Genomic DNA, 72,089 nt, shown 5'->3' with positions numbered 1-72,089 from the left:
AAGCCCAAGCTGCAATATGGAGAGGTCATGTAGAAGAGAACCCCTGTGTTCCATAAAATACTTGAATATTTTTTTCAAACAATAATTCATTTGGGGTGGGGGTACATAGCTCAATGGCACAGTATATTCTTGTCATGTGTGAAGCACCAGGTTCAATTCTCAGCACCATAGAAAAAGAAAAAAAAATTCTCATTTATTCTTAAATCACCTTGAGAGATTTTGTTTCCTGGAGCTAAATGGCTCTTGGACAAGTTTGATGGTTTCAAAAGAAGAGCAGGAAGGAATAGAATGTTAGAGAGGCAGAGACCTTCTTTTCTGGAAAACGAAATTGCTTCTGTGGACTTTAGTTTCCTGATGATGACTCAGCTCTGCAACTTGGAAGAGAGCAATTAGTAGACTGCTTATGCAGAGTAATTCTATTGATGGATGTACATTTTATCTATATGTCTACCATTAAGGTTCACTTCTGATGTTGAATTCTGATTCAAAAAGGAATGGAGACCAAAACCCATGGGAGTCCCTGAGAAAACAGTGCCAAACCCTCTACTTACAGAATGGGGACATTAATTGCCACCTTACTGCACTTACTCTATGATGAGCATTATTTCTTCAGCATTCCAAATGCAATTGTAGCTTGTAAAATCAAGGACATCTGAATATTGCTTGTGTGTATATATGTTTATCAATAATTAATACTATATTTCTAGGCTAAGAGCCCAGAAACTATTTTATATAAGCATACACAAATGTATCTTTATATTTTGTTGATATTTCATTTTTCTCTTTCTTTCTTTCTTTCTTTCTTTCTTTCTTTCTTTCTTTCTTTCTTTCTTTCTTTCTTTCTTTCTTTCTTTCTTTCTTTCTTTCCCTCCCTTCCTTCCTTCCTTCCTTCCTTCCTTCCTTCCTTCCTTCCTTCCTTCCTTCCTTCCTTCCTCCTTCTTTTCTTTCATTCTTTCTTTCTTTTTTGGCACCAGGGATTGAACTCAGGGGCACTTGACTACAAGGGCACTTGACCACTGAGCTACATCCCCCGCCCTATTTTGTATGTTATTTAGAGATAGGGTCTCACTAAGTTGCTTAGTGCCTTGTCATTGCTGAGATTGGCTTTGAACTCACGATCTTCCTAGCTCAGTCTCCCCAGTCTCTGGGATTACAGGTTAATTTTCTTGTAGGCAATTTTCTTGAGTAAATTTCTTGGTTGTTGTATTTTTTCATCAGTAATAAGAAGAAATAGTCCAGATTTCTGGGATTATTCTCCAATGTTTTAGATATACTTGCCAATATGTGGTCTTGAACATCCTGTATATGTTAGGACAACATTTTCTAAAGCTCCCCTTTTCTGTACAGTAGCCGCTAGCCCCATGTGGCTACTGAGCAACTGAAATATGTCAAATCCAAGTTCAGGTGTTCTGCAAGTACAAGATATACACTTAATTTAGTACAGAAAACAATATAATTCATTTAGTACAGAAAAGAATATAAAATACATAACAATATTTATTTGATTTTATGTTTGAAATGATAATATTTTGCATATATTGGGTCAAATAAAATACATTGCATTAATTTCACCCATTTCATTTTACTTTTTAAAATGTAATTACCAGAAAAAAATAAATTTAGTAGAAATTTAAATTTACCTGTGTGATTCATTCTTGTGGCTTGAATTTTATTTCCAGTTGAGAACACTACTCTATGGAGTTGAGTTCAGCTTTTTGTAAGTCCACCTAGGACCCCAACCAACAGAGATTAGTAGGAGCCTAAAGACCTATTATATTTTTTCTCAGTGGTTCTAAGACCTGTAGCAAAGAGGTAAAGAAGAAAACCTTGGATACCTTACAAACTCTTGACTACTTCCTGTGATTCCCAAGTCACTAATGGTACCTGCTGCTAGTTAAGTGACCCACCTGGGGAACCTACCCTGTGTGCCTTTCTCAGGACATCACCTTGAATTCCAATTGTTCATTATTCTTTCCTTTTCATTTTCCCTAAACTAGCAACCCCTCAGCCTAGTGATCTTGCATATTTGTTTCATGGAATCTGGGCTTTAACAAATTTCCAACCAGAATGTGAAAGATAGGCTCTTGCATTAGCCTGATAGAGGTCAGATGGAAAGGCTCTCTAATGAGACAACTTTTGGCCACCTCGGCCAGTAAAAAGATGTATTTCCAGAAATTGAGTGGGAAGTATTTGGGGATAATATAATTAAATCAAACACTATAGACACATGCATATTCTGTATCTGTAGTAACCTTTACTCTGTTAGCAGTGTAGTTAGGGGTCTTATAATTCATATTATATGATCTCAAATTGATTTCTCTTAAAACAATCTCTATTTTCATATAAGCCCCTGTCTTTGTATCTTCTTCCCTCCACTAAAAGTCTTTAAAATTTAGAAGGTGTCTGTCTTAGTCCACTTTTACTGTTATAGCAGGATACTTGAGACTATATAATTTATATAGAAAAGAAATTTAGTTTTTTCAGTTCTAGAGGCTGAAAAATTCAAGAGTAAGTTTTCAGAAGGTTTAGTGTCTGATGAAGTCCTGGTCTCCACTTCCAAGATGGCACCCAGAATGCTGCATCTTCAGGAGGGGAGGAATGGTGTGTCCTTATGTGTCAGAAGAATGGAAGGTGGGGAGCAAGCTTGCTCATTCATAATAAGCCCCCCCCACATCATAACAACATTAATCCACTTATAAGGGCGAAACCTTCATGGCAGAATAATCTCTTAATGATTCCACTTCTTAATATTGTTACACTGGAAATTTAATTTCAATATGAATTCTGGAGGAGATAAACATTTAAACCATGGACTAGTGGCTGAGATGTTTTTAGTTGTATTCCATTATTGATGACTTTTTCTCCCTGGAAATAGCATGTTTCTCATTCACTCTCATTTTTGTACATATTTATGTGCATAGCATTCTCTAAAAGTTCTTGAAGCTATTAGGTACCCTTCATATATATGCAAACATGCTTTTCCACTATTGTTCTGTCAAACTTGGCTTTCTACTGAAGGAAAACAGTTCAACACATAGCAATCCTGCTGCAAACAGACCCTAAACTGGACCCTTTGGGAGTTTTACATGTAGAGTCACATGGAGATTTGGGATTTGAAAAAAGTCCCTGTAAATTAATAGTTTATAAAAGTTAGCCCAGTCTAAAAGTAGTTTGTTAAGCTATTTCCACAGCCATTGAATTATATTTCAGGGATTTTATGGGCATAAGTAGGTCTTTATTGGGAATTATCATTCACATGGTCATTAGCTTTCACATCATTAAATATCTCATTTCAAGGGCAATTATGTTGGACTCTATATTCATCAGAAAATAATTGCAGAAAAATGTGCAGTACACATTAGTTTTTCAGAGGCTTCAGCAATATGAAACATGGAGGCAAGAAGTAACATTACCTTTTTGTGTATTTGGAAATTATACCATGGCAGTTTTGCAGGACTAAGTCATAGACTGACTTATTTATATTTGATGTTATATGAGCACTGAATTATCCAGCTTCTGCATTATTCTTTTAATCTATTCCTCCTAAATGGATGCATGCTTCTTGTGGTAAGTTTGGTTATATAGCAATTGGTGGTTTAATATTAAAAGAATCACTTCAATGAGGTAAGATTATTTGTAGATGAGTGTAGTAGAACACCCCAAAGTGAACCCCAATGAGACACTTCCTTGTATAATCCTCTTCTCTGAGTGCCAGGACAACTTTTGACTTATTTCCAGACAGTGGAGCATGGCAAAGGTGATGGGATGTCACTTGCTTGATTACATCATGTAAAACTCACTCTCAGTGGACTAGAGCGATAGACCCTTGTCTGCTGGTATAGTAAGCTGTTGTGTTGTGAGAGAGCCATGACAGGACCATATGGCAAGGAACTGCAGACAGCCTCTAGGAGCTGAGGGTGACCCCTAACTGACAACTTACAAGAAAACAGAGCCCCCGATCCTATAGCTTTAAGGAACTGAATTTTGCCAACAACCATGTGACCTTAGAAGAGATCTCTCAGCTCCAGATGTGACTGCAACCCAGTTGACACCTTTAATTCAGCCTCTTGAGGCCATACCAGAGAATTCAGCCCCACTGTGGCATGACTCCTGGCCAACAGAAAACGTGAAATAATTACTAGGTGTTATTTTGAGCTACTAGATTTGTGGCATTTTTTAATTCAGCATAGACACCAGATATAATGGGTTTCCATCCATTTGTTTCCATGACAGAAGATTCATGAATTTATCTTTAAACTAGTTATTCTCAAGCTTTCTCTGTGAAGATTCAATTAATCTGGAGATCAATTAATGTCCAATCTATCATGGAAAAATACTTAATCAAATGAAATATGAAAGTTATTTAAAAATGAAATAAAAAAGACACATAAAATATGAGCCCATGGACTAATAGTCTCAAAATGAATTTTTCCAAAAACTCAATAAAGACATACAATATGCAAGCCCAAGAGTTTTATTAGATTCAGTAGATATATAGTTATTATGTCAAATTCATTTAAAGTTTCTAAACATTCAATCTCAATTTCCATGTCCCTTAAAGATGGATAATGAGCAGATGGGCACTAGTCCAAGGATTGTGCATTTGAATGACATTGAAGCAACATAAAAATAGCTGATCTTTATGGAGATTTACTAGGCCTTGGATGCTAAGTACAGTTGTTCACATAAAGTACATTCTATTACTGTTCCTCAAATGATGTGAACTTTCCAAATTTCCCCATTTTATGTGTGAACAAACTAGAATTAGTGGGTTGAAGTAACTTGCCCAACTTGGTCACACAGCTAGTGAGAACAGAAAGCTGTGACCATCTTAACCGCACAGTATTATACTGAAGGATTCCTTTAACCATCATAATAATAGAGATAACCCAATGTTTCATTTGTCTTAAATATGAAATACAACTAATTTCAACATGATCAAAATTCTTACAAAGTCCTACTTAGGGAGTTTTCTATCCTTTTCTTCCCTAAAAGTAGTATCAATCACTTGTGCCAAATATGAACTATAGAGATATGAGATGTGGCAATATCTAGAAGGAAATGAACCTTGCTCTTGCTGATCTCTCTTCTCAAAATGTGATAGTTCTTAGTAGCAGAATCAGAGATGCGGAAGAGAGGAAAACAGGCATACCTTGGGGATTTATGCTCCATTTACGCTTGGTTATGGTTTTCACTTCCTTCACTGAAGTCTGTCAGAGGCTTAAGCGTAACAGTTCCCATCAGAAACACTGGGGGATTTTCACAACCACTAATGTGTGGGCCCCATCCCAGGGGATTCTTAGTTTACTAGTTCAGAAAAAGGGAATCAGGAGTGTTTTCAAAATTCTGGGGGGATTCTAACACATAGCCAGACTTTAGAAGTGGATTTTTTTTTTTTTTTATGGTGCTGGGGATTGAACCCAGGGCCTTATGCTCATGAGGCAAGCACTCTACCAACTGAGCTATATCCCCAGCCCTAGAAGTGGATTTTAAAGGAAGATAAACCCAGAACAAGGTGCAGTTGAGTCATTTCTGCTCTACTCTTGTTGTCCCCTTGCTAGGGACTATGTGGAAGTCACATGGGATCAGTTTTCTGCCCCCGACCCTCATCTATGGGGAATACTCAATTAGGATTAGAGTGACTCAAGTAACCTATGTTATAAACTCAGGAAAACTTCCACCAGTTACTTCAACAATTTCCAGCTTTCAGCAATTCAGATCCTTGTCAGTTTAGGTGTCACCTCTTTTGAAAAATCACATTCAACTGATTTTAGCTTGTGAGAAATGCAGAATCTCTGATCCAACTGCAGACTTATTAAATCTGCATCAGTGTTTTACCAGAAACCCCTTCACATCAGTAATTTTGTGTGTCTGTGTGTGTGTGTGTGTGTGTGTGTGTGTGTACTGAGAATGGAACCCAGGGCCTGTACCATTAAGCTACATGGCCAGTCCTCCAGGTCATTCTTATGTATGTGTGGGAAGAGTTTGAGAAGCACCAAATATTAAGAAACAACAGTAAATTGTGTTCCTTTTTCTGATGGTACATGATACACATTAGCATATATAAAAGTTTCTTAAGATCAGTGTTAAAGAAACTGGTTCACCCTAGACCTTGCCAGTTATATTTGACCATAGATCCAACATTTTTAAAATGTAGCAAATACTTTTTATTGGAGTGTGACATACATTATAATGGTGCACATTCTCCATGTATATTTCACCTTCCTGCACATCTTGTAACCAGAGGCACTGACTCCATTTGTTCTGTATTCTCTTCTCAGTGATGTCTGTGTAGTGAACAAACTTGGGAGACAGCAGTAGAGGCTCCCTCCAGAGCAAAGATTGGAACAATATAATAAATTACAATAAGTCAGCCCAATGGAAACTTTTTTCAAAGACAGGGATCAAACAGGCTTATTGCCTATTTAAAAATATTTGGGTTCCTTATACTTCGAGTTCATTAGCTATGACACAAACACACTGCATGGGCAGCATTCAACTGGGCCTCTCCACATTGCCCCCATGAAATATAGAGTGCAAAGGGAACTAGTATGAACACGAAGAAAGTCATGCTGGTGTAGTTCTTTAAGTGATAATGTTCTTTGTCTTTGACCCAGGAGTCTCATGCCTTCTGCCAGCACTCATGAAACTATGGCAAGCAAGCTTGTCAGTTTGCAAGTAGGGTCAGCTCTGAGACCCTTCACAGTTCTTGAACATTATATGAGATTGACTTGAGATTTTTTACAAATGGCACTAAACATGTAACTAATTATCAGATTAGGAACAATAGCATTACTACTGCCCCAATGGCCTCCTCATGACCTTTTCCGGTTACTACTCTCCTCAATGCATGTGGACTAACAATGATCTCAAATGTATATAACAACCTGTTTTCTAAACTGAGATCATTTAAACTGACATTTATCAGCATTTAGTATGAGTCAGGCACTCTCCAGATGACTTCACACATAGTAAATAATTTAATTCCCACAGCATTCTGAGGTAGGACTTATACTCACGTTGCAAGTGATAAATTGAAGCACAGAGAGGTTAAGTGACTTGCCAAAGATCACAGGACTAGAATTTGAACCCACATAATTTGACTTCAGAACTAACTCTTAATTCTGTCACTACACTAGACCCCATATTCTAAAACTAACATATGATGCTTCCAGTAGGTGTAATCCCAGGAAGTTTAGGCATGAGTGATTTTGTTTTAGCCCAAAATAGAAATATTCTCTGTTCCAAGAATTTGTTTATAAACCAATCACCTTTGTTGTATGGTAAAGAATGTACTGAAATTAACATTTGAAAAATCTAGATTCCAATCCTGACTCTTACTTAGCAGCCCTGTGACCTTGGATAAGGCACTTTAACCTCTTTGGGATTCAGTTTCCTCATTTGCAAAATAATGGAGTTGGACCAGCCCAGCACGCAAGCTTTTAAATTAAAAATTCTGTATTTTTGTATTCGATGTAAATGCTCCATCAAATTAATGTTACTGATTCCAAAGTTAGCATAATAATATTTGTTCAAGTAAAATTAAGCTGAAAATTGGAAAGAATACCCATAATAATGTAACTGACCTAATTATTTGTGACTTGGGCAAATCATCTAATAGGTCTGATGTTGTTTTTACCCTAGTAAAATGGAAATAAATAATACTTGTTCTGTGAGGAAATCATGAAACTCCCATCAGATCTCTCTAATCACCTATTTATTTAAATTTATAAATGATATCTATCATCTGTATGGTGATATGTTTGTACACATAGATAGGGTACTTGCTGTTTATAACCTCATTTATCCATTTATATCTCCATCTGCCCATTCATCTAGCTATCCATCAATCCACCCATCCATCCATCCCTCCATCCATCCCTCTATCCAAAAAACATCTATTGAATACCTGTCTAATCCTTGTTGAGTACTGTTAATGGTGGAGCTACATTAGAATTAAGTGTGATAGATATCATGAGAAATGCAAGTTGGGTGTTCTGGTAGGAAGGGGAAAGCAGAAGATGGTCCCATGAGCAGTCGATGTAAAAACTGAGACTTGAAGAACAACATTAACATTAACCAGTGGGGGTGAGGATGGAAAGTGAGTAAGGAACACTGTTCCAGGCAAAGGATACAGCATGGGCCAAGGATGGGAGGCACAGTCACAAGGCTGTGGGGTCAATGTATTTGAACTTCAGAGCTACATTTCACCCAACATGTGTGAGGGGGTGTAGGAAGGTATATTTGGCAAAATTTTCAACCTAGCCTTAGAGAAATATCTCTTCTTAAGCAGCTCTTCTCTTTCCAAATTGGAGCAAGCTCTGGTTTATTTCCACTTCCTTTGAGAATCACATTTTCTTCAGGGGTTATATGGACAGGTAGTAAGTCAAGGATGCCCTAGACTGTACATTGGTCTATGGCCCCATCCCCTGTCCCTCTCTCTCCCTTCTCCATCCAGCCAAGAGGACTCAGAAGCTGGAGTCTAACTCTGTGTTTGGGGATGTACTTTTCTCTTTGAGGCTGGTCGATTTTAACCCAGCTGCTCCTACATGAAGAAGCTGGGGGCTTTGTTCTTTCTCTTTTCCCTTGTCTTACCTCACACTGAACTTTGGTGTCCCTGGTTCAATTTGCTCCCGGAATCACACAGACACACCCAGCTTCTCTGAAACTAATGGAGAGGCAGTTGGGGCTGTAAATCCTGCAGATTCTTTCTGTTTCAGTCTAGGATTTCTATAAGGCAATGGCAGGAGAGAAAATCTGAGGATGGCTCCCTGATGAAAAAGGGAAGTGCTTTTAATGAAGTCCTTTGAATTTGGAGTTCAGCAGGGCTCCCTCTGCCTTTCCAACTAGAGGAGGCACATACAGAGTGGGGAGATGGAGTCACCTGGAACACTTCTAATTTTCCTAATCTGAATGCTTTGAAACTGGTTAGCAGCTGAAAAGCCAGACAGTTGGATGCTTGATGAATTGGAATTGCCTTCCCTAGGTACAAAGTACTTGACTCTCAGCCCTGTTTTGTTTTCATAGCTGCCTTGCAGTGGAAGGAGAAATTTCATTATCCTTTGTTCTCTGTTACTTACCAATGCAGGTAGGTCATGGGCCCTCAATATTTGGTAAAGGAGGGAAAACAAGTCCAGATAAAGAGAACCTTTGAGTCATGGTTATTTGACACATGGTCAAATATCCTGCCCTCAAGCTCAGGCCCCTTTTTCTCTTTTAGGATCCAAGCTAGCAAATCATGTTGCAATTAGTTCATGTGCATTTTTTGAAGTAAAATTATTTTTGCTTTCAGTTGCAGAATTTTCATTCTTTCTTTCATTTTGTTGCTGCCCATCTTTCATAGAAATCCCATGTAAATTTTGGGAAACATTTATTCTTTAAATAAGGAGGACATTCTTTCGTTTAATAGTTGTTTGACTGTTAATTGCCAATGGGAGTAAAAACTTATAGAATTGTAAGAAATGGTTCTGGAGGGAATAGATACTTTAAGCAGCCAATTAGACACACATGGAAGAATGATGGGTTCAATAATCCAGTGGGCAATTTATTCAGCCACTTTCTTATGTTTACCATTTTAAGATGAATTTTTGATTTGGGGTAGCCAATGGCCCTATATGTCCACTCTCACCACTCTGATTTGATATATTCCTCAAAACATTAGCCAGAGCGATCAGGCAGGAAAAGGGAATGAGAAGTATACAATTAGGAAAAGAAGAAGTCACACTGTCTCTGTTTGCTGATGATAAGATCCTATATCTAGAAGATCCAAAAAAACTCTTCCAGAAGACTTATAGAGCTTATATATGAGTTCAGTGAAGTAGCAGGATACAAGATCAACACCCATAAATCAATAGCTTTTCTATACTCCAACAGTGATTCAGTTGAGGAAGAAATCAGGAAACCATCCCATTCACAATAACTTAATAAAAAAATACTTGGAAATTAATCTATCTGAGGAGGTCAAAAAGCTCTGCAATGAAAATTATAGAACACTAAAAAAAAAGAAATTGAAGACCTTAGAAGATGGAAAAACATTCCATGTTCTTGGATAGGCAGAATTAATGTTGTCAAAATGACCATACTACCAAAAGCAATTCACATATTCAGTGCAATCCCCATCAAAATACCAATGACATTCTTCAAGGAATTAGAAAAAAACAATTCTTAAATTCATTTGGAAGATTAAGAGACCCACAATAACCAAAGCAATAGTAAGGGAGAAAAGCAAAGCAGGAATCATCACAATATCTGACCTGAAATTATAATACAGAGATGTAGTAACAAAAACAGCATGGCATTGCAATCAAAATAGATGTGAAGACCAAAGGAACAAAACAGAAGACACAGACAAATCCACATACCTAAAGCCATCTGATACTTGACAAAGGTGCCAAAAATATATTTTGGAGAAAAGACAGTCTTTTTAACAAATGGTGCTGGGAAAACAAGATAGCTTTATATGGAAAAATGAAACTAGACTATCACTCACCTTGAACAAAATTAAAATCCAAATAGATCAAAGACTTAGTAACTAGACTAGAACCCTTGCAACTGCTAGAAAAAAAATTAGGGTCAACACTCCATCATATAGGTGCTGGAACCCATTATCTTAACAGGATCCCCAAAGCAAAAGAAATAAAACCAAGAACCAATAAATGGGATTCCGTAACACTAAAATGTCTCTGCATAGCAAAGGAAATGATTACGAGCATGAAGAGAGAGCCCATAGAATAGGAGAAAATCTTTGCTAGCTACTCCTCTGATATGGAATTAATATACAGAATATATAAAGAACTAAAAAAAGAACACCAAAAATAACCAAATAATACAATCAATAAGTGAGTAAAAGAAGTAAATAGAAACTTATCAAAAACAGAAACATAAATGGTCAACAAATATATGAAAAAATGTTCAGTATCTCTAAGTAATCAGGTAAATACAAATCAAAACTACACTAAGATTTCATGTTACTCCAGTCAGAATGGCAATGATCAAGAATACTAGCAATAATAAATGTGTTGAGGTTGTGGGGATAAAGGTACACTTGTACATGTGGTACTGAACACTAATACAACCACTCTGGAAAGCAGTGTGGAGATTCCTCAAAAACTAGGGATGGAACCACCATATGGCCCAGTTATTCCACTGCCTGGGATTTTCCCAAAAGATCTGAACTTGGTATACTATAGCAGTACAACCACCTCAATGTTTTAGGACACAATTCACAATGGCTACATTATGGAATCAACCCAGGATCCTGTCAATAGATGAATGAATGAAGAACTTGGAATTCTACTCAGTCATAAAGAAAAAAAATTATGGCATTTGCGGGTAAATATGGAGAATATCATGCTAAGTGAAATAAGCCAAATTCAGAAACTCAATGGTCAAATGTTTTCTCTCATATTTGGGAGCTAGAGTTAAAAAAAGGAAAGGAGAGAAGGATAGGATATCATAAACATAAAGGGAAGATCAGTAATATAGAAAAAGAATATCAAGAAACAGAGTGGAGTGATGGGTAAGGGGAGGCAATACAGAATGAACTCTTTAAAAATCATGTTATGTGCATAAGTAAATACACCACAGGGAACTTCACCTTTATGTATAAGTAAAAACAACCAAATATAAATAAATAGGTGAGCTAAAAGAAGTCTAGTAGAGTAGAGGAAGGAGAATGGGAGAGGGGAGGGAGGATGGAAGGGAAAAGTAGGGGATCATGAACTGAAATTGAATTCCATGCATGGTTGAGTTTGTCAGGGTGAACCCAACTACTATGTATAACTATAAAGATCTAATAAAAATGAAATAAATAGCCCTGTATTTGTTGTATAAGATGTGAGATTGCGTCACTTTGCTACTTTAAAATCTTCAATGATTATAGCAGCTTTATTCATAATAGCCAAAAGATGAAAATGATCCAGATGACCATTAGCTGGTGAATGAATAAACAAATTGTGATAGATCCATACAATGGAATATTTTTTAGCCTTAAAAAAGGAGTGATGTATTATATATAGTATAATACAGATGAACCTCCAATATGGTATTCTAAATGAAAAAACCAGTTATGAAAGGTCACACAGTGTATGATTCTACTTATATGAAATGTTCTGAGTGGGCAAATAGGCAAATCTATAGAGATCTGAAGATTGTTGGTAGCCAGGGATAGAGGGAGAGGAAGATGGAGAACGACAGTCAATGGATATGGGGTTTCCCTCTGAGGTGATATTCTGGAACTAAATTGTGACAGAGTTGTACAAGATTGTGAATGTATTTACTTAAAAATGGTTAATTTAGTGTTATGTGAATTTCTCTTCAGTTTAAAAAAATAATTATTGAGAATGAGATTGATGAAATTGTTATGTGCATGTGTGAATGTGGCATAAAGAATTCCAGTATTATGTATAGTTATGATACATCAATAAAAAATTTAAAAAATAATGAAATAAAAACTGTAATGCCCCCTTCCATTGTCCTGAAAGCAGAAGCCAAATCCTTATAGAGGCTGCCAAGTCCCATAGGATGTGGTCCTATTACCTCCTGGCCTTCTACACTTTGACTCCCCATGCTCCTTCCCTGGGCACATTGGCTTCCCTGCAGTTCCTCTTACATGCCCAGCGTCCTCCTGTCCCTATTCCCCTTTGAATAGGCTGTCCCCTCTGCTGAAGACACATCTCCCCAGTACCCATGTGGCTTCCTCATTGGCCTGTCAGTCTTTGGTCAAATGACACTTCCCAGGAAGTGCTGTCCTCACCAGTATATTTTCAATCATTCCAGCCCTCAAACATCATTCCTTTTATTTCATTCAACTTATTTCCTGTAACAAACTATATATTTTCCTTATTTCTTCTCTTTATTCTTTCTCCCTCTCTTCCAACCATTAGAATGTAGCTCCGCCAAGAAAAAAGATTTTAATAAGTTTCTGCATTCTGGGCTTCATTTGTGTTGATTTTAAAAAAGCCTACAAAATCAAATAACAAAGAATTACACATTCATACAGATTCAATTAAGTGGAATCTGAAGGAAATATTCATAGAAAATGATGTCTTCAATATAATAGAAAAGTGACTTTATGGCTTTTTATTTTTTGCCAATTTTTTTTTTTTTAATTTCACGGAAGCATAAAGTCATTTAGGCTGAAGTTAAAACTTGCCTCTTATCACAAGTTGCTTGAGCTTTGAGCTTAGAAAAGGCACTCTGGGGTGAAAGTTATTAATTATAGACAGTGATAGAAATGCAAAATGTTTTCTACTAAGAGAAAGTAACTTATTTTTTAACTAAAAGTGCTATTGGCTCTTATTCAGGGCCTATGTGAGTTGTTACAACTTTATCGGGGGTGGAGCAGGGAACAATATGAAAACCTCTTTTTGAAATTGCATTTACTTATTACATTTTTGTAAAGCCTTTATGTTGATTGTGGGAGGTCCAAAGAACACGCATTCTTGTGTTTGAAGTGAGACCACTGGCGTGATCACAAGGGGAGTGAAAGTCAGAAGAAAAAAAGGAACAGAGAAAAAGAAAGGACGAGAATTTAGAAATAGATCATTGCCTGAAATATTTTTGTACACGAACAGGAAGTTGCTTTCAGAAAGCCAGACCGCAGACTCTTGCACATGGACCTTGCACAAGGGGTCTAGGATTTGAAAACAGCATCATGAGCTTAAAGGGATTCCATTTTGCTGATGGGGTGTCTATTCATTTTTATCTATACTGTGGCTAGAGATTGTGCTCTCTGATGCAAAAGCAAAGAATGTGAAAACAAGAAGTGCTATAATCCTTCCCTCAGTGTTGTTAAGGCTGAAAATGTGCCTCTGTTTATCCTAAACATCAGGAAATTGTATCATAGTAGCAGAATGCATCAGTTATCTAAGATTGAGTGCAAAATTCTAATAGGAGAGCTCGTGAACATGAAGTTCCATCTTTGAACAAGGAGGAATTGCTGTGTGTCAGTTTCCATTCTTTGGTTTTGCTTAGGGAAGTGCTTCCTGGATACACATTCCATTGTTCTGTCATCAACTTGGACACACTACCCTTGTGAATTCCATTGGAGAAAAGAAAAGCTCAAGAAGCAGAGAGGAGGTAGGGGTTTTTTTTTTTTTTTTTTGGTGACTGCTGTAATTTCAGAGAATGCAAAACTAGCATGACCTCCTATTGGTGACTCTCGTGATCCAAGTGTTCTGTTCCTAGCCACAGGGGAAGCCATTTTGTTTCTGAGGCTGAATTAGCCAGTTTAGGAAACAACAAAGATGCTGAAATTAAAAATTCTTCTGCATACCTGCATCTTTTAACAAATAGCAGGATTTTTCCTGATACCAAAAGAAAAAATAGTATTCTTAATCTGGTGCAAAGCAGGTTGACATGAATGCTTTCCTTGATTAGCTTAAGCCCCCTCAAATGACAGCATGCACTTATATTTTCACAGGGAGTGCTGAATGGAGGGTTGGTTTTGAGGTGAGGTATGCATCATCATTTAGAATTTTTCATATTTTCTTGGAGCATTAATCAAACAAAAGAGATCAAAAGAAGCCAATTCCTGTGAGAGCTCTTACAATGTAGTATGAAACCTACCTAGGAGATTCTGAATAATCCCAATGTAGTGATTTTCAATTGTGTGTGTGTTTGGGGGTGCAAACTGACAGGGGGAACATTTGGCAATGTCTAGAAACATTTTTGGTTGTTACCATTGGAGGTGGAGAAAAGGGAACTGTTCCTGTCATCGAGTGGTAGACACCAGGGGGGCTGCTAACTATGCTACAACACACAGGAAAGCCCCCTATTCCTACAGAATTATCAGCCCCAAAATGTCAGCAGTGCCCAGGTTGAAAAATGCACATTCTACCACATCCTCTAAATATAAGCCCATTTGAAACATCCCTCCATTGGTGGAAATAACCAGAATAACAATCTGGTAAAACAAAACCCAAGCAACTCAGTAATATTTCCTCCTTTCTCTTTCCCATCCCACAGAAAATCGTTGGAGAAATGTAACCATGACCTTTCAAAGCAAATGACTCTGTAAGCAACCTCCTTAAATATGTTTCACTGCAATTTCTGCCATTCTCTTGGGGCTATTATGTGTCCAGTAAAATTATTGAAACCACAATAATAAAAATGTATAGCACCATTAGTGCCTCTTGGCTAAACTTGTTGAAATGACAGGTGAAGGAAAAACAAAAAGCCTTCTTTTGAAAAGCTAGCTTGTTTGTTTGTTGCTGCACAGTTTAAGGAAAAAAGCAAGAATGGATACTAAAACTCTCAAGATACAGGATAGTGAGTGACTTATGTAAAAATTTAAGCCTAAAAAAACAATGTTTGTTTCAGTAGTCCTAAGCTTGTTGCTCTTCTGATTCATTTGCTAGGAGAGGAAACTGAGCTTCAGTCATTATTCCTAGCAGAAAATTTAAGGATCATTATTGAAAATATGAATTATCTGAGACTGTTAGTACACAAAATCCTACCCATGGCTTAGAGAGTTCTGTGCAAAGAGTGATATTTGAGAGATTTTAGACTTTAGGACAATTGGTGGCACTACTTATCTATGTGACCTCCATCTTAGGTTTCCTTATCTGTAAAACAAAGGCACTAGGTTGTGACCTCCAAGGTCACTTTCAACTGAAGAAACAATAGCACAAAAATAGTTAAGTACAGGCTGACCTTGAGATTTCCACCAAGCCCACAAATATCTCTATTTAGTAATTTTGACCAATTTAGAGGTAAAGTGATAGCTCATGAAAATGTGGATTTTTTTAACCCAATAAAGACGGTTGACTAGAACTTGATATAGAAGGATTTCTGATTTTTAAGACCCTTTTCTTTGTCAGAATAAGTGAAACCAGGACATCTATGATGGAGAATTAATTTCTCTAGACTCCAAATCTATTTGTTATTCTGTAATGGGGAGACCTGGGAATTTATATAATGGAAGGCCATTCGGGTGTCAATTTGGCTTTGCAGGTCCCACCCTCTGGCCAAACAATAGTACCTTTATCTTAATATTAGTCAGAATGTTAATGTTAATTATTTTAGAATTTTCCAAGCAAATCTGCATGTAAAAGGGATATCCTGGCAGCACAGTGTCTAGTGTATTCTCTCTGAGAGGTTCTTGAAAGTTGAAAACAGGAGAAAATACAGGGCAAGAGCACAGAAACACTGGGCAATCAACATCACTTCATGTTTTTTCCTCTACAGAAAGTCCCTTGCAGGAAGCTGTGTCACAGAGCATGGCGGCAGCTTGCAGAGAAGGGTACAGCTCACACTGGGCCCGGAAATGCTCTGGGGAAGGCCGGATCTGTTTGTTTCTTTACCGGTTTTGCTCCCTGCTCACATACTCCAACCCAAAAGCATTCGGCTATCTAGGTAACTGCTTCTAACTGCATGTAATTATTTTGGAAGTGGTTTTACAGTGTGTGTTTTCCTCACATTGTTTTACCTTTTCTTCTCTTTGTGGACTTGAATTTAGATGGCACGTGAGAGCAAAAGCCAACAAATCCTAAACCTATGTTAAGTGTTCATTTGCTTGTTGATTTATTTTCATTTCAGTAAAAGTTTTGAAAATAAGAAGGTTAATATGATGACAAAAATGTAGGTTTGGAAGACCATTAGCATGTTTAAAGACAGGTGACCATAGTTAGAAAATTGAACATTGACTGTATAAATCAATTTTTTTAAAAAAATTGGGTAGTGTCCATTTTGAAGTATCTCTTGGATTGTTTATTAAGGTGTATGACTTTGAGATTAGGGAATGTTGAAAATGAAAGAAGAGTAGGAGAAGCCATCCTGCACTTGATATCTTGTGACCCAGCTGTTTCCTTTGCCAACTCTTTGCCTAAAGTTGTAGAAAATAGTTTTTTAAAACCCTCAGTGGGGAAATACTTTAATATTTACGAAGACTTCCCTTCCTATCTATAGTGCCCTGTCCAGGATGCATCATTCTGAAGTCTTGCATTATGGGTTACAGTTGAAATTAATGGTGCAAGAGATAGTTTTGTTTGCTTTTTTTCTTCACATTGGAAGTGTAACTTGCTTGCAAAGCTTGTGAGCATACATCCTAAATTGTACACTTCGTCTGTCTTGGAAGGGAAAAGCTTGATCCAAGACCATTGGGATCTCAAGGTATGGTTCCTAGGAGTCTGAGTATCTTTGATGTGATTTTAGGGCCCTCTTGGGCTCTCCATTAATGCTTGTTCAGTAATGATAAATAACATCGATTGATATGGAGAGCAGATTAATAACAGAAGACAGCTGAAAGGTCCTCCCTTTTAGCCTCGTTTCCCAAAAGGGATCACTCAGTTATGTTGGTAGAGCAAGGTCTTTCCTTCTCTAAGTGATCTCTTTTGAAGCTGGAGCGATTTCTGCTCAAGGGAAAGGGTTCAATCTGAAGAATTCTTTAAGGGCAGTTGAGATAAAGCCCTAAACCCACGTTTCTCCTCAAATAGATCCATTTTGCTGTCCATTTCTTGGTACACTTAGACTTTGCAGTAAGAAAAAATACAGTGTGAGAAAGCAAATGTTTTTTGTCAAAGTGTAAAGGGAACTGTATCTGACTAACACTAGAGATGGAAAGAAGCCATAAAGAGTCTTATGTGAATGTTTTCTTCTGCAAATCTACCTGACTGTTGCACAAAACCACTACCATTTATCACACGCTTGCGAGAAAACCCCAGGCTTCCTGTTTCATGTCGCTTGTGTGAAGGATTGCACAGTATAACACAGGTTTCATTGTCTTTCTGCTATTTCCAAGCTAGCAGAAAGAATTTAGTCTTTATATTTTAATTTCTTCTATGAATACTTTATATTTCAAATCTCTCCATTAGTATGCAGATACAAGACAATGGAGATGAGACTGTACATTTGGTTTAGCTTTGTATCTGGGTGTTGGTGAGAAATTGGGACAACTCCATGAGCTAAAAGCCACGCGGTTTGGCAGAGGGACTTTCGTGGAGGCATTGATCTGAGACAGTGAAACATAGTTGACAGATGGCAAGATGATTCTAAGATGAAGAGACAGACTGGCATGGGTGGGTTGCTTTATGAGGGCAGAAGGCTTGCAGTCTCTACAGTACAACCAAAGAATAACTAGAGTGGAGGAGAAAATGGTAACATGTAAAGTTCATATCAAACCTTAAACCTTAGTTCAACATGTCTTCTTAAGGGAATGGCAGAGACTTCTAGCCTTGTAAACTGCAATGGAAACATATTCAGTGCTGATAAGGCAAGTATCTGGTCACCCAGTGGCCAATGGTGTCAAAGTTCTGATAGTAAGGTGACCAGTTTCCTGAAGATAGAAGAGTACTGTGGTCATGACCACAGGTCCCAAAATAGGCACCCTCTGGGGTGTCTAGGGCTCCTCCTTGCAGTCTGCACAACCTTGAATGTATATGATCTGAGTTGTGTACAATGGCTGAAGTTTTTCTCTTCTGCTTTGTTAACTCAAGAAAACAGAAGCCAGATACCAGCTGCCTTCATATTGTCCCTCCTCTGTCTCTGCTGTGACATCTGGGGATTTTTGCATTCCTCCCAATCTGTTATGAGAATGTTCACAGCACATTGTCCCTCAATTAGAGTTCAAGGACAGCCATCATCTTCTCAAGTTTCCTGGGCAAACTTTTGTGTCAAACTTTTTTTTTAATACCAGGGGTGAACCCAGGGGTGTTTAACCATCCCTAGCTCTTTTTTATTTATTTATTTTTATTTTGAGACAGGGTATCCCCTAGGTTGCTTAGGGCCTCACTAAGTTTCTGAGGCTGTGTTTGAATCTGTGATCCTCCTGACTCAGCCTCCCAAGCTGCTGGGATTACAGGCATGTGCCTCCATGGTTGGCCTGGGCAAGGTTTTAACTCATCATATCTGAATGTGAAAGTAGTGGCTTCCTGCATGGTGTGTGTTATATGTAATCATAATGATCATTTTATAAGCAAAAAGGTGGATAAAGTTCAGAGGGACACAGGAGTGATAATTACTGCCATCATGTCAACTGAATTTTTAGAATGTTGCATCCCCCCCATTTCATGTTATTAATTAACTAAAGATCAGCAAGCTAAGGTAGGATATTACTTTCCTAAATAAAATTTTCCTTGATAAAAATAATACTTAGTAGTTGTAGGGAATTAGAATGATATAGAAAGGCACAATGATAGAGGGGGAAAAACTCACAAAACCCTTTATGAACTTCATCCTCACCCAGCCAGAAATTGTTGTTAATATTTTGATGTATATCTTTCTAGTATTTTTTCGTAGCCTCTACATATATTATGAAATGTGTCTTTTTAATCAGCCTAGATCTTTCTAGATATCCAATTCTGCATCCTATTTTTCATGTTACATGAAGTTTTAGCCATATTCTTCCATTCTCCTGCAATATGATTATTAATAGTTATGTTCATTATATATATTTATATATGTGTACATATATATAATTGCTATTGAGAGAGAAGAGGTGTACGTTTTTTCTCCATGATAAACAACATTGTGATGATTATCTCCACCTATTGGTTTTCAACTCCATCACTGACTAGTAACCAAACATGTGATCTTTGAATTACAATTGTCAAGATTACAGATTGTCAGATTGATCTCCAAAACGGCTACACCAATTTATAGTCACATGAGATTTTATCTTTTTTCTTTTTAAAGAATCCTTGGAATTGAGGATGGATAGTGACAATGTAGGGTCTTAAATGAGAGTAAAAAGCACAGATCAGCTCCATATCTGGGATTCAAAGATTCCAAAGGGAAACTTGTAAGATGTGGAGCTGAGGGTACTTCCCAGAGTTTTTCTAGAAGGAAATGGCCATTTTGGCAGAGGCACTGACCTTTAACAAAGATGCCAACACAGAATACATTCAACTTAAGTTTGAAAAAGACAATGTGCTTCATCCAAATATTCCCTATATATCCCCCAAGACCACTTTTCTCTGTTCAAGTCAGGGCTATGACAGGGTGGCCTGATAGGGTTTGAAGTCTCTGTAAAGGGAAGGTACATATGTGTTTAGTTCTTGCAAAAAGGAAAGTGTAAAAGTTGAACTTTAAATTTTTTTTACTTATAGATGTATACAATAACTTTAGTTTTATGTGGTGTTGAGGATTGAACCCAGTACCTCACACGTGCTAGGCAAGAGCTTTACCACTGAACCACAGCCCCAGCCCCTTAAGTTGAACTTTGAGGTCACATGGTATACACCATGCAGTAGGCAAGGAGAGGTGACCAGCCCTTGTTCTCTTCTGCTTCTGGCAAAAGCTGACTTTGTCAGGATCTGGTTTTTTTATTCCATTGGGAATAATAATAATATCTATTGGCTTCCCAAGGGATAATTGGGTTTGAATTCCCTTTTCTCAAAGACGTGGAAGAGGGCCCCCCCTGGCAGCATGTGCCAATGATTGACAGGGAAGCACTGCCGTTGGCTTGGCAGCCTAACAGCTCTCCCAGATGGCTATCCAATGAGGCCTTGGGTTGCTCGTGAAACAAGGCTGGGGTTAACAGTGTTCATCCTTACAGGGCTCCTGGGTTGGTTGTGCAAGAGACTCATGATCTGATCACAAGAGTAAAAAGAATGACTGTGCTGCTGATAACAAAGAATTACACAAGGCCTGAAACAAACACCAATGTTTTAAAACACTTGGTGGAAATTTAAGCTGCAAAGCATTTTATCATCCCAGGCCATCGCTTGAGGGGCCAGCTGAAGCTGCCCCGTACACATCCTTTTACAAGCACTGGGCTTTCAATGGGTCTTTGAAAAGCAGCTGAACTGTAGCTTGCTTTTCAGAGTGCACAGGCTGGTCAGTTTACAGCAGTACAAATTGGCAGCGTGGCAAGAAAGAAACTGAAATTCAATCCAACACTGGGATTGAAAGCTCTCGAGACTCAAATGTCACTGACCCTGGGGTGCGGCTTCTCCTCTAATTATGTTCTGTCAGATGAGGGTTGAAAATGTTAACTTCAGACTCCAGGCTTGGCTTCTCCATCAACCAATAGCAGCAGGCTCAGGCCTGGTTCAAATGACAAAGAACAAATTTGAAAAGCCTTCAGTTGATTTCAAGACTTCCTGGGACTGCGGTGATGTTTAAACCACAGTGTTCTTCTCTTGGAGCAAAGTTATGAGCCAATCATAATTGAGGTTTCTTCCTCAGCATGCTGTGCCCATATTTGGCTGTAATCTTGCTTCATTCATCTAAACTTATAATACATGCATTTGAAAAGGAAGGCTTTTGGAATTGTTTTTATATCTCGCTTTCTCTCTCTCCTTGTTATAAAAGAAATCTTATCATAATGCATATGGAGCTGCCTGTGAGTGTACAGTGTAGCTTCAAAAAGCCAGTGGAGGAAATGCATTGTTTTAAAACAAACTCCACTTGTATCTTCTGTCTTTATAATATTTACATGAAAGTATGTAGAAAACAAAAACCAGTTTCACTCTATGTAAAGATAACCAAAAGTGTTTTGTTTTATGAGATTATGGGGATATTGAGGAACATAGAATGCACCATGCATTATACTATCTCATCTCTGATGTTTAGAGATCCATTTCTCAAAGATTCCAGGAAATAAATATATCCTTTAGAGTTGCCTGAGGAGCATCATCATGTCTTGTAGAGAGATAAAATACAAATATGATAAATATCATTCTATTTTTGAGTGAATATTTACTGACCATTTGATACGTATCATCCATTTCATTTCCACCACAATTCCAAAAAGAAAAGCCTTTTATTTCCAGCAGTGGGGATGAAACCCATGGCCTCATATATGCTAGGTAAGCACTTTATCACTGAGCTACATCCCCAGCTCTGTTTATGTTTTGTTTTGAGACAGGGTCTTGCTGAGTTGCTGAGGCTGACCTTGACCTTGTGATTCTCCTGCCTCAGCCTCCTGAGCCACTGGGATTACACACGTGTCAACCATGCCCAGCAGGAGACCATATTTTTATCCGTATTTTGCAGATGAAGAAACTGAGGTAGAAAAATGGTATAACTTGCCCTAATTTATAAATAATGAAGCTAAGAAGTATCCATCCTGAGCAGTCAGATGAGAAAGTGCCTCATTCTTAAGCACTTCACTCAGACCTGCTGAGATGTTTTCTTAGTTTTACTGCCAAGAATAGAGGCCTGGAGTAATGCAGAAAGACTAGGGGACCCTAGTATTTAAGGCTCCAACCTAACACTGACTTAGGAACTTGGGGAAATAAAATTGAGAGGTGTTCAGCTTGTCTCAGGCCTGTGGTATGGAGAGTTCCAAGTTGCCTCCAGGAACATTCTGGTCATAGAGAAACCTGGGGTCCTCCAGTTGGGCCATTTACTCAGGACTCCTGTTATTTCCAGTAGAAGGGAGTTCAGCTCTAGAAGCCATCCCAGTGGCACTGATAACAAAAGTCCTGGACTAGAGACCCAGAATCACAGTCTTTCTGTGCTCTCAAAACTGGGGAGACATTGAGAAGAGGGGAGTGGCAAGGCAGACCGTCCTCTGCAGGGACTAAGATGGGCCCCACTCCACTCTGTAGAGCAGTATGACTTATCTGGGGAAATTAGCCCTGTATGGGATATTTGACAATATTTGGTGACATTTTTGGTTGTCCTAGCTAGGATGGGGAGGTGATAGTCATACTGGTATTGACTGAATGAAGGCCAGGGATGCTGCTAAACATTCTACAGCACACAACAGAGCTCACCACAAAGAACGATGTGGCCCAAAGTACTGCTGGTGCTTTGGTGAGAAACCCTGCCTTCAAGTCTTCTTTAGGTACATTCAAGTCACAGCTCTGAGGAAACTCTACCTGGGGCTTCTTCAAAGAGTCATTCTGCAACCAGGAAGCTGGCAGCCAGTACATTTGGCGGAAGACAGGCAAGAGAGGTGGGACCACCCACAGGGTTTTAATTGATTGCATCTTTCCTCCTAACAGAGAGAGGTCAGTGTTTACTTCTGTTTGCAGGTGTCAGGACAAGGTGGGGGCTGTTCCTGTGTAATAAACTGAAAAATGGCCCCCTAAAATATCAGGTCTTAATCTCTGGAGCCTATGTATGTTACCTTCTGTGAAAAAAGATAGCCTTTCAGATGTGATTCAGTTAAAGATCTGGAGATGGGAGAATTTTCTTGCATTATCTGGGTGGGCCCTAAATGCTTGACATGTATCCTTACAAGAAACAGGCAGAAGGAGATATGGTACATGTACAGAAGAGACAGCATTGTGACAACAGCAGGAATTAGAGTGAGGGGGACCACATCTAAGGTATGTGGATACCCACCAGAAGTTGGAAAAGGCAAGGAACAGATGCTCCCATAGAACTTCTTGGGAGCACACTACCCTGCCTACACCATGATCTCTGCCCAAGTGATACTGATTTCAGAAATTTTGCCTCCAGAACTTTGAGAGAAAGAACCACTATTGTTTTAAGCCACCAAGTTCATGGTAATTTGTTATAGTGGTCCTAGGAAACTGATCTACCCTGGCATTCCTAGAACCCTCAAATTGAGCTGGGTCAAACCCTTCCATGCAGACAAAGCTCACCAGAGAGGAATGGAAATTTCCTTTGTGTCTCCCTGATACACTTATCTTTCCCACCCTCTCTTTGAAGCATTGTCACCTGTGAAAATGTGGCACCTACTCCCACCCTAACTCTGCCAGTCAATAATGTGTACTGAAGGTTGAGTGAACCATGTGATATTTCCATCACATGGTTCAAAGCTGTTTAAGTCACCTGTCACTGCCTACCTTGAATTCTTCTCACTGGTGCACATGAAATTGATCCTATACAGATGGTATGCTCTTGATCTGCTTTACTATTAAGTCTCCTGAGGCCCCCAGCCCAGAATCAAACACACATTAATAATCAGAGATTGATGTTGATATCCTCTGTTCTGACTGTGAGAAACGTTATTTGGTTTTCTTATACTGGCTGGTGGTCAAGAAGCTCAAGATCAAATTTGATGCTTATTAGCAGTAATCCCCATGCATTTTGTCAACCCTGCAACAGCTGAATATGAATACCATATTAGTCAGCTTTCTGTTTCTGTAATAAACATCCAAGATAATGAACTTTTAAAGAGAGAAGGGTTATTTTGGCTTACCATTTTTGGAGATTTTAGTCCATTGTGGATTAATCCCATTGCTTTGGGGACTGTGAGAGACAGCACATCATGGCAGGGAGCACATAGCAGAACAAAAAACCACTTTGCTTGGCTGCAAAGGAGAGAGAAGAAAGGAGAGTTTGGGATCCAAAGATCCTCTTCAGGGATACACCATAATGACCTAAAGACCTCCCAAGAGGCTCCACCTCTTAAAGGTTTTACCATTTCCCAATAACACTAAGCTGGGGACCAAGTCTTTAACACATGGACCTGTGTAGACATTCTGGATTGGAACTATTGCAGACCCCATCTGTTTTGTTTTTTAACTAAGGTGTAATTTATATACAGTATAACACACACATCTTAAGTATACAGCTTGATGGATCTTTACTTACATACACTTTTTGTACCCAGTGATTGGATCAAGATCTATATCTTTCCACCACCCTAGAAATACCTGTTGCTCTTCTTTCTCAGCCAGTTGACATCCATGCCCCTTAAATCCTAGTGAATCAGCTTTCTGATGTGTACTCCCATAAATTAGGTTGATTTATTTGTGAGCTTCATATAAATGGAATCATCCAGAATGCACTCTTGCATTTGCCTTCTTTCTCTTGATGTAATATTCTTGATATCTATCCATGTGGTTGCATGTGCCAGAAGTTTATTCTTTTTTTTAAGTGCTGTTTATTATTTCATGGTACTGTGCTCCTTATGCCACAATTCGTTTATTCATTCTTCTGTTGGTGAATATTTGGATCATTTCTGTTTGGGACCTATTGTGAAAAAGCAGCTATGAACACTTGCAATTTAAAAACCTGTGCTTTGTTTTTCTTGGTTATGAACCTAGGAGTAAAATCGATGGGCCAAAGAAGGTGTCCATTTAACTTCATAAAATCCTTAAAAAATTATTTATTTATTTATTTATTTATTTTTTACAGATTGCATTTTGATTCATTGTACACAAATGGGGTACATCATTTCATTTCTATGGTTGTACATGATGTAGATTCATACCATTCGTATAACATGTACATAGGATAATGATTCTGTCTCATTCCACCATTTTTCATACCCCCTCCCTCTCATTTCCTTCTACATAATCTAAAGTTCCTCTATTCTTCTCTTACTCCCCACCCCCTCACCCCCATTATATATCATCATCCACTTATCAGGGAAAACATTCAGCCCTTGTTTTTTGGGATTGGCTTATTTCGATTAGCATGATATTCTCCAATTCCATTCATTTATTTGCAAATGCCATAATATTATTCTTCTTTATGGCTGAATAATATTCCATTCTGTATATATACCAAAGGACTTAAAATTAGCATACTACAGTAATGCAGCCACACCAATGTTTATAGCACCTCAATTCACAATAGCTAGATTGTGGAACCAACCTAGATGCCCTTCAACAGATGAATGGATAAAGAAACTGTGGTATATGTAACTTCACAGAATTGAATATCACTATTATCACTATTCTTTACTTGGATTTGAGAAGAAAGACTGTTAGAGGAAAACGAAGTACTAACCATCTTTCTGTACCTATTTTCATAATTCTATCTATTAATCAATTTCTTAAAGAAATAGCTCTTTTGTGTGCAATGTGTATGGCTAATGAAATCAGCAGTAGGAAAAGTTGGAAGTTCATGAAGCCTGAAAAATTGAACAAATACATCCACATAAATACATTCTCAATATCAGTTTCTATGTATTCAAACCAAGCTATATCTTTTAAACTGGCCTTTTCTGGCATCAGAACTGACCATAGTGCTTATGCAGACAGAATTTCTGTGAAAGCAAATATTTGAAGAGGAAAATTTGCTATGTAATGTAGCCCTGATTGAAATGACAACTGCAGGCAGTGAGAAGTATGTGAAATACGTAGAATGAGGACAATCAGCCCCTTCTGCGGTGTCCATCCTGAGTATTTGAAGAAGTCTTACTCTCCTTCCAAATCCACAGCTTTCCTCAGGCCCAGGCACAAAGAGAACTGCCTTGCTTTCCCACCTGCCACTCCCTTCAGAACTGAATTTCTGAGTACCAGCTGCTTCCCACTTGAGGGCCGCTGAATTCTAGAAATCCCAAACAGCTTTGTAAAAGTGACCAGAGAAGTGGAAACTATTTTAAGAGCTATAATATTGTCACCACCCTAAAGGCTGGTATGCCAAAGGAAAGCATCCAAGCTAGTCTTTCTACAAGGTGTATTTTACTATTTACTCATTCCAAGTAAAATTCTTACAACCAAATAGGCTTTTCATATGATTTTTCTAGCAGTGCATAATGTTTCACGGTTTTCAGATTAATTAACGTCTCACCCCTTCTGCTATTTAAAACATTGATCTTTGTCTGTGAGACACAGCTTGTACCTCACTGAATGCTGCAATTATATGTCCTTGGTCCTTTCTTACAGAATTTGAGAGGCCACTCCTGGGATCGGCTTTACTCCATATATGACTCATGCTTTATTTGATTTCCCCAAAATCCTCATACTGTCCTTGCCCCTTTCTTTATATCCACGGAAGAAGATGGCCATGTCTGCATGACATCAAATAGTCTGATCAAGTTAGCAAATAAGAAATGTCAATCACTCAGGTTTCATACTTGGCACCAGGAAATCAAAACCCTGGAGTGATTCAATATTTTTCTTTTCTTTTCTGTTTTATTTTTTAAACATTTTCCATTACTCTCCTGCTATGTAGATAGTCATTTTCTGAACAATAAGAAAAACATGATTTGCTACTTGATCTTCTTTGCCTTTGTTGTCAGTGGTGGCATTGGTACTAGGGACAGACCCCAGGGCCTTGCACATGCTAAGCACACACAATACCACTTAGCTATGTCCTTCTCTGTCATTTTTGAGAATGTGTTGAATGAACTTGTCCTGGGACTGTTTTCAAAATAGAAGTAACCTTTTTCCCTGGGATTGGTAAGCAACACAGAGAAAATTGGTCCAGTACTTTTCATATTGCTTTCCTGCAACTCCACTTCCAAATGATTTATTTTAATGTGGAACATATTGGATCTGTCATGATTGGGGGCTCATTTTTTTTCTTATTCTAAAGGACATGCACAGTTGCTTAAGGAAAAATGGACATGGGCTCTGGCAGAAATTTCCTTATTGTAGAGGCACATCTGCCACTGAAACCCACATCATAGACCTCAGAGGCCTCCTTAGTAGTAAAAGATTCTGATATATTTTTTTGGAAACATTTCCTTAGTATTTTAGTTCCACTAGCACAACCAAGTTTTGACTTGAGAAATAGTGAATATACTCTTGCAAATGACTTCTTGGGACCACAGATTATGTCATAAACATTTTTATTGTTAATGTCCTACTTGATGATTTATAGTTTACCTGTAGTATAATTCATCCTTTTTATACATACAGTTCTGTGAATTTTGAGAAACAAAAACAATAATGTAAGTGCCACCATAATTAAGTTCTTGAGTATTTATATTATGTCATAAATTTCCACTTTTCTGCTTGAAGTCATCCCCTCTCACCAACACCCAGTCTCTGGCAACTGTGGGTCTATTTTGTGTCCCTATAGCTTTTTATTAGTATGTTATATAAATGGAACCATAGTATGTAGCCTTTCGTCTCTTAGTATTTGTATTCTACATAATGTTTATGAGATTTATGCATGTTGTGCATATATTAGCTGTTTCTCTTTAAGACTGAACAGTATTTCATTGCATGGATGTTCCAAAGTGTGTTTATATATTTACCTATTGATAGAACATTTGGGTTGGTGTCTAGTTTGAGACATTTATGAACATTGCTGCAAGGAACTTTCTTTCAGAGGTTTTTGTGTGGACATGTATTTTCATCCTATTAAGTAAATTACCTGGGAGTGTGAACACTGAGTGTATTCTGAGTTATAAGAAACTTCTAAGAAACTCTGGTACCATTTTCAAAAAGTGGCAGTACCATTTTGCATTCCCAATAGTTATATATAAGATTTTCAGTTGCCTTGCATTCTTAGCAATGTTGTCAGTTTAAAAAACCATTGTAGACATTCTTATGGGTTTACAGAGGTATCTCATTGTGGTTTTAATTTGTATTTCCCTAATGACTAATGATGTTGAACTTGTATCCATGTGCTTATTTGACATCTGCTTTTCTTCTTTGTTGAAATATGTGGTCAGATCTTTTGATCATTTTTAATTGTTTGTTTTATTTTAGTTATTGACCTATGAGACAGCAGGACAAAGAGCAAAGAGGAGCCACCAGCTTTTGGTCCAAACAATAGCATTCTGGCCTCAGGTTAAGGGCCTATATGTTACAAACTGTGTCTCCCCAAAATTCCTGTGTTGAAATCCTACCCCACCCCCATGTGATGGATTTAGGAGGTAGAGCCTTTGGGAGGGAATTAGGTTGTGAGAAATTCTTTTAAAACTGTCTGTTTTCCACCATATGAGGATACAATAAGACAACCACCAGCAAATCAGGAAATGGTTCCTCACTAGACACCAGCTCTGTCAACACCTTGATCCTCAACTTCCCAACTTTCAGAACTATGAGAAAGAAAAATATGTTGTTTAAGACTTCTGGTTTGGTAATTTATTATATCAGCCTAAACTAAGATTAGTGTCCTGAGAAAAGAATATTGACCTAACAACTGGACTATTTACTTCTCAAACTTAGTGTCTATAAACTAATCTGGAAAGTTTGATTAGTATACATATTCCCAAGCTTCACTTCCAGAAACATTTATTCAGTAGCTGTAAAGTGAGGCCCAGATTGTTGCAACATTTAATAAACAGATTATCCTGACATAAGCAGATCTGGAATAAGACTATGAAGAAGCACTGAAAATCTAAGGCAACTAACAATTTTTCATGTTTTCTGTGGTCAGGATGTAAAATCTATATTTCTAGGTTCAAACAAAATGATGAGGTGTAAGCCAGAGCAAAGGGATGCTGCTATACAAGTAGACAAAAAGAGAAGAAACACCAAAAAATGAAGTAATTTTAAAACATAACATTCAGTCTGTTCCTTCATTGATCTATCATTCTGCTATTGCAGGCGTGTCTTAATTTCAGCAGATATTGTTTAAAAAGTGACTTTCAAGTGTGATGTTTTCTTTGAATAGATAGTGGAGGAAGAAGGTAGTTGATGAATAAATAAACAATGGTACTTTAAAAAGATCAGTCAATTCTTAACTTTGATTCTGAATAATAACGTTTTCTCCATGCAGGACTAGGCTGCCAGTTATGTGGTAGTGATGAATTCTAATACATTCTTCTCAGGTTCACTTTTCTTATAGAAAGTCATCTGGATCTTTTTCACTTTTTTCAGGGTTACATAGAAGGGTTTTGGTCTTACAACAAGAATTTTCTGGACAAAGGCAGGATTTATCCTGTTCACTTTCAAACAAATTCATGAAGGATGCTGGAGAATGAATCATTACTGCTTTTTTTTTTTTTTAACAAAAGGAACTACAGTACCAACAAAACACCCAAACCCTATAAAATCCAGGCATCCAGATGTTTGGACTGTGTAATACCAGATAACTGGTTGATCCAAAATTTTTTCCTGAACAGAACAAACTCTTCTGACATTGTGTACATACAAGCAGCATGATTTAAGTTTTATCTACCAACAGAAAACAATTGGGACTAGCCTGATGTTCTATGTCAATTAATCAAATATCATTGTTCAATTTTGTGGGCACCACTCTGCTGAAATAATATTTATAAAAACCTGTTTAATCCTGTGGTACAATGTTTCTTTCATTAACATAGTCAATGTTAATTATGACTAGTTTACAAATTGTTCTAGGTCAACTGGGGTACTTCAGCCTTGGTGAGTGATCAATGGTTATTCATCTAAGGTGATGCAGTTGGAAGAAGCCTGAACTCAGAGACAAAAGTTGGGGATTCTCCTGCTTCTTAAGCTTTCATGAGAGTAGACACATAAAGAAATAAATTTGTAAGAAGACTAAAACCAAAGTGGCTAACCACTCTCTAAATATAATTCACCCCCAAAGCAGGCAAGCAAGCTGTTATGGTTTGGATCTAGAAATATCCCCTCAAAAGCTTATGTTTTGAAGCATGATCCCCAATGCAGGAAGTTTCAGAGATGGGTCTTTTAGGCAATGATAAGAGTTGTCACCTAATCAGTGGATTAATCCATTTGATGGATTAATAATTTGAATGGACTACTGGGTGGAAATTGTAGGCAGGTGGAATATAGCTGCAGGAAGTTGGTCACTGGGGTCATGGCCGATCATATATTGTCCTTAGCTCTTTGTGCTTTGTGCATTCTCTCTCTCTCTCTCTCTTTCTCTCTCTCTCTCTCTCTCTCTCTCTCTCTCTCTCTCTCTCTCTCCCCCTCTCCCTCTGTTTCCCAGCTTTTATGAGCTGAGCAACTTTCTTCTACCAGGCCATTCTGTCATGATGTGCCTTACCTTAGGCCCACAGTAATGAAGTCAACTGGCCATAGAGGGGATCTGTCAAGTCATGAACCCAAAATAAATTTTTCCTCCTCTAAATTGTTCTTATCAGGTATTTTGGTGTCAGAGATGAAAAGCTGAACAAACAGTGAAGAAATCCAAACAATATGGGCATTTTTTGCCTCCTGTGTAAAGGTGACCTGGAACAGGAAGCCACAAAATTCAAGGCAAGCAGAAAATAACTTTTTAGATCCTAAAACATTATTCAAGTCATGCATAATTAATACTGAAAAATTAAGAAATAATGAAAAAGAACAATTAGTAAGTGAGATTCCTTGAAACTGTATTACCTAGAAAAATCTACTGTTAGCATACTAGTGCATATTATTCCATGGATCCTTATATGTATACAATATATGCAATTTCAAATGAAATCATATTGTAGATGCTGTTCTGAAATACTGAAATCTACTACTTTAATGCCATACTATGAAGCACCTTATATGCCAATAAATATGCTCCTTCATCACCCATTATAATGGCCATATTGTATTCCATTGTGGACTTGAAAATATTAACAAAAACATCTGATGTTTCCTACATGCCTGACCCTGTTCTAAGAACTATAACAACATCTTTGAAAGACAGGTAGGATTATTCCTGTTTTACAGACAGGGAAACTGATTAAGGAGATATTAATCAACTTGCCAGCTGGGATTCAATCCAAAATGGGCTGGTGTCAGAGACCAACTTCTTTTTTTTTTTTTATTTATTTTTTTTACTGTAAACAAATGGGATACATGTTGTTTCTCTGTTTGTACATGGCGTAAAGGCATACCATTTGTGTAATCATAAATTTACATAGAGCAATGTTGTTTGATTCATTCTGTTATTTTTTCCCTTCCCCCCACCCCTCCCACCCCTCTTTACCCTCTATACAGTACTTCCTTCCTCCATACTTGCCCCCCTCCCTAACCCTAACTCTAACCCTAACACTAACCCTTCCCTCCCCCCCATTATGTGTCATCCTCCACTTATTAGCGATATCATTCGTCCTTTGGCTTTTTGAGATTGGCTTATCTCACTTAGCATGATATTCTCCAATTTCACCCATTTGCCTGCAAATGCCATAATTTTATCATTCTTTATGGCTGAGTAATATTCCATTGTATATATATATACCACAGTTTCTTTATCCACTCATCAATTGAAGGGCATCTAGGTTGGTTCCACAGTCTGGCTATTGTGAATTGAGCAGCGATGAACATTGATGTGACTGTATCTCTGTAGTATGCTGATTTTAAGTCCTTTGGGTATAGGCCAAGGAGTGGGATAGCTGGGTCAAATGGAGGGTCCATTCCAAGTTTTCTAAGGAATCTCCACACTGCTTTCCAGAGTGGCTGCACTAATTTGCAGCCCCACCAGCAATGTATGAGTGTACCTTTCTCCCCACATCCTCGCCAACACCTGTTGTTGCTCGTATTCTTGATAATCGCCATTCTAATTGGGGTGAGATGGAATCTTAGGGTGGTTTTGATTTGCATTTCTCTTATTACTAGAGACGTTGAGCATTTTTCCATATGTTTGTTGATTGCTTGTAGATCTTCTTCTGTGAAGTGTCTATTCATTTCCTTAGCCCATTTGTCGACTGGATTATTTATTCTTGGAGTAGAGTTTTTTGAGTTCTTTATAGATTCTGGAGATTAGTGCTCTATCTGAAGTATGATTGGCAAAGATATTCTCCCACTCTGTAGGCTCTTTCGTCGCATTGCTGATAGTTTCCTTTGCTGAGAGAAAGCTTTTTAGTTTGAATCTATCCCAGTGGTTGATTCTAGCTTTTATTTCTTGTGCTATGGGAGTCCTGTTAAGGAAGTCTGGTCCTAGACCAACAAGGTGAAGATTTGGACCTACTTTTTCTTCTATAATCTGCAGGGTCTCTGGTCTGATTCCGAGGTCCTTAATCCATTTTGAGTTTAGTTTCGTGCATGGTGAGAGATATGGGTTTAGTTTCATTCTGTTGCATATGGATTTCCAAATCTCCCAGCATCATTTGCAGAAGAGGCTATCTTTTCTCCATTGCATATTTTTGGCACCTTTGTCTAGTATGAGAAAATTGTATTTATTTGGGTTTGTGTCCGTGTCCTCTATTCTGTACCATTGATCTACCTTTCTATTTTGGTACCAATACCATGCCGTTTTTGTTACTATTGCTTTGTAGTAGAGTTGAAGATCTGGTATTGTAATACCCCCTGTTTCACTCTTCCTGCTAAGGATTGCTTTAGCTATTCTGGGTTTCTTATTCTTCCAGATGAATTTCATAATTGCTTGCTCTATTTCTGTAAGGTACGTCATTGGGATTTTAATTGGAATTGCATTGAATTTGTATAGCACTTTAGGTAGTATGGCCATTTTGACAATATTAATTCTTCCTATCCAAGAACATGGAAGATCTTTCCATCTTCTAAGGTGTTCTTTAAATTCTTTCTTTAGTGTTGTATAGTTCTCATTGTAGAGGTCTTTCAACTCTTTTGTGAGATTGATTCCCAAGTATTTTATTTTTTTCGAGGCTATTTTGAATGGGGTAGTTTTCCTAATTTCTCTTTCTGAAGATTCATCACTTATGTATAAAAATGCGTTGGATTTATGGGCATTGATCTTGTAACCTGCTACTTTACTGAATTCACTTATGAGTTCTAAGAGTTTTCTAGTGGAATTTCCAGGTTCCTCTAAATATATAATCATGTCATCAGCGAACAGGGATAGTTTGAGTTCTTCTTTTCCAATTCGTATCCCTTTAATTTCTTTGGTTTGTCTAATTGCTCTGGCCAGAGTCTCAAGAACGATGTTGAATAGAAGTGGTGAAAGAGGGCATCCCTGCCTTGTTCCAGTTTTTAGGGGGAATGCTTTCAGTTTTTCACCATTTAGAATGATATTAGCCATGGGCTTAGCATAAATGGCCTTTACAATGTTAAGGAATGTTCCCACTATCCCTATTTTTTCTAGTGTTTTGAGCATGAAGGGGTGCTGTATTTTATCAAATGCTTTTTCTGCATCTATTGAAATAATCATGTGATTCTTGACTTTAAGTCTATTAATATGGTGAATTACGTTTATTGATTTCCTGATGTTGAACCAACCTTGCATCCCTGGGATGAAACCCACTTGATCATGGTGCACTATCTTTTTAATATGTTTTTGTATGCGATTTGCTAAAATTTTGTTGAGAATTTTTGCGTCGATGTTCATTAAGGATATTGGTCTGAAATTTTCTTTCCTTGATGAGTCTCTGTCTGGTTTAGGTATCAGTGTGATATTGGCTTCATAGAATGAGTTTGGGAGGGTTCCCTCCTCTTCTATTTTATGGAATACTTTGAGAAGTATTGGAATGAGCTCTTCTTTAAAGGTTTTGTAGAACTCAGCTGAGAACCCATCTGGTCCCGGACTTTTCTTTGTTGGTAGGCTTTTGATGACTTCTTCTATTTCAGTACTTGAAATTGGTCTATTTAAATTGTTTATGTCCTCCTCGTTCAGTTTACGCAATTCATATGTCTCTAGAAACCTGTTGATGTCTTCGAAATTTTCTATTTTGTTGGAGTATAGATTTTCAAAATAGCTTCTAATTATGTTTTGTATTTCAATCCTGTCTGTTGTGATATTTCCTTGTTCATTCCGAATTTTAGTGATTTGGGTTTTCTCTCGTCTTCTCTTTGTTAGTGTGGCTAAAGGTTTATCAATTTTGTTTATTTTTTCAAAGAACCAACTATTTATTTTGTCAATTTTTTGTATTGTTTCTTTTGTTTCAATTTCATTGATTTCAGCTCTGAGTTTAACTATTTCCTGTCTTCTACTACTTTTGGTGCTGTTCTGTTCTTCTTTTTCCAGGGCTTTGAGCTGTAGTGTTAGGTCGTTGATTTGTTGAGTTTTACTTCTTTTATTAAATGCGCTCCATAAAATAAATTTCCCTCTAAGTACTGCTTTCATAGTGTCCCAGAGATTTTGATATGATATTTCTTTGTTCTCATTTACCTCTAAGAATGTTTTAATTTCCTTCCTAATATCTTCTGTTATCCATTCATCATATACTAGCATATTGTTTAATCTCCAGATGTTGGAATAGTTTCTGTGTTTTACTCTTTCATTTATTTCTAACTTCAATCCATTATGATCTGATAGAATACATGGTAGTGTCTCTATCTTCTTGTATTTGCTAACATTTGCTTTGTGGCATAATATATGGTCTATTTTAGAGAAGGATCCATGTGCTGCTGAGAAGAAAGTGTATTCGCTCTTGGTTGGATGGTATATTCTATAAATGTCCGTTAAGTCTAAGTTATTGATTGTGTTATTGAGATCTATGGTTTCTTTGTTCAATTTTTGTCTGGAAGACCTGTCCAGTGGTGAGAGAGGCGTGTTAAAATCACTCAGTATTATTGTGTTATGGTCTAATTGGTTTCTGAAATTGAGAAGGATTTGTTTGACATACATGGATGAGCCACTGTTTGGGGCATAGATGTTTATGATTATTATATCTTGCTGATTTATGCTTCCCTTAAGCAGTATGAAATGACCTTCTTTATCCCTTCTGACTAACTTTGGCTTGAAGTCCACATTATCGGAAATGAGGATGGATACTCCAGCTTTTTTGCTGAGTCCATGTGCATGGTATATTTTTCCCCATCCTTTCACCTTTAGTCTATGGGTATCTTTTTCTATGAGGTGAGTCTCTTGCAGGCAACATATTGTTGGATTTTTCTTTTTAATCCAGTCTGCCAGTCTATGTCTTTTGATTGATGAATTCAGGCCATTAACATTCACGGTTATTATAGAGAAATGATTTGGTTTCCCGGTCATTTGGTTCATTTTTAAAATTTTGTTTATTTATTTGTTTGACACAACTTGTTTCCTCCTTTATTTGACAATTCCTTTAGGATAATTCCTCCCTTTGCTGATTTGCTTCTTTGTTTTTCATCTCTTCCTCATGGAATATTTTGCTGAGAATGTTCTGTAATGCTGGCTTTCTTTTTGTAAATTCTTTTAGCTTTTGTTTATCATGGAAGGATTTCACTTCATCGTCAAATTTGAAGGTAAGTTTTGCTGGGTATAAGATTCTTGGTTGGCATCCATTTTCTTTCAGGGCTTGAAAAATGTTGTTCCAGGCCCTTCTGGTTTTTAGGGTCTGGATTGAAAAATCTGCTGATATCCGTATTGGTTTCCCCCTGAATGTAATTTGGTTCTTTTCTCTCACAGCCTTTAAAATTCTGTCTTTATTTTGTATGTTAGGTATTTTCATTATAATGTGCCTTGGTATGGGTCTGTTGTAATTTTGTGTATTTGGAGTCCTATAAGCCTCTTGAACTTGATTTTCCATTTCATTCTTCAGATTTGGGAAATTTTCTGATATTATTTCATTGAATAAATTGTTCATTCCTTTGGCTTGTTTCTCTAGGCCTTCCTCAATCCCAATAATTCTTAAATTTGGCCTTTTCATGATATCCCATAGTTCTTGTAGATTCTGTTCATGATTTCTTACCATCTTCTCTGTTTGTTCAACTTTGTTTTCAAGGTTAAATATTTTGTCTTCAATGTCTGAGGTTCTGTCTTCCAGGTGTTCTATCCTATTGGATATGCTTTCTATGGAGTTCTTAATTTGGTTTATTGTTTCCTTCATGTCAAGGATTTCTGTTTGTTTTTTTTTTCAATATCTCTAACTCTTTATTGAAATGATCTTTTGCTTCCTGTATTTGCTCTTTTAACTGTCAATTGGTGCAATCATTCAATGCTTGCATTTGCTCTTTCATCTCATCGTTTGCTTCTCTGATCATTTTAATTATGTACATTCTGAACTCCTTTTCTGTCATTTCTTCTGCCCTGCTGTCATTGGGTTTTATTGATGTAACATCTAGATTTGTTTGCAGCATTTTCTTTCCTTGTTTTCTCATATCGTTCAGGTATCAGTGGACCGCTGAGATATTGTAGATTTCCTCTATTGACTTACAATGTCCCTGAAGATTTCTATATATATCCCCCCTTAGCCTTCAGTAGGCTGAAGTCTTGGAGGAAGTTGATAATGCGGTGCTCCACAAGGAAGCTGCCTCTCTAGGAGTGGTGGCCTTCAGGTGGGGTATAATCCCTGCTAGTGGGCAGAGGTGCCTCCACTTGTTGACCAATGGTCATCCAAAGGGGACCTAGGCTGCGGGCTGAGGCAAGGCCTGTTTGGGCCTGAGTCTGTGGTTTTACCGTCCTTGTGGTGAAACCTCACCCAGCAGGGAAGACTCACCCGGTGGGGAGGTCTCACTGGTCATTCCCTCCTAGAGGTTCCCCTCAATTTACAGCTACCGCCTGGGCTGGGCTGCCTTCCTCTGCAAAGTTCCCAGGGGCCCGGCCCTACCTCCTGGGCCTGGGAGCCTCACCCTTCGCAGATGAATCTCCTTAGGCTACCCCTCCTCAGAGAATCTGCCCGCAGGCCTGGAACCTTCGCTCCGCCCTAAGCCTGTCTCTGTGCGGCTCTTCCACCAAGAAGCCTCCTAGATCCTGGGTCCCTGCTCTGCACCTAATCACCTGGCTATGCGGCCCCTCCTCTGAGCAGCCACCTGGGGCCCCGTACAATCGCTCTGAGTCCCAGAGACCCGCCACACGCCTCTTCCTCCAGACAGCCGCCCAGTATTCCGGTGCGGTCACTAGGAGTCCAAGAAACTCACTTCATGCCTCCTCCCACCAACCACCCGTAGCCCTGGGCAATCAATCACTCCGAGTCGAAGTGACCGTCCCCGTTCTTCCTCCTTCTCCAGATAACCCCCCGGGTGTTCAGGAGCGGTCCCTCTGAGTGGCTCTGAATCCACGTAACCCGCTGCATGCGTCCTCTGGGCAACCGCCCGGAGCTCTGGTGCGGCCACTCAAGACCAAGCGACCCACCACGCTTCTCCAGGCAGCCCCCCTGTGTTCAGGAGCTGTCACTTTAAGTCCAAACAACTCACCACTTGCCTTCTCCTCTGAGCAGCCGCCTGGAGCGCTAATGCAGTCACTGCGAGTCCAAAGGACCCGCCGCGCTCCTCCTCCTCCTCCTCCTACTCCTCTGGGCAGGCCCCGGTGTTCGGAAGTGGTCTGAGTCCAAAGAGCTCGCCACGCAGTCCCTTCTCTGGCAACCGCCTGTAGCTCTGGTGTAGTCACCCCGAATCCAAGCGGCCGCGCTCCTCTTCCTCCTCCTCGTCCTCAGGGCAGGCCCCCGGGTTCAGAAGCGTCGTTCTGAGTCCAAACAGCTCGCTGCGCAGCTTCTCCTCTGGCAACCGCCTGTAGCTCTGGTGCAGTCACTCCAAATCCAAGCGGCCACGCTCCTCCTCCACCTCCTCCTCAGGGCAGGCCCCGGTGTTTTGAGTCCACACAGCTCTCCTCGCCACTCCTCCCCTGGGCAGCCGCCGGAGCCCCAGTGGTTGCTCCGAGTCCCAGCGCTGTGCCGAGCGGCCTCCTTTACGGCGCTCCCAGTTGTCCGAGTTCACTGCTCCAGCGGGGTAGGTGTGTCTCGCCGGCAGCTCTACTTCACAAAGTTTCCTGCGTTCCGGGACCACCATCCCATCCGGGACGCTTTCCCAACGGGCGAGAGTCACCCGGCTGCTTTGAGTTGGTCCCAAGTGTCTCAATATCTCCTCTTTTGAATCCTGAGTCCTGGAGCAACATGAAATGCAGCCTCCCTCTAGGCCGCCATCTTGAAACTCCTCAGAGACCAACTTCTTAACACCTGAGTATCCTGCTTCTCCCTTGGATAGGTTATTTCTAATATTTCATTATTACAAACAGTGCATATCAATTTAAATCTTTTCTTTGTCAAAAGAGTGTTGGTAGAGAGTGGAGGCAGAAGGGTAAAAGTAGGTAATGGATGGCTTTTCAATAACAGAGTAATATGGGGACATTCTTTTGTGCAATTTTGGACAAGAAAGTGTTCATTCTCATGGTAAAGTTAGGGAAATTCATAAAATCACTGCAGTTACTCAGAAGAAGGGGAGTTTTGTATACAGAGGGCATATTTGCTGTGTTGAATGAGAGGGAGATTCCACCAATTGCACGGCTCTATGTGGTAGAAAATAACTCCATAGTAGAAAAGAGTAGTCCTGGTAATCCAGAGTTAATATTCTACAATCTGAACTTTGATTTCTTGTGAAGAGAGAAATAAAAGTCCTTGATGATTCAAGCTTCAATTTCAGGTCAAGGAAGAGAGCATTCGCTCCCGCAAGGGACTGGGTGTGGTGGGAAATGGTACAAAGAATGACTCACAAACAGATCAAACTCACAAATGGAGTAAGCAAGACCAGGGTTGGAGAAGTGAGGAGACCTAATCAGAGCTAGGAGGGCATTTCTGTGCTCCTGGTCATAGTCATGGGGTTATACTTGATACAGGGTTTTCATTAATTATGTTTGCATAACATTATTATTTCATTAAAAATTTATACAACTGATGTGTTTTCACTGTAGGAATATTTTAAAATGCAGATGTAATAAGAAGAAAGTAAAGTAAAAAATCATCTATTACTTTAAACACTCTCAAATAACCACCATTAAGAGTTTGAATCTAAGCTGAGCATAGTGGTACATGCCTACAAATCCCAGAAACCCTGGAGGCTGAGGCAGGAGAATCACAAGTACAAGGACAGCCTCAGCAACTTAGCAAGGCTCCATCTCAAAATAAAAAAATAAAAGGGCTGGGGACATGGTTCAGTGGTAAAGCGTCCCTGGGTTCAATTCCCAGTATAAAAAAAAATCATATCTATTTTCATACTATTTTTCTACTTACTTTTAAAACAAAGATGGGACAACATTATACACACTATTTTGCATTCTGCTTTTCTTCACTTAATAAATATGTAATTATAACAAAATTCATATAATGGGATGCTATGCAACCTTTTAAAATAATTAAAAATATAACTTACTTGATCAAATAGTAATGGACATTGTGCCTACATGGTCTTAACTAACCAGTAATCATTTTCCTCTTTGTTCAGTGAATTCTTGATTTTTACAAATTTAATAATTTCTTGGGCTAACCTCATTGACTTCTAAGTGCCTATAAAATTAAGTAAAAACAAGACCAAGAGTAAGGTCTGAATTTCAAGACTGAAAAGACAGAACTTTCTTATAATTGCTTTTTTTTTTTCAAACTACTTTGGCCCAGAGGTGCTCAGGTAAAGAGGGGAATGATTTTCTTTATTCAATTTTCTCCCTCCCTTTACAGTCACAGTAATCTGAAAGGACCAAAATTTAGAACACATCCTTCATCTTCTCAGGTTTTCTTTAATTCTCATACACTATAGAGTTCAAAAGAATCAGGTTACAAAGCTATAGGCAAAACAGTAACAAAAATGGCAAGCATGTCCTGTCCTCAGAGTAAAGACACAAAGCATTTCTGGAAAACCAATCTTTGGTTACTGAAAATAGAAGGAGGTTTTCTAGTGTAAAACTGGTCCAAGTATTAAAACCAAGTCAGGTCTTCTAGCAGTCTAAGCACATTGTAGAGCTTCCTAATGAACTCAGAAGGGACAAGAAAGCTTTAATTAAAAAGCATGACTCTTCTATCATGTTGTTTTCACAGGATTTCCTAATAAGTATGATAAAGAGACAATAATACAACTGACCACAGCATTTACTGAGTTTCTACCATGTGCCAGACATCTTTTTAAGTGCTGGGCATGTAATACTGAACAAAAGCATCATGGTGGTTGCTCTCATGAAACAGATTAGTAGTGGGGTGGGAATGAAGGGCTACCAGTAAAACCTTGACTAGGTAGATGAATCAGTCATTGTAAAAAGTGATGAGATTCTAAATAGACATCTCTGAAAGAAGCTATTCTAATGGTCACATGGAAGGTGCTCAATATAATTAGTTGTAAGGGAAATGCAATTCGAAATCACAGAGAAATATCATTCCATACCCTTACGGGGGGGCTATAATAAAAAATATACAGTAACAAATATCTGTAAGAACATGGACCAACTGGAATTTCCATAGGCTTTTGGTGGGAATGTAAAATGGTGGTGCCACCATGAAAAGCTACTTGGCACCAGGCACAGGTGTGCACACCTGTAATCTCTGCCTCAGGAGGTTGAGGCAGGATGACAGCAAGTTCAGGGCCAACCTCAGCCACTTAGCAAGGCCATTTCTAAAAAAATTTAAAAAGGGGGCTGGAGATGTAGTTCAGTGGCAAAGCATCCCTGGTTCAATCATTCAGTCCTCAATCTTCAGTACCTAAAAAAGAAAGAAAAGTTACTTGGCAAAAGCGTAGAGTTATCACATGATCCAGCAATTCTTCTTCTTAGTATTACCAAAGAGAAAAGAAAGCATATGTCCTCACAAAAAACTGTACACGAATATCCACATTAGCATCATTGATACTTGTCAATTAGTGGAAACAGCCCAAAAGTCCATCAGCAGATGAACAGATAAACAATATGTGGTAGATACATATAACCAAATGGTATTCAACCATAAAAAGTAGGGCTGGGAATAAGCTCAGTGGTAAAGTGCTTGCTTGCCTAACATGTGTAAGGCCCTGGGTTCTAGCCCAAGCGCTGCAAAAAAACAAAAGTAATGAAATACTGATACATGCCATAACATGGGTGAACCTTGAAAACATTGTGCTAAGTGAAAGAAGTCAGGCACAAAAGGCCACAAATTGTATGATTTCATTTTTCAGATTTCTCCAGAATAGGCAAAATCCACAAAAAATCTTCCTCCTAGAAGATTAATGGTTGCTAGGGGCTTAAAGTATTGGGGGATGGGGAGTGACTGCTAATGGGTATGGGGTTTCCTTTTTGAGGTTAAAAAAATCTATCTAAAATTGTCATGGTGGGTAGACATCTCTGTGAATGTCTAACAACCACTGAATTGTAGACTTCATAAGGGTGAATTGTATGGTTTGTGAATTATTTCTCAATAAATCTGTTAAAAAACAAAAAGTGATAAAGTGAGTGGAGGGGACAAAAACACAGGCCCTGAGGCCTGAAAAGACCTTGTGTGTTTCAGGAATGAAAGAGGAGGCTTGTGTGATGGGGTGTGCTGGAGGGATCTGAGGGGATAGTACATCTTGATGGTTCAGGGTATGAGGCTAGCAGAATAATGTAGTAATAAGAGGTACTCTGGGATTATGTTCAAACGATTATGAGAATTTCTCAAAGGCTATGACATCCAAGAGTCATATATTCCAACTTGTATTTTAAATAGTTCAGTCTCTTGAATTGTTAGGGCAAAAATAGATTGTTGTTATAGCTATTAAAACCAGCTAGAAGATGTCAACTTAAAAATTTGGAGTTAAAATTAACGAGGTGTGATTTTTTTTTCTTTTTGGCCTATTATGCATGCTAGGAAAATGAGAATGTCAAAATACTTATTCACTAATAAAGCAAAACAAGTGTATTATCAAAATAATTATGGATAAATGGCAGAAAGATCAATAGAGTGAAGGGAGCAGGAGAGGGGAGAGGGAAGGGGAAGGAGAGCTACTGGGATCTGAATTAGAACATGATATATTCCATGTTTGTATAATTATGCCAAAATGAATTCTACAAACAATTAAAAAAGAAGTGTATTAACAAAGTAAATAATAATGTGAGCTCTCAACTTTTTTACCCTGAAGATGTTCTATTGCTTCTACAGGACACAATTTAAGAAGTGAACAATTTTATCCATGTTCATTAATACATTTATATCACACACAGGTTGAGGTTTAATTTGTTCAAGAGAAGGAGCAAGTAGAAGCACATCTAGCATTGGTCATAATGGAGTGAGCCAAGGTGTTTGTGTTAAATGAGAGCTCACAGGTGTATCACCATAGGACATGGGTTACCAGGAATCCTTTTGGCCTCTTGGTTGAAATTATGAAGAGGTTGTGGTGACTAATGATTGCATTCCAGACATTTTGAGACTAATATTCCCAAATGAGAAGAAATGGGCTTCCCCAGCCTCAAGGAGTGGTAAAACACCTTAGTGGTGGGAAAACTTCCCTAGCCTCAAGGGCAAGAAACATAGGGGTGTAAGGAATACAGGTATATGTGAAGACATTTGAGTACATCAGCTTAGTTCTGAAGTAGTGGGGAAAGAACAAGCTTGGAGGTGGCACCCGACCACTCTCTTGTAGATGGTTTGTGAACCAGGTTCTCTTTTGGAATTGACAGGATCATTGGGAAGAAACTTCCTTTCAAGGCTTTCTGCAGTGACATTAGCAAGACAATAAACAAAATATGAGAGAAGTTGCAGTTAGCAACTATGGTAGACTACACACACATATGCACATGAACATGCACACAAGCACACCAAGCACCATGAAAGGTCATGATAAGTATGTGGAAGTCTAGTGAGGATTTGGGGAGGAGAGAGATTTGGAGAATCCAGATTCTTCATTATTAATCACTGTTATCTTTGAATGTATTCCATTGCTTGGCATGTCCTACTTTATTTAGTCTTGTGATGATATATGTTCAAGTTTCTTTCAACTTTTTAGTATAATGTTTTCTGAAGTAACAAAGTTTATATTTTATGCTGGATGTGGTGGTGCATGCCTGTAGTCCCAGCAACTCAGAAGGCTGAAACAGGAGGATTGCAAGTTCAAGGTCAGCCTCAGCAATTTAGAAAAACCCTCAGCAATTTAGTGAGACAATATTTCAGAAAATAAAAAGGGCTGGGGATGTAGCTCAGTGCTAAAGTGCTCCTGAATTCAATCCCAGTACACACCCCCAAACAAAAGGAAAAGAAAAAAGAAAAATAAATAAAATTATATTTGATATATGATTAACTTTATAAATAATTCCCTTGATAGCTTCTTGATTTTTTGTCTTGCCTGGAGAAGTGTTTTTTTCCAACCATGATTAAAAATACATTCATTCTGTAGAATTATCTTATAATCCAACAATTTCACTTGTAGGGGTGTGTGTGTGTGTGTGTGTGTGTGTGTGTGTGTGTGTGTCTCCAAAAAAATTGAAAAAACAAGAACTCAGATACTTGTACACCAATGTTTATAGCAACATTATTCACAATCTCCAATTTGGAAACCACCCAAATGTCCATCAAATGATGAATAAATAAGCAAAATGTGGCATGTATATTCAGTGGAATATTATTCAGCCAGAAAAGGAAATGAAATTCTGCTACATTTTGCAACATACACAAACTTTATGCTAAGTAAAAGAAGTCACATACAAAAGGATAAATACTGTGTGACTATACTTATATGAGGTACCTGGAAAAGGCAGATTTGCAGGAATAGAGAATATGCAATGCTTTGGGGTGATAAAAAATGTTCCAGAAATGAATAGTGGTGATGGCTGTATAACATTGTGAACATACTTAATGCCACTGAATTGTACACTTAAAAATGGTTAAACTGATAAAATTTATGTCATGTAGATTTTACTACTACAATAAAAAAGTAATTTAAAATACATTCACTCAAATTAATTTCTAGGTCTTCATATTTTATTGTGTATATTTAAACATTTGATTTTCATGGGATAAGGAATGAGACAGGAATCAGCTTCCCATTTTTATGATTTCCATTTTCTATTTCTTCTCGAGTCAATTAGGGTAACTTCTTTTCTTGTAGTAGCAAAACATCCATTTTATTGAGATTTTTAAATTTGCTTTAATTTGTGGCAAATAATAATTTTAAAAATTACTTCTCTATCTATGCTAAATTCTCCATTCTTATTAAAGAACTGGCTCTTATGTTTCATAGTTTCATGGTTTTCCTGTTTTACAATTTACCGGTTTGTTTTTACACTTACTAATTTCTTCTCTTTTCCTTCGTTAATTTAATGATTCTTTTTCTAAATTCTTGAGCTGAAATTGTAATTAATTAATTAATTTTAATTTTTACTGGTCTAAGTGTGAAAATCTCCATTTTCTTTCTGTGGGTATAGGATAGCCATATTCCACAGGTTTTGAATAGATTTACTTTTGTTGTCATTATTCTCTATATATTCTGGTATTTTGGTTTATATTTTTATTTGGACAAAAATGTTCTTTAAACTGGAGTTTTGTTTTGTTTGTAATCTCAGTGTTGGACTCCCCCCAACTTTTATAATTACTCTCTAGCACTATGGTTACAGAATGGTTCTGTTTTCTTTTAATATTTGGGAAGTTGCTGAACTTAACCTTTGTCACAGTGAGTGGAAAACACCCATTTTTCCAGAGAAGTGTATTTTCTGTTATTAGTTAAAAGTATATTTTCTGTTATTAATTAACTCAATATACTCGCTTCACTTTTTCTACATTATCTATCAAGAGTTGAGAGAAATGAGATAAAGTGTGGTTTACAATAATTTCTATTGTTTATTTTAGTATGTCCTCCAGTTTTTCCTTTACTTATTTTGACCTGATGGTTTTTGGAATTGCAGTTTTTCTTTTAGTAAAATCACCCTTTTTGTCTAATGTTTCTTTCCTTCAATTCAGTCATGTCTGAAAATTATTGCCTGGAGTCCTAGTATTCTTTCCTTCTCTTTCTTCCTTTCCTCTCTTCAGTATTTGATTTTTTTTTTTTTTTTGCTTTCAGAGTCACTTTGGTTTAAAAACATCTCCTACATATCACACAGAGTTGAAAGTCCTTTTTAAAAATTTAATGTGAGGATTGTTTTCAAAAAATAAAATTACATTTATTTTAGTTACCTCTTTTGGTACACATCTACCTATATGTTTGATCTTAATTCTGTGATGTTATTTAAATTATCGTTCCTGATTTTTGAGTATATGATCATGTGAGTTTTCCATTAGATAATTTAGAATATTGACATTGTCTTTTAGAACCTAAAGGAATCCCCTCATAAAATGAGATAATTGAATGGCTAAATATTTCAATGACTATATAATTGTCCATCATATGCTTATATTCTAATCTATTTTTATCAGTTCCTTTTGTTGAAAATTAAGATGGACATGGTGGCACAGGCCTGTAATCCAGCACTGCAAGTTTGAGGCCAGCCTGGGCAACTTAGGGAAAACCTGTCTCAAAGAAAAAGGGCTGGGGACTTAGTTCAGTGGAAGAGCACTTGCCTAGTATGCTCAAAATCCTGCATTCAATGCCCAGTACTGCACAAAGAAAAAAAAATAGCTTCCATGGTTTTCCTAATATGGTATAACACAATGACAAACATCTTTGGATTTAACATTTTCTGCCTCTAAATTTCAGAGTCTCTCCAGAGGAAAGTTTCAAATGATAGAACCATAATTTCAAAGAATTCAAATATTATAAACTGCTGATTTCTATTGTAAAATTACATTCCATACATGCTATAACAATTTATTTGCCAAGTAGAGTTGGGAAAAGAGACTTATAAAAAAGTCCAAATCTTAATTAGCCTTAAGACTAAAAAAGCCTTGGGATAAAAGTATCCTCTATAATTTGCATTCTGATATAATTTATGTGAGGATTTCCCATAACTCCATCAAATTTCAGACTCCTCTTCTTGATAGAGGATTTTAGAGACCTTATCTCTTCCTATGGATTTATTACACAACAAATAGCTCTAGAAACAAGCTTCCTTATTTTTTTAATTGCTCTGTTGAAAAATGAAAAGAGTGTTCTGAAGATCTTTCAAACACAAAGTATTTAAATTTATAGAAAATTATTCATAAACTCATGAAGTCATTACCAGTTTGTCATACAGTGCAAGGTAAGAAATTAATTGAGGAAAAAAGAGCATCGATGCACTTTGGGCTTCTACCTTTTTGTCAGCAGGTCTTAAAAGTTCTTGTAGCAAATAGGCTGGCACCTAACTTATCATTGAGTGACTTATAGTTAAGTTCTTTAAGTGCCTAATTTTAATAGATGGTGAAATATAAAATCTACTTTGGATTATTTCAAATTACATCACATTTTTAAATAAAGAATTTAGGGTGTTTGTGTTGTTGATTGCTTCTATAATATTCTTGCTTGTTCATATAAACTAGAGTCTGAGTGTGCTTTCAAAAGCATTCCAAGTCCTCTTTTGCTGTATCCATAACCATAGTCCATGTAAGATAGGAATTTGCAGTGTTCCCCTCACAGTCTAAAACCTGAAAGAGGAGTTAAATACTATGTCTGTGCTTCTCTTTTCATCTTTCATTCCAAATTTTGAGTAAGAACTATGCTTTAATTTTTTCCCCAATAATTTCTCCCCTGGTTGACTGCCTCCCTTATTGGATAGAATCCCACAAATTCTGGCCTCAGTTTGAATCCCTCCCACTGCCTGTATTTATATGACTTTCAAGCTGAGAATGGCTTTTATATTTTTAAAGGATTTTTTTTAAAAAGACAAAACAGAAGAAAATGAATATTTCATGACATGTGAAAATTACATGAAATTCAAATGTCTGTGTCCACAAATAAAGTTTTATTGTAACACAGCCAGGTACAACTATTTGCATATTGCTTCTAGCTACTTCCTTATCCTAAAGGGAAAACATTGGCAGTTGCTCTTCATCTCCCCTCCCCACAGTCCTGGCAACCCTCAGTCTGCTTTCTGTCTTTATGAATTTGTCTATTCAGAAATTTCATGTAAATGATATCATGCAATATGCGATCTTTTGCGACTGGCTTCTTTCACTTACCATAATGTTTTCCAAGTGTATCCACGTTGTAGCATGTACTTTACTCCTTTTATGGCTAAATAATCTTCTATTGTAAGCATATGTAACAGATTTATTTATCCGTTCATCTGTTGATGGACACTTGGGTTGTTTTTTTTTTTTTTTTCTTTTGACTATTGTAAACAGAGCTATTATGAAACTTTGTATGCAAGGATCTATTTAAATTCTTTTTTCAATTCATTTGGGTATACACCTAGGCATGAAATTGCTGGGTCATATGGAAAGTCTATGTTTAGCTTTTTGAGGACCTGAATTTTATTGTGGTGGGTTTTTCTTTTCTCCCATTCTATCTCACTATTTCAGAATAAGGGCAAATGAAATAATCAGGAAAAGGAGAATTTTCTTACTACTTAGTATCTCTACCTGCCTTCCTACTGAACGTTTTTCATTCTGCCAGGTAGTCAAATCAATCAATTTCATTTTATATCACTTATTTCTCAGTCCACAACTTGATGTAACAGTTTCTAAAAGGTCAGAGATTCATCCTAAGTCAGCAAGCAGGAAAATGGATGAGGGAAAAAACAGGGCCTGGATAACCTTCAACTTGCCTGTAAATGATAGAGTTGGGGTTAGCTTCATGGGTGTGCAACATAAGCAGTTACACAGGGCCCTGCAGATAGAAGAGCCATGCACTCAGAAAGGCCCTGTACTCAGAAGTTCTTTGTGCATGATTTAATGCTCTGCTGTCACTATCTTGAAAATCTTAATACTTTTTAAAATGAGGCCCCACATTTTCATTTTGCACTGGTCTTTGCAAATTATGTAGACTACCCTATTAGGAATTGATGGTGTCTCTCCCTGCCTGTCTTCAGCCCTAAATATAATTCTAAATTCTAAATTGGGAATTTAAAGAAATATATATTTTTGCCATTCAAAGTGGAAGCATTCCATACATGGGTGGCTGCTAAATAGAAAGGCAATGGGATAACTCAAGTGTATTTAAAAACACAGTTGACAGACCAAACTCACACAATTTGCACAAATGAATTTACTGTGTCTACTATTGTTGGCCTGAGAAAAGAGCTCAAAAAACACATTACAGGAAACTGAGCCCAAATAAGGACAAATAAATAGCAAAGACATTCCTGCTCTCTCCAAGAAAAAATGGTAGGTTTTAGTTTTCATGCCTTCAAGTAGAACCAAGCAATACCCTCTGTGCTTGGCAGGACCCAGTTGAAGCCAAAAATAAGATGCTGTTCCAAGAGATGAACTTTAAAGAAAACAGAATACTTTTGCAATAGCCCACTAAGCTCCTCTGTGGTGTTTGATTGCAGGAGAGATCCAGCTTCTGGGCTCAAAGGAAAATAAGTGAGTTACTGATAAACCCAAACCTTGCCCTACCCTTTCCAGTATAAGCAGGGAGAAGAGGGCTGGGATTTTCCTAAGAGTGAATAGGTCTTAAATTGTGATTGGAATCACCAGTGGCCAAAAAGCTGATCAGGGCCTCCTTATCCACTCCATCTGTTGGCTCCAACCACCTTTAGTAATTGCCCAGTTGTGATGTCTTTAAACACATCCTTGCCAAGAGCACCCCAGCCTTTCCTTAGTTAAAACAATCTACAAAAGACTGAGTGTGAACAGCTGGGTGGAAGAGCTGGCCGCCTCTGTATGAGAAATATCCTAGGAGACAGTTCCTCCAGGACAACAGTCCTGTTCAATCAAGCAGATTAGCTGTGATGTGATTAAGTAATTACATGGCTTGTTTCAAGGAGACATCATAAATGACAATCAACAATTTGGCACCGCACAGCAATTTGGGGTGTGACCTGTATCAGGAGGAGCCAAGTTGAATACCAAAAGCAGAAGGTCTTGCTTTCACAGGGAATGAAAGTGGAAGGCAGTAGTTTGTGATGGTGTAAACAACATATTCAGGAAGTTTCTTATAAGGAGTATCCTTTAAGTTTCTTATAACATCTGTCTACATCGCTCATTCCCCTTACAGCTCATAACCTGAGTTTCAGATAAAAAAGGCTAAAGGTGTAAATAACAGGGGCAGGCTCATCTGTAGCCCATGATTTATTGAGTTCTTTGGGAAGGAGATTCTGCAATACCTTTCCCTCCATTCTCAGTCCCTGGGCTGTTTTTTCACAAACTGTCTAGTGGTATGAAAGCTCCCACAAGCACATCCCTAGCTTACCTTGGGGCAGGGTCAATTAATTCACAAAGAAACAGGTAGTGTACTCTGTAAAGGAACACCTATATCTTTATATGTGTACTTTAATGCTCAAGTTTTAAAAATGGTATTATGATAGTCCTAGACTCACTTGGGTTGGAAGGTCAAGTACAATGATAATTGCTTTTTTACCTGTCTCCCCCACTGGAATATACTCCTTGAGAACAAGTATTACTTTATATGGATCATCAGGTTCTCAGGATCTGGTACAATATCTGGCACACAATGGGTGCTTACTAAGTGTTTCTTTACCGGTTGTTGGATGAATAAGGCAGACAGAGATCCTTCCAATATATTTTATAGTTCATGAGTCTGTGAGCAAATAGAGCAGAGATTATAGAAGTGGGCTTCTTGGTCTTGGATCCTGGCTCTGCCTCTTTTTCTACCTGTGACTGTGATTGTTACTTACCCTCTCTATGCCTCAGTTTCATCATCTTTGAATTAGATATAATAAGATCTGTCTTAGGCTGCTGTGAATATTAGATGAGTTAAAACTGGGAATGTTGCCTGGAAAAGGATAGTGCTCAAGTGTGTTAATTCCATTACATTTTTAAAAATGCACCTATGACCTACCACCATATTCTCACAGTTTGTTACATCCCCTCTTTTTCCTTGCTTAAAATGATTTCTCATAATAAATTGTTGAGGGTCAGAGAAGAACACCCCAAACTATGGCACTTCTGCATGTTAATATTGTTTGTGGTACTGGGGATTGAATCCAGGAGCACTTTTCCATCAAGCCACATCTCCAGCCCTTTTTACTTTTTAATTTTGAGACAGAGTCTTGCTAAGTTGCTGAGGCTGGCCTCAAACCTGTGATCCTCCTGCCTCAGACTCCTGAGTCACTGGGATTACAGGCCTGTGCCACCACACCCAGCCATGCTAGTGTTCTGAAGTATAGAAAAACCAAGATCTCTCTCTTACCTTTTCCTGTACCTCTGACTCCTGTGCCTTTACCCTTCCTGAAATGCAGGAATGGCCTTTCTCTGAAGTCCCTCAATCTACCTAAAGCCTGAATTTTCTAGGGTATTAATTGGTAGGAAAGAAAACTAGAGGTGACTATATATCCAGAACCCAAGAAAACTTTATCCCACATTCATGTCTGTTCTTTTGACCCATTCATCTCCTCTAAAAACCATTTACTCTTCCTCTCAATTGCCTACATCCTTCAACTCCCTCTCCCCTATGAAGAGGGTATGTACATTTCTCAATGACATTGGGTTATCACGTACTCATTTTCCTGAGATGCCCCTGTGCATGTATGCCTTTTCACATATCACTCAGTCTCTTGCTGACTCATTTTTTAAAAATCTTAATTAGTTGTAGATGGACACATTCCTTTATTTATTTTCATGTGGTGCTGAGGCTCAAACCCAGGGCTTCACACATGCTAGGCAAGTGCTCTACCACTGAACTACAACCCCAGTCCTCTCTTGCTGACTTATTTTAACAGACTCAATTACCAGTCCTTCAGAGGGAGAAGGAAAAGCTCCCTTTTCCATGACAAAATCATTATATGGCACATCATCTCCCTTAAATTGTTCCATTAAACAAAGCAAAAACTCTATAGGAAAAAAAAGTCTTCAAATTCACACTCAGTAAGGCAAGGCTTAATGAATGTCCAACTGACAAAAAGGGTGGCTATGAATGAGGGAATTTTCAGAGTCATTTGAAGCCCTCAGTGACATAAGCATTTGTAACATTAAATAAAGTTTAAGCCAGGTGTGCTGACACATGCCCGTAATCCCAGCTGCTCGGGAGGCTAAGGCAGGAGGATTGCAAGTTCAAAGTCAGCCTCAGCAACTTAACAAGGCCCTAAGCAACTCAGTGAGACCCTGTCTTAAAATAAAAAGTTAAAAGTGCTAGGAATGCAGTTCAGTGGTTACCTCCCTGAGTTCAATCCCCAGTGCCAAAATAGATAAATAAACAAATAAATAATTAAATGATATAATAATATAATAATAAAATAAAATAATGTTTAAGGAATCATTTTCAGTTACTAAACATAAAAAATGATTTGCTTATTCGCAGCTGTGATTGAATAGATTTAGTTGATATATCATATTTTCAATTAACTCAACTATAAAATGGGTACAAAGTCAGAATAGTGAGTTAAAGCTCGTTTAAAAATAAATTTTCTGACATCTCTACCACTTAAGAAAATGTCTGCATAATGGTCTTATGCAAGGTTTTAAAAATTACCAACATGCCAAGTGCTTCTTGATGTATTCTTCCAAGCGCTTCTCTCACATAACTGGGCAGGTTCAACTGAGTTAGAGGGAAAGTTGGGAAAAGGGTATGACCATGAGCTGATTTCTAGGAAGCACCTTGGATCAGGAAGCCAGTGGCAGAGGGTGGAAGTGTTGGCTGGTAAGTGTATGTGACTGAGACTTTGCTGACACAAATCCATTCATTTTTATGCTCTGAGGCCTTGGCATTCTTTGGGGCTCTGAGATGCCAAGAAATGTTCACCTGTGAATTCTAGTCACCAACACTGGCTTGTCCCATGGTTAATCACATACTACCTTTCTACATATGCTGTGAGAAACCACCAAATGAAAAAATAAAAGGATAAGAAGCAGAATATGGGAAAAGATCCCAATGTTTAAAAAGAAGTAACAACCAATAAATAAAATTGAAAGTGGTGGGATTCATTAAAACAATACCCCAAATTATGGCATTTTGCATGCTGAGTGAGAACTTTGAACTAAAAGATAGTGGAAAACCCTAGAAGATGGCTTAGAACCAAGATCTGCTTGCATTGTTCCTTACCCCCCAGGACAGGGAGAGACTTTTCACTGATGTACCCTCTCTGCCTGAAGACCAGACCCACCAAAATGAACACAGTTGCCCTCAATCTTCTTACTGAAATTTCATCACTCAAGTAAGATTAAACTCACAGGGGAAGAGACTGAAAATCTAAGATGACAACTGGAACCCAGAGAACATTGTCCTGAGCCACTATCTGTTCTCGGAGTTCACTCCTTTTCCCTTAAATCATTTATCATCCCTCTAAATTGCCTACATCCCCCTATTCCCCACTTCTCTTTGAAGAAGGATATATAAACCCCTCACTCTCATTGGGTTAATGGGCACTCACCTTCCTGTGATGTTCCAGTGCATGTCAATAAACGTGGATGCTTTTTCTCTTGTTAGTCTATTGTCGGCTTATTTCAGCCAACTTACAGACTCGAACCTTCAGAAAGGATAGGGGCAGAAATCAGCAGAGGTTACACTGAGCTTTTAATTTGTAGCTTATTTTTATTTTCTTTATGCTTGTATGCTTCTTCACATTTTCTGAAATGTATATAATAAGCTTACATTACCATAATTGCACAAGAATGAACCGTTTTATTTAGAAAAATGATATGTATGACATAGTAAGAATTGGCTAATCCAGTCCTCCAAGAGGCTAGTTTGTAGCCTCATGTATAGGATGATAGCCCAATTGAAAGAAAACAGAGTTGCCTCTCAGTCAGATGTAATAATGAAGACTCATTGAAAGTCCTTACATCAAATTCCCCTCCTCAGAGTCCTGCTTTGTGACTCGTGGGTTGTTTCCTAAGAACATGGCCTCAACACCTCTCACCCTCTTCCATAGGTAACAACTGGACTGCAATTAGAGCTTGGAGCAGAACATCAACCAGGAAGGAAGCTGTGTAAGTTTCAAAGCCCACTGTCAAAGTAAGCGGTCCCAGAATCCTAGAATACCACATGGGGTGATTCTAGCTAGCAGCAGTCAGTGCCTCCCTATTGTGAAGTGTTGTTCTTGGCTGGCTAACTTCAGCTCAGTAAATGGATAAGGGGGAGTATTCATTTCACCACTTGGTTAACCAAAACTATTTCCTTTCTTTGAGCAAAGGGAGATTATGATTTTGTAAAAACTGCCATTTCTCTTGGGATGGAGGACTAGCCTGGTAGATGTTTTCATTTTCTTATGAACTTGTCTGTGTCTTTTGCGTTGGAAAAAAGATATTCAGAGGACTAAAGTATAGCTTATTTCTGAGCTCCAACATGGAAAACAATAGTTAAATATTAAATTTTATGTGCTGAGAATTGAACACAGGGACACATTACCATTGAGTCACATTCCATTTCTTTTTATTTTGAGACAGAGTCTGCCTAAGTTGCTGCAGCTGCCCTCAAACTTGGAATCCTCCTGCCTCAGTCTCCTGAGTCACTGGGAACACAGGCATGCACCCAGCTTGAACCTGTCAAAAAATATATCAATTGTACAAATGCAATGGTTTTGGAAAATATAACTTCAAAGGGATTCTTCTTCCTGCTCTTCTTCTTCTCCTCTTCCTGCTCCTGCTCCTTCTTCTTAATAACTTAAAGGAAATCCCAGTCTCCCAATTAATCCATTGATTCTGATCTGACCAAGCGTCCTTTTCCCTTTCTACTCCACTGCTCTGCCAGTATTTCTTGTCTAGACTTATGTGATCTCCAAAGTCTCTTCTTTTTTCTTCAAAATTAAGCATTTAATCATAATGTATCTTATAGTTAGTAAATGATAATATTAAGAAGTCAGTGATAGATAAATTTCCTTTGATTAACTCTCCCCTTACATATTTGTCTAGGTGGAGAATTGCATGGGTATTATATTGTCCTGTGATCCACAAACACAGCACAATTGAAGGATATTCAGAATTAAGGAATAGTGAATAGACTCTACAGAAGGTCAGTTTCAGTATACAAACTAAATATTTTTAAAAGTATTGTCTTAGCTTAGGTTGCATTAAGAAAATACCATAGAGGAGGTGGCTTAAACATCAGGAATTTATTTTCTCAGTTTTGGAGGCTGGAAGTTCAAGATCAGAGTGCTAGCATGGTCAGATTCTGGTGACGGGTCTTTTCCTGCTGCCTCAGAGATCAAATTCTCTTGCGTCTCTTCTTGTGAGGGAACTAATACCATGAGACTAGGACTCCACCTTCATGACCAAATTAATTCCCAAAGGCCCCATCTCCAATTAACATCACATTGAGGGTAATAGCTTCAACATAAGAATTTTGAGAAGACAATTTGGTCCATATCTTTCCATCCCTGTCCCTTGCACTTAACCTCAAATTCCTAATGTTCTTACATGCAAGATACATTCATACTGTTCCAATAGCCCCCAAAGTCTTTACTTATTCCAGAATTAATTCTAAAGTCTCATCTAAACATCATATAAATCATCTGTGAATCCAGACATGTACTTCATAATACAATGGTGAGACATAAATAGTAAAAACATTCCTATACTTCAAAAGAGAGAAATAAGAATAAAGAAAATGGTGGTAGGTACCAAGGAAGTCCAAAACCTAGCAAGGCATATTCCATTAGACCTTAAAACTTGAGAATGACTTTCTTTAGTTCCATATTCTGTCCTCTAGGCCCTTGGAGTAGAAGTGTCACCCCCACTGCTCTCCACTGGGGTCCTTCTCCTGTGGGTATGAAGAGTGATCCTGCCTCCAGGGCTTTAGGTGGAGGTCATCTGGCCTGTTGAAACTGAGGTATGGCCTTAATGATCTCTGAATCACCTTGGACATAGTTTTTCCCTTTTCTTGTAGAATAATACACATTTGCAGCTGACTACATTTTCTTTTGGTATGGGGGAATCAAAACCAGGGTGCTATACTACTGAACTATATCTCCAGCCCTTTATATAATTTTTCACTTTGAGACAGGTTCTCACCAAGTTGCTGAGGACCTCACCAAGTTGCTGAGGCTGGCCTTGAAATTTGTGACCCTTCTGTTTCAGCTTCTGAGGATTATAGGCATGTGTCACTACTCCCAGTTCACAGTTGAATAATTCTATCACTGTCTGGTAAGATCCAAAAAGTTCAGCAGTCTTCCTTCATTTCATCCTTTCTTCATCTCCTTTAATTCAAAATGGCAGTGTTTCTACTCACGTAATCCCATAAACTCTTTATTAAGTAATAATCCAGCCATGCCTTGGTGTTCTCATCAGAATAGGCTTTCTCATGTTTTCCAATGTATGGATAAGTTAAGAATTTTCCAGATCTTCATGTTCTGGTTCCTTGTTTTGCTTAAAAATTCCCTCTTCAATTCTTTTGTCTCCTTGTGCATTTTACTATAAGCAGTCAGAGGCAATCAAGCTGTTCCTTCAATACTTTGCCTTGAAATTTCCTTACCTAAATATCCAATTTTATCAGTTGCAAATGCTACAATCTTGTGCAGCCAAGTTCTTTGCCACTTAATAACAAGGATTACCTTTTTTCCAGTTTCAATAACATGCTACTTATTTCCATCTGAAACCTTATCAGAGTTACCTCTAACGTCTCTGTTTCTAGTATGCATGCCAGAACTCTTCTAGCCTCTACTCATTACCCAATAACAAAGCCACTTCTACATTTTTAGGTATCGTTATAAGAGCATGCTACTTCTTAGTACCCAAATCTTAGCATGAGTTACCATAATGAAATACCAGACTGGGTGGAAATACCAGAAACTTATTTTCTCATAGTTCTGGGGATTCTGGGAATTCAATATTAGAGTTTTAGCATGGTAGGATTCTGGTGAGAGTTCTCTTCCTTGCCTACAGATAGGCTCCCTTCTTGCTGTCCTCATGCAGAGAGATCAAACTCTTCTATGTCTCTTAAAAGAGCACTAGTCCCATCCATCAAACCAGAGCCCCACCTTCATGACCTAATTACCTACCAAAGGCTTTCTTTCTAAATAACATCATATTTGGGTTTAGGATTCAATGTGTGAATTCTGAGTGAATGTAAACATTAAGTCCATAATATGCCTGTATATTTCTACCTGGACACTACTTGGGAAAGAGAAATCTGCAATCTATAGAAACAGAGAAAGAAAAGTCAGGTTTAGAAAAGGAAAGCAAAAGTTGTTATTGAACAATTTTGTAAATAATCATGTTTTAAAAGGTTCTATTTTTCTTCTGTAACAAATTCATTTATAAATCAATGTTGCTTATATATAACAAAATTAGAAGTTCTCTTTTCATCTTCAATTCACTCAACCTGTACTTAATGTTTATATGTATAACTTTTAAATTATTCTTCCCTTTTTCCCCACAAGAAAGTTCCATTTTATAGGTTTTGACTCAGTTATCTTATAAATCCTCAATGTTCTTTCTTTGAAGTGAAACAGGACTGAAATATTGTTTACTTTTCTTAAAACGGGCATTTTCCCCTTTAGGTAAGATTTAACTATTACTTTGTGGCATGAATGTTTTGCATTGATTAGTCCTGAAAGATGAATCATAAAACAACCTATCACCCAATGATTTGGGCTTGATTTTTAATCCAGATTAATTTCTTTTAAATACTAGCAAAAGCTCTCTTACCAGATATGCATAGAAACAAAGCAAGTTATAAAGGATTTGGTAGGTTTTTACCTGTGTCCAAGATCCACAGAAACAAGGAAAAAAATATAAATGGGTCTCATAAGAGCAGTGATTTCATAAGTATCCTGAGTGAAAATTTGCACTCTCTGTAGCTGTGTTCACAATTAATGAATATTCTCCTATACATAGTGTTATTCATCCAAAGACAAATAGAAGATCAGTGCTCCTGTACTGCTGCTATATAGTAAGGATTCTATTTGGAAATAGATACCATGTTCCAAGAGCACATATTAGCCCAGCAAGAATAGAATGAAAAACTATATTTCTTGCCAGGAATTAGAAATTTGACAGTCACAGCACCAACACAGCTTGTAAATTCATGCTCATGTTTCTTTGCTAAGATTATCTGTGATTAGCATTCTTTCTACTGTCACTGATTTGTTTTTGGCATATAAACTTGTGAACTGGAGGACAAATACAGTGAAAAGTATTAGTCCACCTGCAAGTGATGCTGTATAATAGTCTTTCAGGACACCCAACTGATTTAAAAAAAAAAAAAGTGTTCCTATTCCACCCAAAACCCATGGCAACAGAAAAAGGATAATTTGATCAACATATACATAAGGAGGTGCACAAAAGCCTAATTTGAGTCGAGGGCCTCCAAGAACTGTCTATGGAGAACGCTTCCGAAAGAGTCCTATTTGTAATCATTCAGCAGAGGTACGTCCAAACTTATCCTTCTCACACAGGATTATTCTGAAAATCATATCCTCTTCTGTTCCCAGAATTCTCAAGAATCACCAGAGGGAAGAGGCAGCAGGAAGGCAGCCTGGGGTCTGTACTTCTGCTGGTAAACTCAGGTGAGTACTCCCATCTGGAAGCTGGCTGCAACCGGAAGTGGAGGCAGAGAAGCTGCAGTGGCCCCACAACAAGATCCCAGAGATGCCTCCCCAGCTGCTCCTGGTTTCTATGGCTCCAAGTTCTCCTTTTGACTTAAGCAATTAAAGAATGTGTCTTTTCTTTCCTATTCAACCAGAAGCTCATCAGGAACGAGTGACAGGCCTGTTTCATTTTTGTAAGGTCCACATTGTGTCAGTTCTTGGCACATACTAGTAGTTCAATCGATGATTGTCAAACAAATGAACATTAAACATATCCATTGGCCACTTATTTATTCATTCATTCAGTCAGTCAATACATATTGCTTGAGCACATGTATATGCCAGTCATGTTCAAGGTGCTGAGGATACAAATTTAGACCCAACTGAGATCCCTGTACTAAAGAAATTTCCATTCTGTTATGTGCAGTGGTGCATGTCTATAATCTCAGCGACTGGGGAGGCTGAGGCAAGAGGATTCCAAGTTTGAGACCAGCCTCAGCAACCTAGCAAGGCCCTAAACAACTTAGTGAGACCCCGTCTCAAAAAAAAATATAAAAAGGGCTGGGGATGTGGCTCAGTGGTTAAGTGCTCTTGGGTTCAATCCCTTGTACCAAAAAAAAAAAAAAAAAAAAAAAAGAACCTGTGATTTAAAACTTTTGACCCCGGACTTCACATGGTTAAAGGTGTGACTTATACAGAACCCTCTCTCATTATAGAACTGGACTGCTAACATGGTTTGAAATGGAGGGGGTGAAGCAAAAGCATGTGACTCACTTGTGATAACACCCTGTCCTCTCCTCTTCTTCCTCAAGGCAAGAATTCAGGAACTCTGTGACTCAGAGAAAATGAGAAGCTAGGATAAAGGTCTGTGTGAATGAATTGGAGTCGGGAGCAAGAAGGGCATGCAACCTCCAGGAAGGGGGAAATTACCCATGGGGCATTCTCAGCCACCTAAGAATGGGTACAAGATTTCCACAGTATGCATGATTAAGTCCTAAGCTATTTTATTTAGACATTACAGGAAAGCCTGGGCCTGAAAGGCTGGGGGCATGGAAAATTCAGATTATTCTGCAGTCTTAACCTCTTTCCTAGCCTGGAGAGCACATTGGCAGCTTTTTGTAGGATTCCCCATATGTTTATCTGAAAGGTCTTCATGTGGCCTTCCAAAAAATCCAAGAACTCTCAAAGATCTCTATTAGTAGAATGGATTCATTTAAATGCATGTCACTTCAATTTGAACTCAAACTTTCACCAAATTAAAAGGAGCCTGTATGCTGGGGAGTGATACTGGCCAAATTCTATTGTTATATTGTATGTACATACAAATATGTAACAACAATTCTCATCATTAGGGACAACTGTAATGTACCAATAAAAATGTGAAAAAAGGAGACTATGTAAATCTGAATTTACATAATGCAAAAATCTGAACCATTTACTATGGTTTTGTGAGACCATTTTCTGATTCCTAGGTGCAGAGGACTCATGGGTCTTAGTATCCCACCATTTTTTTTTTCTCAGAGGGATCCATAACTAATCTCAGGAAAAAGCAGAAAGGTGTGCAAGATCATAGTTTTGACATGTTCCTTGCTTATGAAGAAGTAATTATTTTCCAAGCAGTGATGCCACTTGAATGTGAAGCGGTGTCATCAAAAACCTATTTGCACAAGTTACTTTGTGTGTGCAAAAGAGAAATGAACAGTGGCCCAAACTTCCAGCAGTAGGGGGCAATGTGGAAAATGGATGGTGACTCCTTTATCCTCCCAATCTCTACACCAATATTTTGCATCTCACCCCTCAAAAGAGCAACTAAATCCAAGAGGACTCAAAGTTTCACTGAAATCACAAATCCAATTTTATTGGAGCAAACTCTCACTTTCCCCCAAAGTCCACACTCCAGCACTGTACTGGCTTTGAAACTGAACTTTGGGAAAGAACATTTCAAAGATGACCTTGGCTTCAGGGAGATCCATGTAGAAATTCCCTTGTCTCTACTTTCAGAGTCAGAGAAAATTTAGGACCTCAAAATCTCCATCTAAAAAATTAAACTTCTGCTTAAGAGGATGTCATATTTAGAGCTACAACTGTGCAAGAGATCACAGTAACACACATGTGGGTTAACTGTCCACATTCCATTTGCAGCTTCAACTCTAAAACTCTTTGGCTTAGCCTCTTCTTTTCAGAGCCTGAAAAATGAATTGAACATTTATCAGCACTGGATTTAATAATATTTTCATCCATTTGCTTTCATAAACCTGCCTGGAATTATGGTGATTCTCTATCTTGTAATCATTTAGCTCTTTATCTAGATGCTATATTTTGTTCCCTTAAAGCTTTTAATGGCTCCAGATAAATCAGAGCTTTTATATTATTCCACCACTTTCTGCAATCTGAATACGCTGTCCTAATCTAGGACTAAACATGTTTCTAAGTTCACCTACTTTTGATCACATCTGGCTGGGGCTTTTTATCTGCCATAGAGATTTTCAGCATTGAAAAATTCACAGTTCTGTTCAACTTGAAACCTAATTTTCCAAAAGTTTCTATTGATCACTTTAGGAGTTAAAAAAAATACAATGTCTCAAAGCAGAGCAGAAGGTAGGCAATAAGGCAAGCCCTACTTAAACAAGATGCCTGGGAGTTAGCAGCCAAATCCAACAAAACCCAAGCCCTAGGCCCTCTTTCCTCTGCCCTGTAGCCTCAAAGAGCTAGTGAAGTTGGTCATTTCAGTCTAGATGGCTCAGCCCTAGACTTACTGTTAAGGATAAATTAGCACTTGTTCCTTCCTTGTGATTTAAGCAACATAAAATCTTCATTCCAACACATTCCTTATGTTTTTCTTTGTCCCGTTGTCTGTTACTTGTAACATCAGCACTTTCTCTTTCAGACTGTGATCCAGGTGTATTTGCTTAACTAGCACTAGTTCTTAACTAGTAGGTAAATGCTACCTACTCTTATTCTTATAGAACAGGATTTCTCCTCCTTAGCTCTTTTGATATTTGGGGCCAGATAATTCTTTTAGTGAGGGCTATCCTGTGCATTACAGGATGCTAGCAGTGATGTCCTCCTCCCCAAATCACTGCAATCAAAAAAGTCACTAGACATCGTCAAATGTCCCCCAGGATGCAAAATCACACCCTAGCATACTCCCAGGGATAATCACTGCTATAGAAAAATACAAATGGTTCCCAATTAAGAATAATTCCATTGAGGGTTTTTCAACTTTGCAATGGTGTGAAAGCAATACTCATTCAATTCACTAGGTACCATCCTTCAAATTTTGAATTTGGATCTTTTCCCAAGCTAGTGATATGTGGTGTCATCCTGTCTCATGATGTTGGGCACTAGAAACCATTGGTACTCTATCATGTACTGTGTTGCAAAGCAATGATGTTCAATAGGGTAGGTGCATTCAATGCATTTTCAGCTACATTAATTTTAATTTATCATGGTTTATTGGGACCTGGTCCCACAGTAAGATGAGGACACTCAGTATTAAAAATGTGGGTTGAGCTGGATGTGGTGATGCACTCCTGTAATCCCAACATACTCAGGAGGCTGAGAGAGGAGGATTGCATATTCAAAGCCTGCCTCAGCAACTTAGTGAGGCCTTGAGAAACTGAGTGAGACTCTGTCTCAAAGAAAAAAGAGAAAAGGGCTGGGGATGTGAATTACTTGGGTTCAGTACCTGGTCCCAAAGAGAAGTGGGATTGAATGATTTCATTCCCATACTTTCAAAACAACAATTTCTCCTCCTCCTCCTCCTCCTCCTCCTCCTCCTCCTTCTCCTCTTTCTCCTCATTATTATTATTAGGAAGGAATCACCAATGTTTTAACAATGCAGTCTCCAGATTCTAATTTAAGCATATTTTAAATGTGTTTTTATTAAAAACAAAGTTTTTTTAAAAAAGTATTCCTGGGAGGTTTACTAGTAGGCTCTCTAGGGTAAGAGTTAAGAGCATGGAGTGTGGAACAAACTACTTGTCTGAAATCCAGTTCTACCAGGTACTACTTCTGTGATCTTAGGAAAGCTATTTAATGTCTCTGTGCCTCCTTAGCTAATAATAGTTCTATTACTCTAAATCATAATTTAGAATTATAATCCCACCTGCCAAAAAATCATTGGGAGTGTTAATATTTGAGTTAATATTTGAAAAGCTCTTAGAACCATTCCCAGCACAAAGTAAATAAGATACAAACATTAGCTCAAAGCCAAAAAATATGAGGATTTTCAAGAAGTCTCAAAATTTTAAATCACTCATTTAGAACTATTTGGAAGTATTAAGATTCTAACACTAAAGTGATCTAAGTAGACCCTGCAAAATGTGCAAGACATATCAATTTCTCCAACATTTCAAAACTGAATTCTAATATTATAGTCAGCTCTGTATTCTTTCTATAGTTAAGACTCTACCTTCCTTCAGCTGTAACATCAATTTTTTCTGTTTTTTTTTCCCCTTTCTTTCCTTTTCCTCTTCTTGCAGTGCTAGGGATGGAACCAGAGCCTCTTGCATGCCGGGTTCTACCACTGAGCCATGGCCCCAGCCCTCAACTCTTTATTTTAGAAAGGAATGGAATGAGTCTCAAAAGAACTGGAAATCTCATTACCTCTTGTATATAACAGTTAGTGCTTCTCACTTAACTATGAGAAGCAAAAGTACAAGGAAAATCAAGTGGTTGCCATTTTGGTAACATGTTCATTAGTGTGTGCACTCTGGGATATTGGGCCATTAATCTCTAGGGAACTTCTATTCTTTTGTCTTTCCTTTTTGTATATTAAAAAATTCCAATCATGTCCTACTTTTGTTTTGAATGTAAGGGAATTTTAGACTGTCATGTGTGACAATCACTTCATTGGTTGCCATCTTCTATATTGTATTACAGAGGTAGCATAGTGCAGAGGCAAAAACATGACTTTGGGGCAAAAATCTCCCTTTTGCAACTAAGTAGATTTGTGACCTTGGATGAGGCAATCTACAACCAAGAAGAGGGTCCTCACCGGAACCCAACCATGCTGGCACCCTGACCTTGGGCTTCCAGCTTCCAGAAGTATGAGAAATAAATGCTTGTTTCTTAAGCTGCCCTGTCTGTTGTGTTGTTGTTAGAGCAGTCTGAATTAAGTCAGTAAAATTAGCCTAATATTAGGGAGAAGGTAACCAGTGCAAAAAGATGGTGAGAAACTGGCCCATGGTCACCAGTGAATTAGCATCAGGTGGATCTGGAACTGGATCCTCAAGACCCTGAAACTTGTATGCTTTCTTGAACTAGTGCTTCTCAAAAATTAATAGATGTTCAGACAATCCGGGAATCATAATAAAATGCAGATTCTGATTCCATAGGTCAGGGGGCCTGAAATTATGCATTTCAATAAGCCCCCAGATGGTACCACTTCTGCAGGGCCAAAGACTCCACTTGGAGCAGCAAGGATCTATATAACTGTTTGCATCAAATGATGGTGTTTATGATGCTCTGAAAGTAATTTTCCGCAGAGTTCAAGGGGAAAAATATGCAGAAAAATCACAAAACTATCATGGGTATAACCCTGAGAGTCATCATTCTCTTACCACTATAAAGTTAGATAGGAGTTTATTACCAAAATATCCACTGAACTTCAAAATAGCAGTACAACAGGCAACCAACCCTGAATTTTGCCAAGACCTACAATCAATAAAAGTTTCTACTCTGTTGACTGATTGGAGGTCCTGCTGGGACCCACAAAAGTTCCTTCCCTCCTTCCCTTCACTTAGCACCGGGAAACTCATTAGCAATGGGGTGGGGGGGCTCCATCAAAAAGAACATTTCTCTTTCTTTTGAAAACCGATTGCTCCAACTCTATATGCATTTGTTTTTCATTTACATGAATATTTCAGTTATTTTTATGTAACCTAGGTAACCTAAATGGCTAAAGTAAGAATTAATTCCAACCTTTATGTCAGATTTCAAACCACACCTGAGCTTAGCACAGATGGAGCAGCAGGAAGGATGGCAAGGTCATGATGGGGAGGGCCGCCCTCTCCTCAGCTGTGGCCAGAATGGCATTCAAGTGGGTTCAGATGTGCAGGAGAGGCTCAAGTGCCATTGATGACAATTGACTAATGAACAGTGCCTTCCTCCTCTTTTTTTTTCTCCATGTAGTTGTTTGAGCTTTTACTCTCATATTAAGCTGGCCTTTGTCCTTTAGAGTAGGGGTTGGCAAACTTTGTCCATAAAGGACCAGATGGTAAATATTTTTCATCTTTGCAGGACGTATGTATAATCTCCATCACAACTATTTGACTCTGCCCTTTGAATCCAAAGCAGCAACAGACAATATGGAAACAACTGGGCATGACTTTGTTCCAAACAGACTATTCAAAGATGAGGAATTAGAATTTGAATTCATCTTTCTGTGTCATGAAATATGATTTTCCTGCTTATTTTTTCATCATTTACAAAAGTAAAACCCACTCTCTGCTCATGGGGTGTACAAAAGCAGGCAGCAGACAGGATTTGGCTCCCAGGCCATGGTTTGTTGACCTCTGTGTTAAAGTAACACGAGTCCTGCCAAATGCAACATTCTCATGAAGTGTAATGTACAACATCAGACATAGAGTAGACTTCCAGATTTCCTGCGTTTATGATGACAGCTTTAAAGGAAACCAAAACTGTGCACTGGGGATTTTTCTAGGTGTTCTGCAAATGTTTTTTCATGACTGCCTTCAGTATATGATACCTTCTCATTTCCTAGAGTTGTTTGGTTTGTGAATGTGAAACCATCAACTTCCTGTGTCAACTTCAAGTAGCTAAGTTTCCCTATTTGTTTGAATTCTTTTAGTGGACCCTTGTCTGGTATTTATTTATTTTGGCTCCAAAGACTGACCATATCCATACCAAGGGTTTGGACATGTAAGTGGTAATTTTCTGCAAAGAAATGTATTCTGACACGTTTCACTGTAACTTCCTAAAACATGTGCTTTTATTCTAGTAATAACTATGCTAATAGGGGTTGTGGCAAAGTCCTTTAGCCCTTTGGCTTGTACATATTACAGTTACAAGAATGTAGTTGGATTGTTCTTCCCTATGGGGGAATTCAATGCATAATCCAGAAACTGTTTCAAATGTAGAATTTATCTTCATAGCACACAGCCCTAACAATGCATATTTGGTTTTTGATTATGCACAGTCCTTCTTTTCTGTTAGATGTTCTAAGCTTACTTTGCTTTTGCCTCTTTCTTTTCACACCATGCACTGGTTCCCTTCCAGTCTCACCATATACATGATCTTTAACCTCAACAGCCTTGACTTAAGGAAATTTCTCCCAAGTCACAAAATCAATTTTCTCCAAAGTCCTCATCTATATATATCTCCCATTTTTTTAAGTTTGTTAATAGCACAAACTTAAAATAACATGTATGGGCTTTCAGGCCTGAGATTCTTTTTTATGATGTCTGTAAACCATCATCTCATTGTTGATCTGACAGATTACATACACAGAGTAATTTTATTAGCCAAATATATTTTACCCTATAAAATTAATTTATTTCTGCCCAAGAGTGTATTTTGGGAGCAGGTCAGTAAGAAACATCTGAATCATAATTACTTTTGGAACAACCCCCTTATACTCAGTAAAAGTAACATTGACTCAGAACCACTCCCAACACTCTGCTCCTTCAGGAGATGGGCTAAGGAGCCAAATGCTGAATGAAGGATGCCCACAGACCCAGCTTGGCTGGGCCCTTGCCAGCACACCTGACAGAAGGAAGGAAGGAATATCATTTGACTCCTCTTTGGGTAATCTGTTGTGCTCTCTTATGCCTTTGATAGGAACATTGAGACATAAAGATTTTGTCCAAAGAGGAAGAGGTGGGGGAGGGCCACAGCTGCTGCCTTGGGCTTCACACAAGCTCTCAGATCTCTAACATCTGTGCTTCCTCTCTCCTGACCTTTTCCCAGCCCTTCCCTGGCCAGGGGGTAGTGCTCCTAAGAATGCAAGCCTATGTCACAACACCTTGCATGATCAAGGACAACTCTGGGTGGCCTGACAATAAAAGTACAGCATCCTGAGGAAATTAAAAAAGAAAAAGGGCAAGAAGAACTCTAAGTAAGCAAATCTTCAGTGTCATAAGGTCCTAGCTATTCAACATCTATCTCATTGCCAATTCATAGATGAGAAAGAAATTTAGTTTTAAAACTACTCAAGTGTGTACATGTGCACAAACACTCACAAAAAACACACACTGGCACATCTTTAACTTTGTGCGTGTGTGTGTGTGTGTATGTGTGTGTGTGTGTGTGTGTGTGGTGCTGGGGATTGAACCCAGGACCTTGTGCATGTGAGACAAGGACTCTATCAACTGAGCTATATCCCCAGCCCCTAACTTGTTTTTAATGATGAATGCTTTGGAGAAAATTAATTCATATAGTCATCTTAAAATACACGCAAAGATCATGTGGCTTTTGTTTGTTTGCTAATAAGCAACTATAGTTCAGAACTCCATTTTGCCCTTCAAATGTCCACCTGTGATGGAGATAACAATCATTCTCAATTAGCCACACTGCGTGAGGTAGGCAGGGACATACATGATGCCCAAATCATTTCTGTTTAGTTTAGGATAAATTTCATGGTATTCATTGCACCAGATTTATCCTCTGATCTTCTGATGATGTTTGGCTTCTACTAATTTTAGAGGAGCAGGTATTCCCTGAGTGTACATTCTGATGAAATTTATCCAAACAAAACACTCCCAGAGCTGTTGGTTGCAGCTTGGGTAACTTTCCACTGCAATGGCCAGAGGAATGGTGGAATTTCTCATGCATTCCCCTGCTTCACTTCTCTTGTAGCAGCGACCCTCATCCCCATAATGGGTCAACCTACACAGGAAGCAGTGGCCAAGCCTGATCAGTTGTTGAATTTGTCCAAAGCCATTTACTCTAGTGCAAGTTTTTTTAGCCTTGGCACTCTTGACATACTGGTTCACAACAGGATTTGTGTGGGGTTAGTCCTGTGCACAGCAAGATGTTGAGGAGCATCCCTGGCCTTTACCCACCAGCTGCTAGAAGCCTCTCCTCTCCTAGTTATGTCAACTAAAATTATCTTTAGACATGGCCTACTGTCTCCTGGAAACAATATTGCTCCTGACTGAGCACCGCTGTTCTTGTATGAGAGAATTGTGGGAATACACAATACAGCTAGCTTTATTTCTTTCAGTTTGGCTCATTTTGAAGCACTAGTTGTTCTTCTACAGATTTCTGAAGTACAGAACAGGCAGTTATGCAAACTAGGTTGCAAGTTACATGAAGGAAGTGACCCTCCCTAGTTCTTATTCTCTAACCTACTCATAAAAAAGTAGATGTTCAATAAAAGTATGACAAGTTGAATTACATTTTCCTTTCATCAGGCTACTTCTATTTCCTTTTCTCTGTACTGAAAATCTAGGACTTTTGGCATACTTTCTTGGTAACTGGATAAAAAACCCTTTGCTATGGATCCCCTGTCCTGGCTCAGTTTCACACTTTCTTTTCTTTTTGCTTTTTCTTTCTTTCCTCTTCTTCTTTTTCTTTCTTTCTTTTTTTCCTTTTTTTTTTTTTGAGACAGGATCCACTGTGTTTTCCAAGCCCTTGAACTCACTCACCATCCTCCTGCCTCAGCCTCCTGAGTACCTGGCATTACAGGTATGTGCCAGTATGCCCAGCTCATCTTCAAATCTTAATTTCCTTTTCTTAAAACACTTTTCTCATGGATACCCCAAGAAATTTGCTCACAGTGTGTGATTAAAGGAATATCTCTGTCCTGGGTAAGTCTTATCTCCCCACTTTTTCTTCCTCAGCAGAATTTTTTAACTTTCTCTGTCACCCCAGGTCTTCACAATCTGCCTGTAGTCCTCTGATAGTGAAAGCAAATATCACAAGAAGCACAGAGGCCAAGAAACCAAACAGACAGAAAGGCATGTAGGACTTTTGTATTGGAGAAAACTTAAAAAGGACTTTTGGTCCAGGTTTTTGAGAGAAGAGTGTTAAACTCTAATGCTTCTTCAGAAAAGTTAAGAAGCCCAGTGAGAGCCCTTCTGCACAGAAGCAGCGCGGCCAGCTCCGGCCCGCCCCGCTGCCAGCTCCAGCCCGCCCGCAGGTTGCTTCAGAGACCAGCACAGGGCGCCAGGGACTCCCCCAAGCAGCCTAGCCCCCTCCGGTGGGAAGCGCCTCTCTAGGCTAGCTTCCCGGGGCAGACAGCCCAGTGAGAGCCTCTCGACGCAGAGCCAGCCACAAGTCCCAAGCCAGTGGAGATATTCGACATGCAAGCAGCTTCTGGGACCAGGACTGGGCAGCCAGAGACCTCTCCAGGCAGCATGTCCCCCTCCAGCTGCAGGCTTTTTCCACGGGGCGATCCAAGATGGCGGACTAGAGGGTGACTGCATCTCCAGTCACCCCAGAACTCAGGATTCAAGAAGGGGAGGCATTGAGAGACTCAGACTAAGATAGAACCACGGGGTGAGTCTCCCCCACCCAGCGAAGCTCAGCTGGGTGGCAGGCCAGGATTCGAGTGGCTTATTAGAGTAGGACAGGGCAGATAGCATCTCCCCCAGGCAGCTCTGTGCAGTCTGGCAGTGGGCTCCGCCCACAGGGACAGATCCTCCAGCCTCTAGGAACAGGCCCCCCAGTGAGAGCCCTTCTGCACAGAAGCAGCACGGCCAGCTCCGGCCTGCCCCAGCCAGCTCCAGCCCGCCCCGCTGCCAGCTCCAGCCCACCCACAGGTTGCTTCAGTGACCAGCACAGGGCGCCAGGGACTTCCCCAAGCAGCCCAGCCCCACTCCGGCGGGAAGCGCCTCTCTAGGCTAGCTTCTCGGGGCAAATCGCCCAGTGAGAGCCTGTCTACACAGAGCCAGCCACAAGTCCCCAAGCCAGTGGAGACCTCCGACCTACAACCAGCCTCTGGAACCAGGGCTGTGCAACAAGAGACCTCTCCAGGTCTCTCTCCCTGGAACCAGTAGCGGGCTAGGGGCAGCGTTTTTTGGAAGCAATGCATTATCAAATTAATCCAAGACTTCTGGCTACTGAAGGCTGGTAGGTGATACACTGGAAATTTACAGGGTCACTATAAGCCAATAGAGGAAATCTACAATATCACAGAGTCCCATTGACATCTGACCAATATGAGAAAACAAGGGAAGAAAATGTCCGAAACAAACCTAGATACTATATGAATAAAACCCAATGACAGCACAGCAGAAGAAATGTCCGAAAGGGAGTTCAGAATGTACATAATTAAAACAATCAGGGAAACAAACGAGGAGATGAAAGAACAATTGCAGGCATTAAATGAATGCACTAATCAACAGTTAAAAGAGTAAATAACGGAAGCAAAAGAGCATTTCAATAAAGAGTTAGAGATACTGAAAAAAAACCAAATGGAAATCCTTGAAATGAAGGAAACAATAAACCAAGTTAAAAACGCCATAGAAAGCATAAACAATAGGATAGATCACCTGGAAGACAGAACCTCAGATATTGAGGACAAAATATTTAATCTTGAAAACAAGGTTGACCAAACAGAGAAGATGGTAAGAAATCATGAACAGAATCTACAAGAATTATGGGATATCATGAAAAGGCCAAATTTAAGAATAATTGGAATTGAGGAACGCTTAGAGAAACAAACCAAAGAAATGAACAATCTATTCAATGAAATAATATCAGAAAATTTCCCAAATCTCAAGAATGAAATGGAAAACCAAGTACAAGAGGCTTATAGGACTCCAAATATGCAAAATTACAACAGACCTACACCAAGGCACATTATTATGAAAATAACTAACATTCAAAATAAAGACAGAATTTTAAAGGCCGCGAGAGAAAAGAATCAGATTACATTCAGGGGGAAACCAATAAGAATATCAGCAGATTTTTCAGTCCAGACCCTAAAAGCTAGAAGGGCCTGGAACAACATTTACCAAGCCCTGAAAGAAAATGGATGCCAACCAAGAATTTTATACTCAGCAAAACTTACTTTCAGATTTGACGACGAAATAAGATCCTTCCATGATAAACAAAAGCTAAAGGAATTTACTAAAAGAAAGCCGGCATTACAGAACATTCTCAGCAAAATATTCCATGAGGAAGAGATGAAAAACAACGATGCAAATCAGCAATGGGAGGAACTAGCCTAAAGGAATAGCCAAATAAAGGAGAAACCAAATCATGTCAAAAAACAAAAATGAGTCCAATGACTAGGAATACAAATCATATCACAATAATAACTGTGAATGTTAATGGCCTGAACTCATCAATCAAAAGACACAGACTGGCAGATTGGATTAAAAAGAAAATTCCAACAATATGCTGCCTGCAAGAGACCCATCTCATAGAAAGAGATACCCATAGACTAAAGGTGAAAGGATGGGAAAAAACATACCATGCACACGGACACAGCAAAAAAGCTGGAGTATCCATCCTCATTTCAGTTAATGTGGACTTTAAGCCAAAACTAGTCAGAAGGGATAAAGAAGGACATTACATACTGCTTAAGGGAAGCATAAATCAGCAAGACATAACAATCATAAATATCTATGCCCCGAACATTGGCTCATCCATGTACGTCAAACAAATCCTTCTCAATTCCAGAAATCAAATAGACCACAACACAATAATACTAGGTGATTTTAACACACCTCTCTCACCGCTGGATAGATCATCCAAACAAAAATTGAATAAAGAAACCATAGATCTCAATAACACAATCAACAATTTAGACTTAACCAACTTATATAGGATATACCATCCAACAAAGAATGAATTCACTTTCTTCTCAGCAGCACATGGATCCTTCTCTAAAATAGCCCATGTTTTATGCCACCAAGCTACTGTTAGCAAATACAAGAAGATAGAGATATTACCATGTATTCTATCAGATCATAATGGATTGAAATTAGAAATAAATGACAGAATAAAAAACAGAAACTTCTCCAATACCTGGAGATTAAATAATACACTATTATATGATGAATGGATAACAGAAGACATCAGGAGGGAAATTAAAAAATTCTTAGAAGTAAATGAGAACAAAGACACAACATATCAAAATCTCTGGGACAGTATGAAAGCAGTACTGAGAGGAAGATTTATTTCATGGGGCGCATTCAACAAAAGAAGTAGAAATCAACAAATAAACGAATTAACACTACAGCTCAAAGCCCTAGAAAAAGAAGAACAGACCAACACCAAAAGTAGTAGAAGGCAGGAAATAGTTAAAATCAGAGCCGAAATCAACGCAATTGAAACAAAAGAAACAATCGGAAAAATTAACAAAATAAATAGTTGGTTCTTTGAAAAAATAAACAAAATTGATAAACCCTTAGCCACGCTAATAAAGAGAAAAAGGGAGAAAACTCAAATTACTAAAATTCGGAATGAACAAGGAAATATCACAACAGAAACGAGTGAAATACAAAACATAATTAGAAGCTATTTTGAAAATCTATACTCCAACAAAACAGAAAACCTCGAAGACATCAACAAGTTTCTAGAGACATATGAATTACCTGAACTGAATGAGGAAGACACACAACTTAAATAAATCAATTTCAAGCAATGAAATAGAAGAGGTCATCAAAAGCCTACCAACAAAGAAAAGCCCAGGGCGAGATGGGTTCTCAGCCAAGTTCTACAAAACCTTTAAAGAAGAGCTCATTCCAATACTTCTCGAAGTATTCCATAAAATAGAAGAGGAAGGAACCCTCCCAAACTCATTCTATGAAGCCAATATCACCCTGATAACTAAACCAGACAGAAATACATCGAGGAAAGAAAATTTCAGACCAATATCCTTAATGAACATCAACGCAAAAATTCTCAACAAAATTTTAGCAAATCGCATACAAAAATATATTAAAAAGATAGTGCACCACGATCAAGTGGGTTTTATCCCAGGGATGCAAGGTTGGTTCAACATCCAGAAATCAATAAATGTCATTCACCATATCAACAGACTAAAATTTAAGAATCACATGATTATTTCAATAGATGCAGAAAAAGCATTCGATAAAATACAGCACCCCTTCATGCTCAAAACACTAGAAAAAATTAGGGTAGGGTAGTGGGATCATTCCTTAACATTGTGAAGGCCATCTATGCTAAGCCCATGGCCAATATCATTCTAAATGGTGAAAAACTGAAAGCATTCCCCCTAAAAACTGGAACAAGGCAGGGATGCCCTCTTTCACCACTTCTATTCAATATTGTTCTTGAGACTCTAGCCAGAGCAATTAGACAAACCAAAGAAATTAAAGGGATATGAATTGGAAAATAGGAACTCAAACTATCCCTGTTCGCTGATGACATGATTATATATTTAGAGGAACCTGGAAATTCCACCAGAAAACTCTTAGAACTCATAAGTGAATTCAGTAAAGTACCAGGTTACAAGTTCAATGCTCATAAATCCAATGCATTTTTATACATAAGTGATGAATCTTCAGAAAGAGAAATTAGGAAAACTACCCCATTCACAATAGCATCAAAAGAAATAAAATACTTGGGAGTCAATCTCACAAAAGAGGTGAAAGACCTCTACAATGAGAACTACAGAACTCTAAAGAAAGAAATTAAAGAAAACCTTAGAAGATGGAAAGATCTCCCATGTTCATGGATAGGAAGAATTAATATTGTCAAAATGGCCATACTAC

The 72,089-nt window shown here is 38.3% G+C and overlaps 1 long non-coding RNA gene and 1 pseudogene across 2 annotated transcripts; one reads left to right on the top strand and one right to left on the bottom strand.

Annotated features, from left to right (window-relative positions):
* Positions 1 to 13,803: 13,803 nt before the first annotated feature.
* LOC306650882 lies at positions 13,804 to 58,816 on the top strand. Its single transcript, XR_013761053.1, has 3 exons — positions 13,804 to 14,079; positions 57,340 to 57,414; positions 58,248 to 58,816. It is a non-coding gene; the product is annotated as an uncharacterized lncRNA (long non-coding RNA).
* On the bottom strand, positions 56,502 to 57,284 carry LOC306651160 (pecanex-like protein 4; annotated as a pseudogene). The gene has a single exon. The product of its transcript is annotated as a pecanex-like protein 4 (transcript).
* Positions 58,817 to 72,089: the final 13,273 nt, after the last annotated feature.

This window comes from Sciurus vulgaris, assembly GCF_902686455.1.
Source record: "Sciurus vulgaris genome assembly, chromosome: X".
In the NCBI taxonomy this organism is placed as follows: domain Eukaryota; kingdom Metazoa; phylum Chordata; class Mammalia; order Rodentia; family Sciuridae; genus Sciurus; species Sciurus vulgaris.
Note: the sequence above shows the minus strand (reverse complement) of the source record. Positions and strands in the feature narration are given on the sequence as shown.